The sequence below is a fragment of the Salmo salar genome, chromosome 03 (genome assembly GCF_965601325.2).
Source record: "Salmo salar chromosome 03, fSalSal1, whole genome shotgun sequence".
Classification (NCBI taxonomy): domain Eukaryota; kingdom Metazoa; phylum Chordata; class Actinopteri; order Salmoniformes; family Salmonidae; genus Salmo; species Salmo salar.
In genome coordinates this window covers 43,528,603-43,600,691 of record NC_138293.1, presented here as the reverse complement: position 1 = coordinate 43,600,691, position 72,089 = coordinate 43,528,603, and the positions used below count along the sequence as shown (strand labels likewise).

The 72,089-nt window shown below is 41.7% G+C and overlaps 1 protein-coding gene and 1 pseudogene across 1 annotated transcript; both read left to right on the top strand.

Moving 5' to 3' along the window:
• Positions 1–20,950: 20,950 nt before the first annotated feature.
• Positions 20,951–22,887, top strand: LOC106600527 (retinal homeobox protein Rx1). Its single transcript, XM_014191950.3, has one exon. It carries the CDS (start codon positions 20,992–20,994, stop codon positions 21,310–21,312), a length of 321 nt encoding a protein of 106 aa, XP_014047425.3. The 5' UTR covers positions 20,951–20,991; the 3' UTR covers positions 21,313–22,887.
• Positions 22,888–24,254: 1,367 nt separating this feature from the next.
• On the top strand, positions 24,255–60,413 carry LOC106600470 (epidermal growth factor receptor substrate 15-like 1; annotated as a pseudogene).
• The last annotated feature ends 11,676 nt before the right edge of the window (positions 60,414–72,089 follow it).

Sequence of the window (72,089 nt, the reverse complement as noted above, 5' to 3'; positions counted from 1 at the left end):
AAAAAGACAGGAGGTGGGGGAAAACCGCTGGTAGGCTTGACAAACAAAACGAACTGGCAACAGACAAACAGAGAACACAGGTATAAATACACTGGGGATAATGGGTAAGATGGGCGACACCTGGAAGGGGGTGGACACAAGCACAAAGACAAGTGAAACAGATCAGGGTGTGACACAAATAAATTCTTCACAGAGTTCAAGTAACAGACATATCTCAACACCAACTGTTCAGAGGAGACTGCGTGAATCGGTGGAAATCTGTGCTTTAGTCCTTATTATTGATTTTTGGGTCCAACCGCTGTGTTTTTGTGAGATACAGAGTAAGGTGAACGGATGATCTCTGCATGTATAGTTCCTATTGTGAAGCATGGAGGAGGAGGTGTGATGGTATGGGGGTGCTTTGCTGGTGACTGTCACGTCCTGACCAGCAGAGGGAGTAATTGTATTAGTTTTGGTCAGGACGTGCTAGAGGGTTTGTGTTTTGTATGTATTTCTACGTTCTGTCTAGTTTAGTTTTTCTTTGTTTAGGATTGGGTGTTGGACTCTCAATTGGAGGCAGGTGTTTCTAGTTGCCTCTGATTGAGAGTCCTATATAGAGGTGTGTGTTTGGTTTGGTATTTTGTGGGTAGTTGTCTTTAGCACTGCTGTTATGTGTATAGCCTGCTAAACTGTTTCCTGTCGTCGTTTCGTTGTTTATTGTTTTTCCGTGTTCACAGTCTTTATTTAAATGAATATTATGATGAGCACGCAACCCGCTGCACCTTGATCCTATCTACCCGAAGACAGACGTTACAGAACTACCCACCACAAAAGGACCAAGCAGCGGAGTAAGGAGCAATGGGAATTCGATATGGACTGGCAGGAGAAATGGACCTGGGAGGAGATTCTGGACGGGGCAGGACCTTGGCATCAAGCTGGGGAATACCGTCGCCCAAGGGAAGAGATAGAGGAGGCCAAGGCAGAGAGGCGTCGATATGAGGCCATGTACGCGCTGAGGGAGAAGCACGAGAGGCACCCCCAACAATTTTTTTTTTGGGGGGGGCACACGGGTAGTTTGGCTAGGCCAAGGAAGAGCCATAAGCCAGCTACCCGTGCTTACAGGGAGGAACGTATGGAGTGGAGGGCGTCGAGTTATGAAGAAGTGCGCACGATCTCAAGTATACGTACGCACAGTCCAGTGTGAGTTTTTCCAGCCCCTCGCAGATGCCGTGCTAGAGTGGGCATCCAGCCTGGTAGGAAGATGCCTGCGCAGCGCGTCTGGTCGCCGGTACGCCTCCTAGGACCAGGCTACCCTACGCCCGCTCTACGCACGGTAACCATCAAGCCCCTGCACAGCCCAGTTCGCCCTGTACTAGCACCCCGCTCGTACAGGGCTGCTAGTTCCACCCAGCCAGGACAGGTTGTGCAGGAGGTGCGAGCAAGACCAACTATGAGCCTCCATGGCCCAGTCTGTCCAGTTTCCGCCTCTCGTGCTGACCTGGAAGTGCGTACCTCCAGTCTGGCACGACCAGTACCAGCACCACGCATCAAGCTTCCAATAAGTCAGCCTAGTCCTACTCAGCCTGTTCCCGCTCCTCGCACTAGTCCTGAGGTGCGTGTCCCCAGGCTGGTACCTCCACTACCAGCCCCACGCATCAGGCTTCCAGTGCTTCAGACCAGGCCAGAGAGTCCGGCAACAGTGCCTTGTCCAGAGTGTCCGGCAACAGTGCCTCGTCCAGAGTGTCCGGCAACAGTGCCTCGTCCAGAGTGTCCGGCAACAGTGCCTCGTCCAGAGTGTCCGGCAACAGTGCCTCGTCCAGAGTGTCCGGCAACAGTGCCTCGTCCAGAGTATCCGGCAACAGTGCCTCGTCCAGAGTATCCGGCAACAGTGCCTCGTCCAGAGTATCCGGCAACCGTGCCTCGTCCAGAGTATCCGGAACCAGGTGAGACGGCCCACTGTCCGGAACCAGGTGAGACGGCCCACTGTCCGGAACCGGGTGAGTCTGCCTGCGACCCGGAACTGGTTGAGTCTGCCTGCGACCCGGAACCGGTTGAGTCTGCCTGCGACCCGGAACCGGTTGAGTCTGCCTGCGACCCGGAACCGGTTGAGTCTGCCTGCGACCCGGAACCGAGGGAGTCTGTCAGCGATCCGGAACCAAGTGAGTCTGTCAGCGATCCGGAACCAAGTGAGTCTGTATGGGATCCGGAACTGAATAAGTGTTTAATTAACAGTGAACTAAATGAGTCTGCCTACAGCGTGAAACGGAATGAGTCTGCCTACGACCTGGAACTGAAGGAGTCTGCCTACGGTCCGGAGCCGAGCAAGTCTGTCTACAGTCTGGAGGACAGTAGGCCGGAGCCAAAGCCACCTCCAGTATAGGTGGGTTGGGAAGGGGGGTGTTGCACAGGTGCCATCGTTGACGGCAGCCACCCTCCCTTCCCTCCCTTTAGTTTAGGGGGATATTTTTGTTGTTTGGGGGGTTTTGTGTTTTCTTTTGAGGTGCATTCAGGGTCTGCACCTTTGGGGGGGGGGGGGGGGGGGGGGGGTACTGTCACGTCCTGACCAGCAGAGGGAGTAATTGTATTAGTTTTGGTCAGGATGTGGCAGAGGGTCTAGTTTAGTTTTTCTTTGTTTAGGATTGGGTGTTGGACTCTCAATTGGAGGCAGGTGTTTCTAGTTGCCTCTGATTGAGAGTCCTATATAGAGGTATGTGTTTGGTTTGGTATTTTGTGGGTAGATGTCTTTAGCACTGCTGTTATGTGTATAGCCTGCTAAACTGTTTCCTGTCGTCGTTTCGTTGTTTATTGTTTTTCCGTGTTCACAGTCTTTATTTAAATAAATATAATGATGAGCACGCAACCCGCTGCGCCTTGGTCCTCTCTACCCGAAGACAGACGTTACAGTGACACTGTCAGTGATTTATTTAGAATTCAAGGCACACTTAGCCAGCATGGCAACCATTCTGCAGCGATACGCCATCCCATCTGGTTTGCGCTTAGTGGGACTATCATTTGTTTATCAACAGGACAATGACCCAAGACACACCTCTACAATCCCCCGACCTCAACCCAATTGAGATGGTTTGGGATGAATTGGACTGCAGAGTGAATGAAAAGTAACCAACAAGTGCTCAGCATATGTGGGGACTACTTCAAGACTGTTGGAAAAGCATTCCTCATTAAGCTGGTTGAGAGAATGCCAAGATTGTGTAAAGCTGTCATCAAGGCAAAGGATGGCTGCTTTGAAGGATCTAAAATCCAAAATATATTTTGATTTGTTTAACACTTTTTTGGTTACTACATGATTCCATTTATGTTATTTCATAGTTTTGATGTCTTCACTATTACTCTACAATATAGAAAATAGTAAAAATAAAGAAAAACCCTTGAATGAGTAGGTGTGTCCATAGTTTTGACTGGTACTGTATGTATTGGGCTTTATGGATTGTTTATTTGTCCTGGGTTTTTAGCTGAGATTATTGTTCCTAGACTAGCACCATTCATTCTTGCTGTCGATAATTATAATGTTACAACATTTAATAGTAACTGTATCCACTGGCAAATTGGGAGAGAGTGAGGTGATTGCCATCTAAGAGCCAACATTTTTTTTTTGGGGGGGGGGGCAGTGCTGCCTGTCAGCAGTAATCCTCTCTGATTGGTTGAGATATTCAACAAGCAAGTTAAGTAACATAATAGATGCAAAGCATTAAATATTTACATTAATGCACTTCAAAATATATTTTTTTACTTTGCCCCAGAAGCATTTAACTGCAGGCTATTCCCATATCATAAGGAGGAATGTGCCTACCTGATTTAGGGGACAGTGAACAGTGAACATTTGGTAGTTGGGGCCAATTTAAACGTAAAATGTTTCCTTGGTGTTAGATACAGTCTGTGAACAAACTTAAAATGTATAAATTGATGGTTCGGAATATGGGATACCATATTTTCTCATATTCTGTTCCAGAGACTGACTTTATGACCAAAATGATCCTATTAACACTTTTGACACTAGAATAAATGCTTCTGATTTATATCAATGACACATAGGCCACTTCAAAGGGAAAGTTGGTGTTTAGGGGCTGTCGCTCACATGATATTGTCTTTCATCCTTCAAACCCTCCCTTTTCTTCATCATCATTGTCATCATCTCTCCATTGCTCCCTGTCTCATCCCCCTCTGTAAGCTGACACATCTCCTTTAAGCGGTAGCCGCTTTCTTCCTAATAGGATCTCACAAGTTTAAACTGTCATCTGATAAAACTGTGCAGCTTGATAGCTACGCTGCACCTCAACCAATTTGTACACAATTAAGGTAATGAGGAAACAAGCAAAGCGGACAACCTTAATTTATTAACGTGATAAAATGATTATTACCTGACTTGACAAAGACCCATGTTAAAAGGTTACTTCATTAAACACTTTACGGAAGCATTAAATCTGCCTGGTGGGTTTTCATTGTGTTGTCAAGCATCACGCAACTGAGCCCTGCACTTGGATGGGTCCTACAGTTCTTTTCAGAAAGTATTCATACCCCTTGATTTATTCCACATTTTGTTGTGTTACAGCCTGAATTCAAAATGTATTAAATCGATTCCTTTTCTCACCCATCTACACACAATACCCCATAATTGTCATGTTTGTGTGTAGGAACGGACCAAGGCGCAGCGTGAATATCGTTCCACATATTTTATTATAATGTGAAACTATGCAAGACATACAATAAACCATAAACAAAACAACAAACCGTGACGAAGAGGTGCTACATGCACTAACTCAAAATAATCTCCCACAAAACAAAAGTGTGAAAAACAACTACTTAAATATGATCCCCAATTAGAGACAACAATGACCAGCTGCCTCTAATTGGGGATCATCCAAAAAACCCAACATTGAAAAACAGAAACTAGACCCAAACAACATAGAACATTTTAACTAGAATATACCCCCCAGTCACACCCTGACCTACTCTACCATAGAAAATAAGAGCAGACAATGGTCAGGACGTGACAATAATGACAAAGTGAAATCATGTTTTAAGTCATTTTTGCACGTTTATTCAAAATGAAATACAGTTGAATTCCGAAGTTTACATACACGAGTCATTAAAACTCGTTTTTCAACCACTACACAAATTTCTTATTAACAAACTATTGTTTTGGCAAGTCGGTTAGGACATATACTTTGTGCATGACACAAGTCATTTTTCCAAAAATTGTTTACAGACAGATTATTTCACTTAAAACTCAATGTATAACAATTCCAGTGGGTTAGAAGTTTACATACACTAAGTTGACTGTGCCTTTAAACAGCTTGGAAAATTCCAGAAAATGATGTCATGGCTTTAGAAGCTTCTGATAGGCTACTTGACATCATTTGGGTCAAATGGAGGTGTACCTGTGGATGTATTTCAAGGTCGACCTTCAAACTCAGTGTCTCTTCACTTGACATCATGGGAAAATCAAAAGAAATTAGCAAAGACATCAGAAAAAAAATTGTAGACCTCCACAAGTCTGGTTCATCCTTGGGAGCGATTTCCAAATGCCTGAAGATACCACGTTCATCTGTACAAACAATAGTACGCAAATATAAACCCCATGGGACCACTCAGCCGTCATACCGCTCAGGAAAGAGATGCATTCTGTCTCCTAGAGATGAACGTAAATTGGTGCGAAAATTGCAAATCAATCCCAGAACAACAGCAAAGGACCTTGTGAAGATGCTGGAGGAAACAGGTACAAAAGTATCTATATCCACAGTAAAACGAGTCCTATATCGACATAACCTGAAAGGCCGCTCAGCAAGGAAGAAGCCACTGCTTCAAAACCGCCACAAAAAAGCCAGGCTACGGTTTGGAACTGCACATGGAGACAAAAATCATACTTTTTGGAGAAATATCCTCTGGTCTGATGAAACAAAAATATAACTGTTTGGCCATAATGACCATCGTTATGTTTGGAGGAAAAAGGGGGAGGCTTGCAAGCCGAAGAACACCATCCCAACTGGCAGCATCATGTTGTAGGGGTGCTTTGCTGCAGGAGGGACTGGTGCACTTCACAAAATAGATGGCATCATGAGGAAAGAAAATGATGTGGATATATTGAAGCAACATCTCAAGACATCAGTCAGGAAGTTAAAGCTTGCTCACAAATGTGTCTTCCAAATGGACAAAGACACCAAGCATACTTCCAAAGTTGTGGCAAAATGGCTTATGGACAACAAATTCAAGGTATTGGAAGGGCCATCACAAAGACCTGACCTCAAAAAAAGCGTGTGCGAGCAAGGAGGACTACAAACCTGACTCAATTACACCAGCTCTGTCTGGAGGAATGGGACAAATTTCACCCAACTTATTGTGGGAAGCTTGTGGAAGGCTACCCGAATCGTTTGACCCAAGTTAAACAATTTAAAGGCAATGCTACCAAATACGAATTGAGTGTATGTAAACTTCTGACCCACTGGGAATGTGATGAAATAAATTAAAGCTGAAATGAATCATTCTCTCTACTACTATTCTGACATTTCACATTCTTAAAATAAAGTGGTGATCCTAACTGACCTAAAACAGGGATTTTTTATACTTGGATTAAATGCCAGGAATTGTGAAAAACGGAGTTAAATGTATTTGGCTAAGGTGTATGTAAACGTCCTACTTCAACTGTATCTCATAAATAAGTTAATATTTTGTAGAAGTGACTTTGGCGGCAATTACAGCTGTCTTTTTGGGTATGTCTCCAAGAGCTTTGTACAATATTTGGACATTCTTTAAAAAATATATATATTCTAAGCTTTGTCTAGTTGATTGTTGATCATTGCTAGACAGGCATTTTCAGGTCTTGCCATAGATGTTCAATCAGATTTAAGTCAAAACTGTAACTAGGCCACTCAGGAACATTCAATGTCATCTTGGTAAGCAACTCCAGTGTAGATTTGGGCTTGTGTGTTAGGTTATTGTCCTGATGAATGGTGGATTCATCTCCCGGTGTCTGTTGGAAAGCAGACTGAACCAGATTTTCAAATCAAATCAAAGTTTATTTGTCACGTGCGCCGACTACAACAGTGAAAAGCTAACTTACAGGCTCTTACCAATAGTGCAAAAAATGTATTTGGTGAACAATAGGTAAGTAAAGAAATAAAACAACAGTAAAAAGACAGGCAATATACAGTAGCGAGGCTATGGTGGGGGGGCACACAATGCAAATAGTCCAGGTAGCCATTTGATTACCTGTTCAGGAGTCTTATGGCTTGGGGGTAAAAACTGTTGAGAAGCCTTTTGTCATAGACTTGGTACTCCGGTACCGCTTGCCATGCGGTAGTAGAGAGAACAGTCTATGAATGGGGTGGCTGGAGTCTTTGATCATTTTTAGGGCCATCTGACACTGCCTGGTATAGAGGTCCTGGGTGGCAGGAAGCTTGGCCCCGGTGATGTACTGAGCCGTACGCACTACCCTCTGTAGTGCCTTGCGGTCGGAGGCCGAGCAGTTGCCATACCAGGCAGTGATGCAACCAGTCAGGATGCTCTCGATGGTGCAGCTCTAGAACCTTTTGAGGATCTGAGGACCCATGCCAAATCATTTCAGTCTCCTGAGGGGGAATAGGTTTTGTCGTGCCCGCTTCATGACTGTCAAGGTGTGCTTGGATCATGTTAGTTTGTTGGTGATGTGGACGCCAAGGAACTTGAAGCTCTCAACCTGCTCCACTGCAGCCCCATCAGTGAGAATGGGTGTGTGCTCGGTCCTCCTTTTCCTGTAGTCCACAATCATCTCCTTTGTCTTGATCATGTTGAGGGAGAGGTTGTTGTCCTTGCACCACACGGTCAGGTCTCTGACCTCCTACCTATAGGCTGTCTCATCGTTGTCGGTGATCAGTCCTACCACTGTTGTGTCAACAGCAAACTTAGTGATGGTGTTGGAGTCGTGCATGGCCTAGCAGTCATGAGTGAACAGGGAGTACAGGAGGGGACTGAGCACACACCCCTGAGGGGCCCCCGTGTTGAGGATCATCATGGCGGATTTGTTGTTACCTACTCTTACCACCTGGGGGCGGCCCGTCAGGAAGTCCAGGATCCAGTTGCGGAGGTGTTTAGTCCCAGGGTCCTTAGCTTAGTAATGAACTTTGAGGGCACTATGGTGTTGAATGCTGAGCTGTAGTCATTGAATGGCATTCTCACATAGGTGTTCCTTTTGTCCAGGTGTGAAAGGGCAGTGTGGATGTGAGCCATGACCAACCTTTCAAAGCATTTCATGGCTACAGACGTGAGTGCTACGGGCCGCAGGGCCAGACGGATTACCAGGATGTGTACTTTGAGCATGCGCTGACCAACTGGCAAGTGTCTTCACTGACATTTTCAACCCGTCCCTGACTGAGTCTGCAATACCAACGTTTCAAGCAGACCACCATAGTCCCTGTGCCCAAGAACACTAAGGTAACCTGCCTAAATGACTACCGAACCGTAGCACTCACGTCTGTAGACATGAAGTGCTTTGAAAGGCTGGTCATGGCTCACATCAACACCATTATCACAGGAACCATAGGTTCTACAGCTGCACCATCGAGAGCATCCTGACGGGTTGCATCACTGCCTGGTATGGCAACTGCTCGGCCTCCGACCGCAAGGCACTACATAGGGTAGTGCGTACGGCCCAGTACATTACTGGGGCCAAGCTTCCTGCCACCCAGGACCTCTATATCAGGTGGTGTCAGAGGAAGACCTAAAAATTGTCAAAGTCTCCAGTCACCCTAGTCATAGACTGTTCTCTCTGCTACCGCACGGCAAGCTTTACCGGAGCGCCAAGTTGAGGTCCAAGAGGATTCTTACAGCTTCTACCCCCAAGCCATAAGACTGCTGAACAATCAATCAAATGGCCACCTGGACTAGGGATTGTAAGTAAGCATTTCATGGTAAGGTCTACGCCTGTTGTATTCCGCACATGTGACAAATAAAATTTGATTTGATTTGATTTAAGCTGGCTGCAGGGAAACCCATAGCAGGAGCTAGGAACAGCCCTAGAAGCTAGGATAGGTCCTGCCCATTCCATCTGTGTAAAGGGAAAAAAGTCAGGGAGGCCAAACCTGGGCCACTATAGTGAAATTACATTATTACGTTGTACCTGCTTGTTTTGGATGGGGAGAAGGGATTATTGTAGTAATATTTGAGATGAACATTAGTATATACATTATTATTTACAATACATACATTGTTATCTGTATAATTACATACTTAGTATTTAAGTTGTTGCTTACATACTTACATAGAGTTAACCAAATCATTTAGCCAATTAGCTTCAGCCTACTGGTGTGATAACTTTGGAAAAGTTGGTTTGACTTTGGATAGCCTATCGCTGGGGATAGTAAGGGACCGTCAATAAATTACACAATGTAAATGGGACAATATTTTATCTCATTAAATGCTTTCGATATTTGTCTACGAATTTCAAAAATTTAGTTGGTTGGTTTGAGGTTTTAAAGTCATTGAAATTTGGAGCTATTGACCTTTTAAAATAATGTCCCACGTAAGTTACTGATGGTTCCTAATTAACCAGCAAACAGGGGAAATCCTAAGGACATTAGGCAACATTCCTATTAGGTCCTTTAAGGGTTTTCGGCGCAACGTTACACCTCCGATCCTAAGGGATCCCAAGGGAACGTTCTCTGGGGACCTTTGTTTAGTTCCCTGTAAGTTCCCAGGACGTCATAGAGGACCATGTCAGGACCTTTTTACAACTTTCTCAGGACATTCATTTGACTAGTTCTTCGGATGTTGCATGATGGTCCCAAGGGAACGGTCTCTGGGGGACCTTTGTCTAGTTCCCTGTTTGTCCCAGGATGTCCCTGAAAATGTTTTTAGGACTTCTTTGCGATGTTGTCTTTTGGTCCCCTGGAGGTTTTGTGTACTTCCCGGTTTGTCCCGGGGTAGTCCTAGGACGTTGTGTAATGGTCCCCTGGTGGTTTTGTATAGTTCCCAGACGTTTTTGGAACGTTGGGTCATCGTCCCCTGAAGGTCCCCTGATTGTTCCAGGTGTCGCAAACCATTATAAGTAAAGCAATGAGACAGTATCTGGGTTTTAAAGTATGTGGTATGATTACATCTGACATGATCACTTAGTACAGACTTTTCAATATGGGATTTAAACTCAACGTCCTGGATTTGGGGTATGGTGATCTATCCACTGCGCCACAAAGTCTGTATAATTTCAGAAGTCCCCTACACATTCATTACCGATAATATATATTTACTCTTAACAAAATAGTATTTTAATTACAGCGGTCACATTACCTTTCAGAAATTAGCATTTTCAAAATGCAGACCATCAACTATAGTTTTCCTTCACTCAAAATTCATTAGGGCAACACAGTCGGCAGATAATAGCTTAATTTTCATCAGAAAAGTGCAACGTTATTTGGCTAGCAGTCACACATAAGCAAATTAGCTTACAATGAAAAAGCAAGGTATTTTTTTGCAAACATGATGCAGGCCATCATATTAATAATGTTTATTATAGAAAGAATGTAGCCAGCTACATTTCCTAATGTTTTGCTTAAAGATAATCTAGCATTTTACAGGAAAAATCTCCACTGACAAAAGTACTAGAGAAAAGTACCTACACATCCGTTAGCGCACTGTCTGCTGATAGAATGAACATTCAAGAATGTGGGAATTGTAATGTGTCTGTGTGTAGCTGGTGAGATAAGTCAGGCGCAGGACAGCAGGTATGAGTAATGAAAGCAATTTTACTCAATAATGTAACAATACACATCGTATAAATACAAGGCCAAAAATATGGACCGCACTACAATAAACAATTACTCACAAACAAACATGGGGGAACAGAGGGTTAAATAATGAACAAGTAATTGGGGAATTGAAACCAGGTGTGTAAGACAAAGACAAAACAAATGGAAAATGAAAAGTGGATCGGCGATGGTTAGAAGGCCGGTGACGTCGACTGCCGAATGCCGCCCGAACAAGAAGAGGGACCGACTTCGGCGGAAGTCGTGACAGTACCCCCCCTTGACGCGCGGCTCCAGCAGCGCGCCGACACCGACCTCGGGGACGACCCGAATGACGAGGCGCAGGGCGATCCGGAGCAACGATGGGTCCAAGACATCCTCCACCGGCACCCATCATCTCTCCTCCGGATCGTACCCCTCCCACTCCACGAGGTACTGAAGGCCCCTCGCCCGACGCTACGGTAATCTGGGGGAAGCTGTAACCTGTAGCGTACCTCGTTCAGTCTCCTCAAGACTTTAAATGGCACCACAAACCGCAGACCCAGCTTCTGGCAGGGCAGGCAGAGGGGCAGGTTTCGGGTTGAGAGCCAGGCCCGGTCCCCCGGTGCGAACACCGGGGCCTCACTGCGGTGGTGGTCGGCGCTTGCCTTCCGGCATCCCAGGTCTCCTCCGAGCGCTTAAACCATTTGTCCACCGCAGGAGCTTCAATCTGGCTCTGATGCCTAGGTGCCAGAACCGGCTGATACCCCAGTACGCACTGGAAGGGAGAGAGGTTAGTGGAGGAGTGGCGGAGTGAGTTTTGAGCCGGTCCTGGCAATATGACTGCAGAAACCTACCCACATCCTGGTTTACTCTCTCCACCTGCCCGTTACTCTCGGGGTGAAAATCTGAGATGAGGTGAACTGAGACCCTCAGACGCTCCATGAACGCTCTCCAGACCCTGGACCTGAACTGGGGACCCCGATCAGAGACTATGTCCTCAGGCACCCCGTAGTGCCGGAAGACGTGAGTGAACAGGGCCTCCGCAGTCTGTAGGGCCGTAGGGAGACCGGGCAAAGGGAGGAGACGGCAGTACTTAGAAAACCGAACCACAACGACCAGGATCGTGGTGTTGCCCTGTGAGGGAGGAAGATCCATCAGGAAGTCCACCGACAGGTGTGACCACGGCCGTTGTGGAATGGGTAGGGGTTGTAACTTCCCTCTGGGCAGGTGCCTGGGTACCTTGCACTGGGCACACACCGAGCAGGAGGAAACATAAACCCTCACGTCCTTGGCCAAGGTGGACCACCAGTACTTCTCACTAAGGCAACGCACCGCCCGACCGATGCCAGGATGACCAGAGGAGGGTGACGTGTGGGCCCAATAGATCAACCGGTCGCGGACAGCAGACGGAACGTACAGGCGCCCAGCTGGACACTGGGGGGGAGTGGGCTCTGTGCGTAATGCCCGCTCGATGTCCGCGTCCAGCTCCCACACCACCAGTGCCACCAGGCAAGAGGCCGGAAGTATGGGAGTGTGATCCATGGACACATGCACACCAGGGACACATGCTCGGCGCGTGTAGCGGAGTATATCAGAATGTCGTCGATATACACCACTACACCCTGCCCGTGCAGGTCCCGGAAAATCTTGTCAACAAAGGCCTGGAAGACTGATGGAGCATTCATCAACCCGTACGGCATGACGAGGTACTCATAGTGCCCTGAGGTGGTACTAAATGCCGTCTTCCACTCGTCCCCCTCCCGGATACACACCAGGTTGTAAGTGCTCCTGAGGTACAATTTTGTGAAGAAGCGCGCCCCGTGCATTGACTCGATCACACTGGCGATGAGAGGCAGCGGGTAGCTGTACCTCACAGTGATCTGATTGATACCTCGATAGTCAATACACGGGCGCAGACCCTTCACAAAAAAGAAACTCGAGGAAGCAGGTGAAGTGGAGGGCCAAATGTATCCCTTCCCCAGGGATTCGGAGACATATGTTTCCATAGCCGCCATCTCCTCCTGTGACAGAGGATACACGTGACTCCTGGGAAGTGATGCGTCTACCACGAGATTTATCGCACAATCCCCCCGTCGATGGGGCGGTAATTTAGTCGCCCTCTTCTTACAGAAGGCGAGAGCCAAATCGGCATATTCTGAGGGGATGCGCACGGTGGAGACCTGGCCTGGACTTTCCACCGTAGTCGCACCAATGGAAACCCCTACACACCTCCCTGAGCACTCTCGTGACCACCCCTTGAGAGCACTCTGTTGCCACGAAATAGTGGGGTCATGACAGGCCAACCAGGGTAGGCCCAGCACCATGGGAAACGCAGGAGAATCAATAAGGAAGAGACTGATTCTCTCCTTGTGACCCTCCTGCGTAACCATGTCTAGTGGAGCAGTGGCCTCCCTAATCAGCCCTGACCCTAATGGTCGACTAGGGCGTGCACAGGGAAGGGCATATCCACAGGAACAAGGGGGATCCCTAAACTATGGGCAAATGAACAGTCAATAAAATTCCCATCTGCGCCTGAATCTACGAGTGTCTTTTGCTGGGAATGCGGGGACAACTCAGGAAATGTAATAAACGCATACATGTGAGCAACAGGGGGCTCTGGGTAAGCCTGGTGCCGACTCACCTGGGGTGACACGATAGTGCCCTGCCTGCTGCCTCGACTCCCTGAGGAACCCCCCCAGCACCGACCAGTAGTGTGCCCTCTGCGGCCACAGATGGTGCAGGGAATGACCCCTCCTCTGGTCGCCCTAAGGGATGGAACTGATGGGCCCCGATCCGGACGTCCGTGGGTGGCCAGCAGGTTGTCCAGCCGGATGTACAGGTCCACCAGCTGGTCCAACGTGAGGGTGGTGTCTCGGCAGGCCAACTCCCGACGGTCGTCCTCGCGCAGACTGCACTGGTAGTGATCGATCAGGGCCCTGTCGTTCCATTCTGCGCTGGCGGCCAGGATCCAGAAGTCCAAAGCGAAATCCTGCACGCTCCTCGTCCCCTGCCTCAGGTGGAACAGACAAAGATTTTTCATCCGAGTGGAAAAGTGCCACTGATACACAAAATTTGTATGAAGCCGAGCTGAAATTAATAATAAGAAGCATTTTAGATCTGCGGTTAAAAAAACGCTGCAAGATATTTCTTATATGTTTGATCTCGTGAAAAAATGATTTATCAGTTAATCTGACTATTCTGATTTCATTTATTTATTTCAGCAATTTGAGTTTGGGTTTTTTGTACAGTTTAGCTTTCAGAAATAAAAAAAAATCGAAATATATTTTATATTTGAGATTCTTAAAAGTAGCCACCCTTGATGACAGCTTTGCACACTCTTGGCATTCTCTCAACTAGCTTCATGAGGTGGTCACCTGGAATGCATTTCAATTAAAAGGTGTGCCTTGTTCAAAGTTAATAGGTGGAATTTCTTTCCTTCTTAATGCGTTTTAGCCAATCAGTTGTGTTGTGAGAAGGTAAGGTTGGTATACTGAGGATAACCCTATTTGGTAAAAGATCAAGTCCATATTATCTCAAAAACAGCTCAGATAAACAAAGAGACATGAAGGTCAGTCAATGAAGAACATTTCAAGAACTTTGAAAGTTTCTTCAAGTGCAGTCGCAAAAACCAAAAAGCGCTGTGATGAAACTGGCTCTCATGAGGACCGCCACAGGGAAGGAAGAACCAGAGTTACCTATGCTGCAGAGGATAAGTTCATTAGAGTTAAATGCACCTCAGATTGCAGCCCAAATAAATGACTCACAGAGTTCAAGTAACAGACACATCTCAACATCAACTGTTCAGAGGAGACTGCATGAATCAGGCCTTCATGGTCAAATTGCTGCAAAGAAACCACTACTAAAGGACACCAATATGAAGAACAGACTTGCTTGGGCCAAGAAAGACAAGCAATGGACATTAGACCGATTTTTGGTTCCAACCGCCAAGTCTTTGTGAGACGCAGAGTAGGTGAACTGATTATATCCTCATGTGTGGTTCCCACCGTGAAGTATAGAGGAGGTGTGATGGTATGGGGGTGCATTGCTGTTGACACTATCAGGGATTTATTTAGAATTGAATGCACACTTAACCAGCATGGCTACCACAGCATTCTGTAGCGATACTCCATCCCATCTGGTTTGCGCTTAGTGGGACTATCATTTGTATTTCAACAGGACAATGATCCAAACACACATCCAGGCTGTGTAAGGGCTATTTGACCAAGAAGGAGAGTGATGGAGTGCTGCATCAGATGACCTGGCCTCCACAATCACCCAACCTCAACCCAATTGAGATAGTTTGGAATGAGTTGGACCGCAGAGTGAAGGAAAAGCAGCCAACAAGTGCTCAGCTTATGTGAGAACTCCGTCAAGACTGTTGAAAATGCATTCTAGGTGTCTACCTCATGAATTTGGTTAAGAGAATGCCAAGAGTGTGCAAAGCTGTCATCAAGGCAAAGGGTGGCTACTTTGAAGAATCTACAATATAAAATATATTTTGATTTGTTTGACACCTTTTGGTTACTACATGATTCCATATGTGTTATTTCATCATTTTGATGTCTTCACTATTATTCTACAATGTAGAAAACAAGCAAAATAAAGAAAAACCCTGGAATGAGTACGTGTGTCCAAACTTTCTACTGGTACTGTATATCATTTCCTCAATCAAAGTTTGTACCCACATGTAACCTATTGAATAGCCTTTCATAGAATATGCATAAAATGCATCCTCCAATTGCAACATCTGCCTATGACCACACACATATTGTCTCAAGAAAACACCAAGTTACGCATACCTAATTTCAAAATACGGCATCATCACTGTCAACCGTGAATTATAATTGTTCACGGTTTACTGGTGAAATGTTCAAACTGCACCTGCATGCCAATCATTTGAATGATCTTAATCAGTTTCATGGTAATATAGATTTAGATCTTCTTGAATTACTGTTTTGTGAGTGAATTAGAGCAGATTAAGTTAACTATTAGCCTTCATTTATTTATTTATTTTTCAATCAAAGTATATATCATGCCTATTGGCGCGCTCTGTTAAGTTTTGGTGCATGATATATTTTTTATTGTCAGGTGGTGGGTGTAGCTGGTGCATGGAAGTCAGGCGCAGGAGAGCAGAGATGAGTGGACAAAGCACTTTAATGAGGCAATTATTTGAACAGAACGCAACCGCGTCACAAAAACGAATGCCCAAAGAACAAGTGAGGCAGCACAAACTACAATAACCAAGTACAAAGTACCGGCTGCCACAAAGCACGGGTGTAAAACAAAACCCGGCGCAAACCAGCCGGAATCGTGCCAACCTGACAATAAACAATACCCCACACAGACATGGAGGGAACAGAGGGCTAAATACACATAGTAATTATGAGGAGATGTAAACCAGGTGTGCAGGAAAACGACAAAACAAATGGAAAATTAAAGGTGGAGCGGCGATGGCTAGAAGACCGGTGACGTCGACCGCCGAACGCTGCCCGAACAAGGAGAGGGACCGACTTCGGCGGAAGTCGTGACATTTATTTACTATTCAACCTTAGCTAACCATCCTAAAACAGACCTTGATGAATGTTATTTTAACATTCATTCCTCTTAAGGATCCGCCCCTTTTTTTCAATTTTCGCCTACAATGACATACCCAAATCTAACTGCCTGTAGCTCAGGCCCTTAAGCAAGGATATAATTTAAGCTTTCTGCCAAAATCAGATAAGTTTATGTCCTGGGAAATGTTCTCGTTACTTACAACCTCATGCTAATTGCAATAGCCTACGTTAGCTCAACCGTCCCGCGGACGGGACACCGAAACCGATGAAGTTGCAATTGGAGCGCCCGACGTGGTGCTGAAAGGACAGCGCCATGATCGGGCAATGAAGTTAAAAAAGTTTAACCAACTTGTGGTGCCGATGGCTGAAGCTGAAGGATAGCTCTGCCATTCGTCCAGTTCAGGAATAAACAACAATAATTTTCAGTATAGCTTAATAGTTCTATGACTACGGGGTATAGCTATATTTAGGCTATATTCTAATGTAAATACAAATGCATATACAGTATAGCTTAAAGGGATACTTTGGGATTTTGGCAATTTTGGGATTTTATGACCTACTTCCCCAGAGTCAGATGAACTTGTGGATATCAATTTTATGTCTCTGTGTCCTGTATGAAGAAAGTTAGCGGTAGTTTCGCGAGCCAGTGCTAACTAGCGCAATGACTGGAAGTCTATGGGTATCTACTAGCGTGCAATCCTGAAGTATCCCCTTAATATCATTGCACTGTTTGCAAGGAGAGCTTTTGATGTGAGTGGGCATTTCATTGTATTGTGTAGATTCCACTATGCTGTATCATAAATGAACTTTGATTTGATTAGCTTGAACACATGGTTACAATATACTCTATTACAGAAAAAAAGAAAAGAGGTGAATTATCTATTCATATAATTTATTTACGTAGGTTAAACATGCTATCAAATCAATTGACCAAGTATTGAAGATAAATTATTATTAAGTAGAATTGCAGGAAATTCGTTTTAAAACAGCCAAAATCAAGCTTTTGGTGTGGTGCATTCATGCATCTCAAACTATAACCTAAATGCATTATTATCTCCATCTTGGCCACATTCAAATGTCCAATCCTCCTATGGACCACAGCAGTGCACACACATAGCCTACAGTTCTTCATCATTCTCGCCACCGCCAGGCACCACCATCGCTAGGCTGCCATACATATTTATTTTGTTTGTCATTCTATTATTTTTCATGGATTTTTTTGGGGTAATTAAATATAATTTATTTAGAATTGATCAGAATTTGTTGACCAGTTCTGTGTATTCTCAAATTGAAAAATGTAAGGGAGCACCGCTACACAGGTGCCATTGCTATAGGTTTGTGAAAATAGAGCCCATAGTCATTGTTCATTTATCTGACATCTGTGCTCTCGTTTCACAATCCACAAGTGCTCAGACAGGGGCTTTAACAGAATGTGTTTCATGTCTTTCCTGTGCAGGACCAGTTTGTGTCCAAACAAAGCCTACATCTTCATATCTCTGTGTCTGTTCTCTCACTTATTGAATGTAATGAAGCGATCATTAGGAGCCATTACCTTTTAAACAATAGATTTCTGAAAGAAAGTTTTGTCAAGCCTTCATTACCCAAGGTGGTAATGTGGTCTGTGGTCTGAATGCAGGCCACATTTGCAGCAGTTACTTGACCAGAAAACAACTGGCAATAGTTATTCTTAAAGGGGAAGGATTCCAATTAAGAAGCCTATTAAATCCTTTGGTTTTAATTCCATTCTCCTCCAGCAGCATGCCCTCAGTATCTGACCCTTTGCTCACTTACAAGGCTATATATAGGCTATACATGCACACACACTACACTGACACTACACTCTCATACAAAACCCACACACATTCACATATGTACACACAAACCAACACACACACCAACACTCACACGCGCAAACACACACACACACAATCAATCAATCAATCAATCAATCACATTTATTTATAAAGCCCTTCTTACATCAGCTGATGTCACAAAGTGCTGTACAGAAACCCAGCCACACACACACACACACACACACACACACACACACACACACACACACACACACACACACACACACACACACACACACACACACACACACACACACTATGCAGCTGATACTCTGTTCTATATTTTACTCTTATTATTATCTATCCTGATCAGACCTGGGATAACTATAAGTATGCTTTGTGGAAAGTAACTTTCTTTGGGGGAACAAATAGTTACTTTGCACACATTTTTAAAAACTATTTAAATACTGATCTCAGAAAGTAACTACCTTTTTAAAATATTTGAACACAGACCTGAGAAAGCAAATACTTAAAACATATATTTGAATACAGATCTCAGGAACAGACTACTTTTATGAAACTATTTGATTGGCTGCCTTCAACTAATGGTAGGGCTGTATCTGGACATGGATGTTGAAGATAGAAATAGAATGATATATAATCTCATATACTATTCCAATCTATCTAAGTCATATTTGATCAACACAATACATTTATATCTGAACATTTTGTAAATGTCTATTCTCCTGAATGTCGATTGCCCCCGGTGTACATCATAAAGTCTAATCAATTAACCAATGATATTTTGGACAGATAAGTATAAATAAAGTTGTAATGCTCAGCTACTGTATGACTCTTTCAACATGCCACTGAAAACGTTGAATGCCGCAATACATTTTATGATACCTGAAAATGCTGCAGAGGGTAAGGTTTCTTGTTTACCTTTCAACTAACTATTGTAGTTTTTTGTTCTTCATCAAATATTTGGCAGCCATCAAATAAATGTTTTTTTTTTTTCAAATAGCTTTCATATATTCGAATATCTTCAAATACTATTTGGTTTTCTGATATGTATTCAAAATAACTTTTTATTTTATTTGACTAGGCAAAATTCAGAATACCTTCAAATATGATTAGTTTTTCTGAGGCATGTATTTGAATATCAAAGAAAATAGTTGCCTTTTAGTTGAACCTATATTTGACTACCTTGAGTATTTGATAAGTTGCTATTTTCAAATAAAATACAAAATACAAATATTTTCTGCCCAGGTCTGATCCTGATGCCTAGTCACTTTACCCTGACATTATTTACATATCTACCTCAAATACCTCATGCCCCTGCACAATGATCTGGTACTCCCGGTATACAGTGTATTCAGAAAGTATTCAGACCCCTTGACTTTTTCCACATTACAGCGTTATTCTAAAATTGATTAAATTGTTTTCCCCCCTCATCAATCTACACACAGTACCCCACAATGACAATGTTTTTGGGGAGTTTCTCCCATTCTCTGCAGATCCTCTCACGCTCTGTCAGGTTGGATAGGGAGCGTTGCTGCACAGCTATTTTCAGGTCTCTCCAGAGATGTTCAATCGAGTTCAAGTCCGGACTTTGGTTGGGTCACTCAAGGACATTCAAAGACTTGTCTCTAAGCCACTCCTGCTTTGTTATGGCTGTGTGCTTAGGGTCATTGTCCTGTTGGAAGGTGAATCTTTATCCCAGTCTGAGGTCCTGAGCGCTCTGGAGCAGGTTTCCATCAAGGATATCTCTGTACTTTGCTCTGTTCATGTTTCCCTCGATCCGGACTAGTCTCCCAGACCCTGCCACTGAAAAACATCCCCACAGCATGATGATGCCACCACCATGCTTCACCGTAAGGATGGTGCCAGCTTTCCTCCAGACGTGACACCAAAGAGTTCAAACTTGGTTTCATCAGACCAGAGAATCTTGTTTCTAATGGTCTGAGAGTATTTAGGTGCTTGTTGGCAAACTCCAAGCTGGCTGTCATGTGCCTTTTACTGAGGAGTGGCAGGCCACTCTACCATGAAGGCTGATTGGTGAAGTGTTGCAGAGATGGTTGTCCTTCTGGAAGGTTATCCCATCTGCACAGAGGAACTCTGGAGCTCTGTCAGAGTGACCATCGGGTTCTTGGTCACCTCCCTGACCAAGTCCCTTCTCCCTCGATTGCTCAGTTTGGCTGGGGGGCCAACTCTAGGAAGAGCGTTGGTGGTTTCAAACTTCTTCCATGTAAGAATGATGGAGGCCACTATGTTCTTGGGGACTTTCAATGCTGCAGAAATGTTTTGGTACACTTCCCCAGATCTGTTCCTCGACACAATCCTGTCTCAGAGCTCTACGGACAATTCCTTCGACCTCATGGCTTGGTTTTTGCTCTGACATGCACTGTCAACTGTGGGAGCTTATATAAACAGGTGTGTGCCTTTTCAAATCATGTTCAATCAATGACATTTACCACAGGTGGACTCCAATCAAGTTGCAGAAAGATCTCAAGGATGATCAATGGAAACAAGATGTACCTGAGCTCAATTTCACTACCACTGCCACTACTACTACTACTACTACTACTACTACTACTACTACTACTACTACTACTACTACTACTACACACTCATCATACAGCCAGGTCCCCATAGCAAAAGAGGTTTCTAACCTCAAGGTTTTTTTCCTGGTTAAATACAAAGGTTGAATCGATAAATACACTGCCCACTCCAATAAAGATCATTTTGTACAGTTCTGTTGACTAATTCTAGGCTACTGACTCTTCTACTGTTCCTCCTACTACTACGACAAATACTATTATTACTACTATTATAATACACTGTAGTGTACACTACTGTGTGCCTGCTGTAGAGTAATAATACTGTATCCTCTCTGTCCGTGTCCAGGTTTGGTTCCAGAATCGTCGGGCTAAGTGGCAACGTCAGGAAAAGATGGACTCTAGCTCCATGAAGCTCCATGACTCCCCCATGCTGCCCTTCAACCGGCCGCCCATGCACTCCAACGCGGGGCCCATGTCTAACCCCTGGCTGACCTCTCCCATGACTAGTGCCGCCCCCATGAACACTATCCCTGGCTACATGGGCCCAGGGCAGAGCCCTTACCTCCAGTCTGCTTACCCTAGCCACTCCCACAGCCAAAGCTTCCTCAACAGCCCTCCAGTACATGGCAAGGTGCACCAGGGGATGGTGCAGGGCATGCAGTTAATGGCCCCGTCTCCATGTCAGTGTCTTCCCACCTTCAACGATAAGTAACCAATGAAGGCTAAGGAGCACATTCGGTCCATGGATAAAACCTGGCAGCACATGTGATCAGAAGAAGGAGAAAATACGTTCTGTGTGATGACCAACTTAAACAAATGTGATAACAAAAACAAAGAGATTCTGTGTAAAGGATGTTCAACTAAATGAATGTAGCTATGTTCCCAAGCTTTTTTTTCTTTCTTGGTTTAAAATCCTGACAGAGAGAATACTTTGTGTGTCACCTTGTCAGCTTGTTGAGTGACTCGTAAAGACAGAACTGAGCTACAAGCATTGATGATTGATTTATACTCTGGATGCAATTAAGCTTGTACTGTAAGGGTATTGCAATGGACGGCTGAATTTGACCAGTGTATCTCTAGTTAATACTCTATCCGTTTAAAGCGACAGGACAGACAGCGACAGGACAGACACTGCTTACTTCCATATTAGGGCCAGGAGTCTTTCCTGACAATGTGGCCTGACTAAGAAATCCTCCTGGCCCTGATGAGGCAACAGGTCTTGGTGACTGAGGAAATCCTCTGTCTTTCGTAATCTGTTATGCCTGGAAATTTGTGCAGACAAGCATACCTATTTACACCTAATTAACTGTTTTTAAAGTGATTGACATTAAAAACAGTCAACCCCCACACACACTCATTTACAGAGATGCTGCTAGGTTTGTTACCTTATGTTCAAACATACAGTGCCTTCAGAAAGTATGCATACCCCTTGACTTATTCCACATTTTGTTGTGTTACAGCCTGAATTCAAAATGGATTAAATTGAGAAGAAAGAAAAATGTATTGAAAATGAAATACTGAAATATCAAATTTACATATTTTCTGGTAAGTCGTAGAGCTTTGCACACCTGGATAGTGCAACTTTTGCCCATTAATCTTTTCAACATTCTTCAAGCTCTGTCAAAATGGTTGTTGATCATTGCTAGACAACAATTTTCAGGTCTTGCCGTAGATTTAAGTCAAAACTGTAACTTGGGCCACTCAGGAACATTCACTGTCTTCTTGTTAAGCAACTCCAGTGTATATTTGGCCTTGTGTTTTAGGTTATTGTCCTGCTGAAAGATGAATTCCTCTCCCAGTGTCTGATGGAAAGTTGACTGAACCAGGTTTTCCTCTAGGATTTTGCCTGTGTCCCTTTAGTTTTTTTTATCCTGAAAAACACTCCAAGCCTTAACAATTACAAGCATACCCATAACATGATGCAGCCACCATTATGCTTGAAAATATATAGAGTGGTACACAGTGTGTTGGATTTGCCCAAACATAACTTTGTATTCAGGACAAAAAGTGTATTGCTTGGCCACATGTTTTGCAGTATTACTTTAGTGCCTTGTTGCAAATAGGATGCATGTTTTGGAATATTTTTATTCTGTACAGGCGTCCTTTTTTTTACTCTGACAATTAGGTTAGTATTGTGGAGTAACTACAATGTTGTTGATCCATTCTCACTTTTCTCCTATCACAACCATTAAACTCTGTAACTGTTTTAAAGTCACCATTTGACTCATGGTGAAATCCCTGAGTGGTTTCCTTCCTCTCCGGGGCAATTGAGGATGCCTGTATCTTTGTAGTGACTAGTAGTACTGATACACCTTCCAAAGTGTAAATAATAATTTCACCATGCTCAAATGGATATTAATGTCTCCTTTTCTTTATTTTTACCAATCTACCAATACAGTTGACTATAGGTCCAGTGGTTCCTCAATTAAAAGTTTAGAGCTTATGCCGTGACCATTTGTGTCTGGTGGCAGATTTTAGTAAATTGCGTCATTTTGTCATTGCACCACGCTATCACAAGGGGGAGTTAGAACGCCAATCTATCGGTAGTCTGAACTGTGCACAGACTGACTATATTTTCGTAAATGAATGGAGGTGAGAATGTCGAAGAGTCTCTCTTCTTTGGCATTAGAGTCCTGCATCAGTCAAAAAATAATAATTGCTGGCGGGTGGTCCCGGAGTTGAGAGAGAACTTCACCCTTATAAGCCATGTCTTGAAATATGCAGACAGACGGATTAAAAGTTAAATTTCATTGTATTACTTCTGACAGCCAAATTTCTAACTCCACCCATAATGTTTGGACTTCATAACATTCCCAGAAGACATGGATTATTATAACCTAATGAAAAATGAACATGGTAATCTAATTTAATTTACTAGTACAGTAAGTGAGCAAAATGCCTCCGCAATAAGTGATCCAACTTGAGTATTTATTCCTATTAATTTAATGTATGTGTCCTATAATAATGACAATGTCTTAGCAAACAGATTTTTTTTCAGAAGCTTTATGACAACGAAAGGTCGATTCTGTTGTATTCTCCATCGTTATGCATGCAACTTCTATTTTTATTCTCTTTGTCACTGAGAAAAGAACACGTTTTCCTCCCGTGTGCAGTCATGACCCTCACCGCTGATGTCAACAATGGCCGCCTTCGTAAATTCACTCTGGCTATCTACTCTGATTTCAGAGCACTCTCGTTTGAGTGCGTCAGAGCGCAGAACAACTGATGAATTTACGAACGCTCAACACCCGTTGAATATGGTCAGTGTCAGTAAACATTGGCAAAAAAACTTTATTAAATTGTTGCCAGCAGCATAGTTACAGCCACCAACGCTCTGGATAACATGAAAACAGCCTAACCAGCTCTGCTAGTGCAAGTAAAATGGTCAGATGAGGTGTTCTTTCATTTGGTGTTCTGCTAGCTAACTTATTCCAGTTAGCTTGTGTGCTTGACTGCCGTTGTGAGGTCAGAACACTCGGATCAACCCTACTCCTCGGCCAGAACTTCCAGTGTGCGCTCCGAATTTACGAATGGACTCCAGACTAATTTTCTAGCACTCCAGACTGAATTTACGAATGCACCCAATGTTGAGCTGTCAGTGTTGAGGCGCGTGCTCACTTCAAGAGTATGCGCGCTCCCGAGACTGCAGGAAAAATGGCGGCGCTCATGACTCTCACCCAGGTAATGCTAAATACTTGACAAATGTAATACTTTCCGAAGGTTTTTGTAATGGGAAAATGGTGTACATTAGTTAGTTTAATAAATATTGAAAGGCATTTTATCATATGGTAGCCATCAGCCGAGAGGTCAAATATTGCTGCGGATCCCCTTGCTAGTTAACATTAGCTGTTAGCATTTTTGCCTGTATCTTACACAGGATTCCAACCATGTAGCTACTAACGTTAGCAAAGATTGTCTATTAAATTGACAAGATACTCGACTAACCATTCTAACAATGAAAATACATGTCCTCAAAGATGGAAGCGAGATCAAGTTGGATGGAAGGAGCTATAGGAGGACTGCCTCAATGTAATAGCTGGAATGGAATTAATGGAACGGAGTCAAACATGTTTGATACTGTTCAATTTATTCCATTCCAGCCATTACAATGAGCCTTCCCCCACCAGCCATTACAATGAGCTCATCCTCCTATATAACCTCCCATCAGCCTCCTCTGTACGGGAAACATATGGTATACTCCGTCCAGCAAAATGCTTACTTGCAGGTTCTCTATGGCTAGAATGGTCAGGTGGTAGCCAATGACACCTGACCATTCTAACCAATGAGAGGGCAGATATGTGTGTGAACAACAGTCCATAGAGATAGATAGAGGACTCATCTTTGTATCTTTGCCATTATAGTGTCTGTGACAGCTTTAATGGCACTGCCCAAGCTATCTCCATTTTGAAGTAGTCCATTTTCTTCTTCTTTATTGGCTGATTGCTCCCAACTCATCCCCATCCAGTGGACTACTTGAAAATGGTGGAAGCCCCCAATGGCAATGTCCAGGGCCTAAAATTGACACCCGCCACCAGCCAAATGCAGATAGATATTGTAATTGGCAGGTAAGATGTCCATTTCACCAGCCTCGTTGGCAGTTGGTCAGGGCTTCACATTTCACTCGCATTTGTGAATAAAAATTGTCAAGTATGAACCCATTTATAATAAAATAAATGCTGCAGTAGCTGTTTTCAAAGTATTTCTGCTGTTTTGTTTCATAACTGGTAAATGAATCACACAAAGTCAAAGAACTACAAATCCTATATAGCCTATTCCACCACGCGCTGCAAAACTGCTGGCAGGGGTATGTGCACACATGAAGAGCTGAGTGAAAGATTACTTTTTAGAAGTGCTGTGCACAGGTGTAAAAGTTGGTCTAATTTACTTGAAATGAAAGTCTACTGAAGTGAGACTTTATCCTTGTGTTTCTTGGCTATCTACATTGTTTTGTTCACACGCTAGGTTGTTTTTCTATGTTTGAGTTTCAACTGCTAGGGAAGAAAAGACAACGCTTCTACTAGTCACACTCCATCTCTCAGGCACAAACATGACTAGAGTTTCATTACCACAGTAACCTCCCAGTGACCTAGCGGAACGCCTCACCAATATCCAATGGTAGAGCGTGGCGCAAAATACAAATACCTCAAAAATGCTATAACTTCAATTTCTCAAACATATGACTATTTTACACCATTTTAAAGACAAGACTCTCGTTAATCTAACCACATTGTCCGATTTCAAAAAGGCTTTACAGCGAAAGCAAAACATTAGATTATGTCAGGAGAGTACCCTGCCAAAAATAATCCCACAGCCATTTTCAAAGCAAGCATATATGTCACAAAAACCAAAACCACAGCTAAATGCAGCACTAACTTTTGATGATCTTCATCAGATGACACTCCTAGGATATTTTATTATACAATACATGCATGTTTTATTCAATCAAGTTCATATTTACATCAAAAACCAGCTTTTTACATTAGCATGTGATGTTCAGAACTAGCAAACTTCCGGTGAATTTACTAAATTACTCACGATAAACGTTGACAAAAAAAACATAACAATTATTTTAAGAATTATAGATACAGAACTCCGTTATGCAATCGCGGTGTCAGATTTTAAAATAGCTTTTCGGTGAAAGCACATTTTGCGAAATTCTGAGTACATAGCCCGGCCATCACGGCTAGCTAATTTGACACCCACCAAGTTTGGCCCTCACCAAACTCAGATTTACTATAAGAAACATTGGATTACCTTTGCTGTTCTTCGTCAGAATGCACTCCCAGGACTTCTACTTCAACAAATGTTGTTTTGGTTCCAAATAATCCATAGTTATATTCAAATACCGCCGTTTTGTTCGTGCGTTCAAGTCACTGTCTGAAGGGTGAAGCGCAAGCGCATTTCGTGACAAAATATTTCAAAATATTCCATTACCGTACTTCGAAGCATGTCAAACGCTGTTTAAAATCAATGTTTATGCTATTTTTCACGTAAAATAACAATAATATTCCAACCGGGCGATGTTATATTCATTCAAAGACTGAAATAAAAAAATGGAGTCGTCTCGTGCATGCGCATCTCCAGTGTCATTGTTCCCTGCCTGACCACTCACAAAAACTCCTGCTGTTTTTCGCCCAGAGACTGCAGAGACGTCATTCCACTTTCTGGCGCCTTCTGAGAGCCAATGGAAGCCTTAAAAATGTCACGTTACAGCAGAGATGCTGTATTTTCGATAGAGATGCCACAGAAGGAGAACAAATTGTCAGACAGGGCACTTCCTGTATGGAATCTTCTCAGGTTTTGGCCTGCCATATGAGTGCTGTTATAATCACAGACACCATTCAAACAGTTTTAGAAACTGTAGAGTGTTTTCTATCCAAATCTACTAATTATATGCATATTCTAGTTTCTGGGCAGGAGTAGTAACCAGATTAAATCGGGTACGTTTTTTATCCGGCCGTGAAAATACTGCCCCCTATCCGAAACAGGTTAAAGGGGCAGGTGAACATTTCTGTCTCATCTGTGATATTTTGGTTAAAAGACTCCGGTCACAAAAATGGAATGAAACAAAGTACCACATTGTCATACTAGTAATACATGTATTGTTTTAGATGTTACAAAGCATGCTCATCTGTTTTTTGTGAGTTTTGTTGGTGTAATTTTAGCAACAACAAAATATTTTGTCTGCTTAAAAATCTGAGAGGCTGGTAGGTTTTAAAATCTACCTCCCACAGTGGCTGCTGGACCAAAAAGGTAATTTTATGCCCTAGCAATGTCCATGGTAAAACAGGTTATATCTATTATGAGTCCTCTATCTATGTCTATGTCAACAGGCAACAGCCAAAATGCACCTATATCATCGCATTTGTAATAACCAAACCATTACGAAACTTATATTTGATCAAATAAGCCTCACGTAGCAAATGAGCAATTCCCTTTTTTGTTGACCAAATGCAATGCTCTCGTTGACCTCCATACAAAAATTCCTCACCTCGTGGGCAGCTTTTGGGAGGAGTAAAACCTCTCGGTTCGCCTCTTCCTCTCTACTACTAGCATGTTAGTTGTGTTATTTGGTTGCTAGCTAGCTCTATGTTTTTCTAATATCCTGAATCACATTGACCATGCTCACTATCGTAGTTGTGTCAGTAACACTGTGAAACAGTAAGCTAGCTACTAATCAGGTTCCCTGTGGTTCCCTGTTCCCTGTGGCTCAGTTGGTGGAGCATGGTGTTTGCAACGCTAGGGTTGTGGGTTCGATTCCCACGGGGGTCAATACAAAAAATAAAATGTATGAAATGTATGCATTCACTACTGTAAGTCGCTCTGGATAAGAGCGTCTGCTAAATGACAAAAATGTAATCAATTTGAAGTTAGCTTGCTGGCAACTGGCAAGTTACCAAAGTTTAGCTGCTAGTGACGCTCAGCTTTCATTTCCTTTTTGATTTTCCTCATCCTCACTGGTTACACAGTTTCTGTTCCTTTTGGCTATTGACTTGCTCTACTTCATCTAGATTACCAAATTATGTGGGCTGCTTTAGTTAGATTGTCATGGAAGACATGAAATAAGTGACAATGATTTAGACACTGTTTAATTTGCTGTAACTTTAGCTGTGACAACGTAGGCTACATCTTTAAAGTATTCACACCCCTTGACTTTGTTGTGTTACAGTCTGAATTTAAAATTGATTCAATTGAGATGTTTTGTTACTGGCCTACACACAATAACCCATAATATGAACGTGGAATTGAGTTTTTCATTATTTCATTTTTTCATATTTTCTTTTTACAAATTAATTCTTCAACCCCTTTTATGTCAAGCCTAAATAGGTTCAGGATTAAAAATGTTCTTAACAAGTCACATAATACGCTGCATGGACTCACTCTGTTTGCATTTATAGTGTTTAACATTAATTTTGAATGAGTACCTCATCTCTGTACCCCACACATACAATTATCTGTAAGGTCCCTCAGTCGAGCAGTGAATTTCAAACACAGCTTCAACCACAAAGACCAGAGAGGTTTTCCAATGCTTTGCAAAGAAGGGTACCTTTTGGTAGATGTGTAAGAAAAACTTACATTGAATAACCATTTGGGCATGGTGAAGTTAATAATTACACTTTGGATACAAAGAAACAGGCGTCCTTCCTAACTCCTTTGCCGGCGAGGAAGGAAACCGCTCAGGGATTTCAGTTAAAGAGTTCAATGGCTGTGATAAGAGAGAACTGAGGATGGATCAACAACATTGTAGTTACCCCACAATACTACCCTAATTGACAGTGAACAGAAGGAATAAAATAAACATATTCCAAAACATGCATCCAGTTTGCAACAAGGCATGAAATGTGGCAAAGCAATTAACTTTTTGTCACAAATACAAAGTGGTATGTTTGGGGCAAATCCAATACAACACATTATTGAGTTCCACTCTCCATATTGTAAAGCATTGTTGTGACTGCATCGTGTTATGGGTATACTTGTCAAATCAAATTTTATTTGTCACATACACATGGTTAGCAGATGTTAATGCGAGTGTAGCGAAATGCTTGTGCTTCTAGTTCCGACCATGCAGTAATATCTAACAAGTAATCTAACAAGCAATCTAACAATTTCACAACAACTACCTTTTACACACTTGTGTGTAATCAGATTGGTCGGACCAGCGTTGGAAAGACCTGAGCACGGGCGTTTCCAGTTTTGGTTTCTATCTATAGGCTGGGAGCAACAAAATGGAGTCGTGGTCAGATTTGCCGAAAGGAGGGCGAGGGAGGGCTTTGTATGCGTTGCGGAAGTTAGAGTAACAATGTAATCATTAAGGACTAGGGAGTTTTTCAGGATAAAAAATAAACAGAATGGAGCTAAGCACCGACAAAATCCTAGAGGAAAACCTAGAGGAAAACCTGGTTCAGTTTGCTTTCCATTAGACACTGGGAGATTAATTAACTTTTCAGCAGGAAAATAACCTAAAACACAATGCCAAATCTACACTGGAGTTGTGTAGATTTACTTAAATCTACTTGCAAATCTATGGAAAGACATGAACATGGTTGTCTAGCAATGATCAGCAACCCATTTGACAGAGCTTGAAGACTTCTGAATGGAATAATGGGCAAATGTTGCAGAATCCAAGTGTGCAAAGCTCTACAGCTGTAATCACTGCCGAAGGTGCTTCTACAAAGTACTTATGGAAACTAGATATTTCTGTATTTCATTCTCAATAAATTTGCAAAAATGTCTAAAAACATGTTTTCTCTTTGTCATTATGGGGTATTGTGTGTAGATGAGTGAGAAATTATATTTAATCAATTTTGAATTCAGGCTATAACACAACAAAATCTGGAATAAATCAAGGGGTATGAATACTTTCTTAAGGCACTGTAAGTAGGCCTTAATGTGTAAGTAAAGGTTCCATTTCTTCACTACATCTCCCCTGACGTTTCTTGATTTCCTTGTAGTTATCGAGTGGAAACCCAGCGTACGAGGTCTACTACAGACAGGTAAATATCCACTGCTGAGTGTGATAATTTGTGCCATTCATGTTTTGTTTAAGGTTTAGTCCATTTACTTGCTATGTCTCTACAGAAGCTAGCCACTCTTCTTGTTCATTCTGCATTGCATTATATTACATCTCCAATGTAGTGAAATGCAGAACGTATGAGCATAGTAGCTATATACAGAAGAAAACCCAATTCGTTACATGACCTCCATGTCAATCCTCCATTGCAGGTGGATCTGGGAAACACAGGGAAAGTAGGAGCTGCAGATGCTGCTCAATTCCTAAAGAAATCAGGCCTCTCAGACAGTACCTTGGGAAAGGTGAGTAGCAGGGACCAACGTTGTGTTGTCACAATACCAGAATTTTGATTTCGATACCAGGTTTAGTATCACTATACTCGGTACCAAAATGATGCCACTATATTCAATTTCTTTCAAAAATAAAACACCATATTAAATAACAAAAGAATATCTGAAATGTCTTTATGCAAAACAATATCTGAGACTCTTTTTGTTACTTTACAGCCTTATTCTAGAATGGATTAAATAATTTTTCCCCCTCCTCAATCTATACACAATACCCATAATGACCAACAAAAACTGTTTTTTAGAAATGTTGGCAAAGGTATTCAAATAAAAGTTTAATTATCACATTAAAGTATTCAGACCCTTTCCTCAGTACTTAGTTGAAGCACATTTTGTAGCAATTACAGCCTTGAGTCTTCTTATTGTAGAGTGGCCAGACGGAAGCCACTCCTCAGTAAAGGCACAGGACAGCCTGCTTGGAGTTTGCCAAAAGGCAGCTAAAGGACTCTGACCATGAGAAACAAGATTTTCTTGTCTGATGAAACCAAGATTGAACTTTTTGGCCTGAATTGCAAGCGTCACGTCTGGAGGAAACCTGGAACCATCCCTACAGTGAAGCATGGTTGTGGCAGCATCATGCTGTGGGGATGTTTTTCAGCGGCAGGGACTGGGAGACTAATCAGGATCGAGGGAAACATGAACGGAGCATAGTACAGAGAGATCCTTGATGAAAATCTGCTCCAAAGCACTCATGACCTCTGACTGGGGGCAAAGGTTCACCTTCCAAAAGGACAACGACCCTCTGCACACAGCCAAGACAGCGCAGGAGTGGCTTCAGGACAAGTCTCTGAATGTCCTTGAGTGGCCTGGACTTGAACCCAATGGAACATCTCTGGAGAGACCTGAAAATAGCTGTGCAGCGACGCTCCCCATGCATCTTGACAGAGCTTGAGAGGATCTGCAGAGAAGAATGGGAGAAACTCCCCAAATACAGGTGTTCCAAGCTTGTATCGTCATACCCAAGAAGACTCGAGGCTGTAATCGCTGCCAAAGGTGCTTCTACAAAGTACTGAGTACTGAGTACTGGGTCTGAATACTTATGTAAATATGATATTTCAGTTTTTTTACATTTTATAAATTTGCGCGAATGTCTAAACCTGTTTTTGCTTTGTCGTTATGGGGTATTGTATGTAGATTGATCCATTTTAGAATAAGGCTGTAACATAACAAAATGTGGAAATTGTCAAGTGGTCTGAATACTTTTCGGTAAGTTCCAAAATTACATAAAAACACTTTGAAGCTCATTTCTGAAGCTTCTATAGGCCTATTGCAAGAGTCTACACACCATAGAAATGCAACGGCTTTTACACAGCATACTACGATTCCCAGAGTGCATTTCAACTCCCACACAAACGCGAAGTAGTCTAAATACGTATATTGCTGTGTGTGCATTTGTGCATTGTGAGTGCATTTCACATGCTTACATGAATGAAATGCTGAATGTTCATGTCATTGTTACTCAAAAATATTTCAAATTTACTTGCTAGTAGAATGTTACAATCCGAAAGTCATGTGTAAACGTTTTTTATGTTGTTTTGCAACTTAACCTCCCTTGCACTGCATTGTAAAACTTTTGCGTAGTTGTTTTGGTGGGCTGGCCTTCACCATCTGCACGGTAAGCAAAGTATTCCCATAGTTCGTTTCTGGAGTCAGTTTTGTCAACAAGCAGCGGGCATGGAGGTATGTTTTCGTTAGAAGCCATGCTGTCAACATATTCGCGTGCTTCTCAGAAGTGAATCGGTGTCAGATTCAAGCGAAAGTTGCCAGGCTAGTTCCCCCTTGAGAATATTCCGACAAATTACTAGACCGACTTGATCCTCTCAATCTGTATATGACGTGAGAAACATTTGACTAAAGTACTGAAAGTAACAAATTCTAGTGCTGAACCGTTTTTCATGTTCTGGTATTGAAAAGGAACCAGGCTCTTCTGGCTGTGCCCGGTGGAGATTATAAGAGAACATGGCCAATAAGGCCAGATCGTTCTTTAAGATGTTCATAGATGATGAGCAGGGTCAAATAATGCTCATTGTGTTTATATAGGGTACAACAGGTCAGCAGCTCAGGAGTAAATGTCAGTTGGCTTTTCATAGCCGAGAATTCAGAGGTCGAGACAGTAAGTGCGGTGGAGATGGAGGTAATGTATTAATATACCCACGATTATCATAATACATTAACAAAATGGATCAGTGATTTGTATTTTCCTTCAACTTTCTGAAGAGTTAAAGCAGGAATGCCCCTGTGTGTGTTTGTCTACTACCTTGTGTAACAGTTTAGCGATGACGCTAATAATGATAACCGTCTTCTGGAAGATGGAAAGGCTTTCCCTAAAACCTTCTATATTATCTACAAAGTAGCTAGTGCATGCCTGGTGTCATGATCATTTGCATCAATCCAGTGGTGATTTGTTTAGAAAACTCTGCAATCACGTGTTCTACAGAAGCACCGCTTACCAAAGTCTCATGCTACACCCCAAAATGAAAATTCTTCCATTTTTTTTCCCAGACCTCTGATGTGATTGAAGCGTTGTTGTTTTTCTACTGAATAAGTGTGATTTTGAGAGCAAAAACATAAAAAAGGGTGATATCTGAAAAAATAAAATGGAGTAAACTGAATTTGGGAAGAAAACTAAACATAAGTAGGCAAAAAAATCTAACTTATTTTATTGGGCTCTACATATGCTCTTAGATATCTTGCTGTGCAACCTGACATTTTATTTATTTGGCAGCACCAGTGCGACCAGGAAAAAATCACCCAGGCAATAATTATTATAATGATAGGCTTCACTGTGCAGTTGTGCCCTATAAAAAAACGTTGCGCAGATTTGTTCAATCCAAAGCCTACACGTAAAGAATATTAAAACATACCTCAGTGATTTAGAATTTCTTGCAACTTTCTGAAAATGAAATGGCATGGGAATGCCTGTGTCAACCACTTTGTGTAGTCAGTTGGCGACACCGAAACAGTCATTTCTAAAGGCTTTCCCAAAAAACTTTAAAAATTAAATAATAACTGCAAAGTAGTCTTAGCTGGCAAAATATGATAACTTGATGATTTGTATCAATCGGGTGGTCTTTTGTTTTGCAAACTCTGCCATTGCTCATTCAGTACAGAAACACCGCTAGCCAAACACCAGCCTCTTGAGGTGCACAATTGAAATTCATTTTTAATTTTGTATTTATTTATCTAGTCAAGTCAGTTAAGAACAAATTCTTATTTACAATGACGGCCAAACTCGGACGACGCTGGGACAATTGTGCGCTGCCCTATGGGACTCCCAATCACGTCCGGTTGTGATACGGCCTGTAATCGTACCAGGGTCTGTAGTGACGCCTCTAGCACTGAGATGCACTTAGAGCGCTGCGCCACTCGGGAGCACATGAATGGGCCCTCCAAAATATTTTTTTTTATATTTTCTTACCCAGACCTCTACAGTAGACTCATTATTTATTTTACATTTTTGTCACCTTTATTTAACCAGGTAGGCCAGTTGATGCTTATAGTTAGAGAGGGAGATATAAGCCTCCAGCTTCAGAGATTTTTGCAATTCATTCCAGTCATTGGCAGCAGAGAACTGGAAGGAAAGGCGGCCAAAGGAAGTGTTGGCTTTGGGGATGACCAGTGCAATATACCTGCTGGAGCGCGTGCTATGGGTGGGTGTTGCTATGGCGACCAGGGAGCTGAGATAAGGTGGGGCTTTACCTAGCAAAGACTTATAGATGACCTGGAGCCAGTGGGTTTGGCGACAGATATGTAGTGAGGGCCAGCCAACGAGAGCATACAGGTCACAGTGGTGGATAGTATATGGGGCTTTGGTCATAAAATGGATGGCACTGTGATAGACTACATCCAATTTGCTGAGTAAAGTGTTCGGGGCTATTTTGTAAATGACATCGCCGAAGTCAAGGATCGGTAGGATAGTCAGTTTTATGAGGGTAAGTTTGGCGGCATCAGTGAAGGAGGCTTTGTTGCGAAATAGGAAGCCGATTCTAGATTTAATTTTGGATTGGAGATGCTTATAATGTGAGTCTGGAAGTAGAGTTTACAGTCTAACCAGACACCTAGGTATTTGTAGTTGTCCACATATTCTAAGTCAGAACCGTCCAGAGTAGTGATGCTAGTCGGGCGGGCGGGTGCGGGCAGTGATCGGTTGAAGAGCATGCACTTAGTTTTACTAGCATTTAAAAGCAGTTGGAGGCCACGGAAGGTGTGTTGTTTGGCTTTGAAGCTCGTTTGTTAGCACAATGTCCAAAGAAGGGCCAGATGTATACAGAATGGTGTCGTCTGCGTAGAGGTTGTGCTGCCATCCTGTTAGAAGGTAACAGATCATTTTATTACAATGGTTAAGAAGGATTTTCATTATGTACCATGGTGTTATTCACCCCCTAGTGGAGCTTTCTGGTGCTTAAAGACTGTACGCAAACAGGAAGTAGAGAATTCGTTCTGCACGCATAGAAGCAGCTAAAAACTACGCTACGGTGCAGGTCTTTCAGTGTAGCTATTTCTTGTCACGCTTCAGCCTCGGAAAATATTTGTTTGTAAGTTCGATTCAAGCATTTAGCTAGTGATGATAATCTTGTTATTGATAGAGTTGCTTACATATCAATGTTGGTTGGTTGTATTTACTCACACAAATTGCAATGCTTTTCATGTATGCCGTCAGCTGTATTACTTTGCTCGTGCGTCATGTAAACGAATTGTAAAACATACAATACTGAAGTTTTGTTACTGTTTCTAGTGTAATATGCTTTGTTATTCTACAGAGATGGTTGTACATTATTAGAGTAATGAAAGGAGTTAGCCAATTACCATATGAGTAACAATTAGCTACATGGTTTGGCGTCATGCCAGATGCATGGTACCCTCAGCATGTGTTTTGTATTTTCATGCAACTTCAACTTGAAATGTATAATGTACAGCTACAGTATGTCGATTTGAATTGAATACTAAAGTATATTCTTTTCTGTATTTTTCTTTTCTGTATTTTATGTTTCACAACATAAACGTTTTCAATATTCATTCAAGAAAAGTCACGCCTTGGGAGTTTTATTGAAGACTTAGTTGTTAGCTATCTGTCTAGTTTTGCATGGGAACGCAATTCAAGGGCAGAATAGCCTCTCTGGGCTAGGTGGGACGAATTCGTCCCACCTACGTAACAGCCAGTTGAATCCTGTGGCGCGATTTTCAAAACGTTTGAAATGCTATTACTTCAATTTCTCAAACATATGACTATTTTACAGCTATTTAAAGACAAGACTCTCGTTAATCTATCCACACTGTCCGATTTCAAAAAGGCTTTACAATGAAAGCAAAGCATTAGATTATGTCAGCAGACTACCCAGCCAGAAATAATCAGACATCCATTTTTCAAGCTAGCATATAATGTCACAAAAACCCAGAAGACAGCTAAATGCAGCACTAACCTTTGATGATCTTCATCAGATGACAACCCTAGGACATTATGTTATACAATACATGCACGTTTTGTTCAATCAAGTTCATATTTATATCAAAAAACAGCTTTTTACATTAGCATGTGACGTTCAGAACTAGCATAACTTCCGGGGAATTCGCTAACAATTTACTAAATTACTCACGATAAACGTTCACAAAAAGCATAACAATTATTTTAAGAATTATAGATACAGAACTCCTCTATGCACTCGATATGTCCGATTTTAAAATAGCTTTTCGGATGAAGCACATTTTGCAATATTCTAAGTACATAGCCCGGCATCACAGGGCTAGCTATTTAGACACCCAGCAAGTTTAGCATTCACCATAATCAGATTTACTATAAGAAAAATGGTCTTACCTTTCCTGTTCTTCGTCAGAATGCACTCCCAGGACTTCTACTTCAATAACAAATGTTGGTTTGGTCCCAAATAATCCATCGTTATATCCGAATAGCGTCGTTTTGTCCGTGCGATCCAGAAACTATCCAAAATGGTAAATAACGGTGCATGGCGCATTTCGTGACAAAAAATGTCTAAATATTCCTTTACCGTACTTCGAAGCATGTCAACCGCTGTTTAAAATGAATTTTTATGCAATTTTTCTCGTAGAAAAGCGATAATATTCCGACCGGGAATCTCCTTTTCGGCAAACAGAGGAAAAAAATCACAAAGACGGGGGCGGCCAGGTCACGCGCCTAAGCCCACAGTCCCTTGATCGGCCACTTGAGAAAGGCGATAATGTGTTTCAGCCTGGGGCTGGGATGACGACATTCTGTTTTTTCCCGGGCTCTGAGCGCCCATGGACGACGTAGGAAGTGTCACGTTAGAGCAGAGATCCTTTGTAAAAGATAGAGATGGCAAAGAAGTTCCAGAAATGGTCAGACAGGCCACTTCCTGTAAAGGAATCTCTCAGGTTTTGACCTGCCATTTGAGTTCTGTTATACTCACAGACACCATTCAAACAGTTTTAGAAACTTTAGGGTGTTTTCTATCCATATATAATAAGTATATGCATATTCTAGTTACTGGGTAGGATTAGTAACCAGATTAAATCGGGTACGTTTTTTATCCAGCCGTGAAAATACTGCCCCCTAGCCCCAACAGGATAGAGGTGGATCAGAGAATCACCAGCAGCAAGAGCGACATCATTGATATATACAGAGAAAGAGTCGGCCCACGAGAATTGAACCCATAGATACTGCCAGAGGTCCGGACAACAGGCCTTCCGATTTGACACACTGAACTCTGTTATGTGGTTCAGGAATCGTTGTGGACTTGGAAAATCCGATTTAGTTGGTTTTCAATACAAATAAAAAAGTGTGATTATGAGAGGGAAAATCCGAAAACCTGAAGAAAGTAAACTAACAAACAATGTTTTCTCTTAGTTTTTAGTGTTTTTTGGCGAATAAATGTATCGGCTGATAAGAATTCTGAGTGGCTGGTAGATCCAGAAAGTTTTTAGTTTAGTTTTTAGGCCCTGTTAAACCATTTCACGGGTCGTTCCGAAACCACTATGGGCATTTGTTTGCATCTTGTTCAGTCCTGTTAGCTCTTTAGCTACCCGCATATCTATACATTTGGGGGCACAGAAAGAAGGGAAACAGGGATAGCTTCTTTCGAAGGTCAATGATCATAGCAATGAATGATCTCTTGCGTGTCATCACTCTTGAGGCTCTTAAGGTGACAGAGTTGCATTTTCTATGTAATGCATCTCAATAGGTTGTGATTTACACAATGTAGCTTTTTAGAATAAACACATTTCTTTATTGGAGTTGAATATTCGTTTCTAGAGCACAACATGTGCTTCAAAAGTAGCTGGAATAAATATAGGCCCAATATGCTATTTAAGTGATAATGCCAGAGAAGCCAGTGTTTGGAGGATATATTGGCATGTGTGTTAGGCCCGAGACGAAGTCCTCCAAACACCGGCTCCTCTGGCATTATCACTTTTATACAGCGGGTTACCAACATATTCATATAACGATTTACATGTTTTCATTGAAAATGTGATTTTGAGTAATTTATTTATACGAAACTTAACATGTTTAAATATTTGTATGAACATAACAATATTCAACAACTGAGACATAAACTGAACAAGTTCTACAGACATGTGACTAACAGAAATTGATTAATGTGTCCCTGAACAAAGGGGGGGGGGGGCAAAATCAAAAGTAACAGTCAGTATCTGGTGTGGCCACCAGCTGCATTAAGTACTGCAGTGCATCTCCTCATGGACTGCACCAGATTTGCCAGTTCCTGCTGTGAGATGTTACCCCACTCTTCCACCAAGGCACCTGCAAGTTCCCAGACATTTCTGGGGGGAATGGCCCTAGCCGTCACCCTCTGATCCAACAGGTCTCAGACGTGCTCAATGGGAATGAGATCTGGCCTCTTCGCTGGCCATGGCAGTACACTGACATTGCTGTCTTGCAGGAAATCATGCACAGAACGAGCAGTATGGCTGGTGGCATTGCCATGCTGGAGGGTTATATCAGGATGAGCCTGCAGGTAGGAGACCACATGAGGGAGGAGGATGTCTTCCCTGTAACGCACAGCATTGAGATTGCCTGCAATGACAACAAGCTCAGTTCGATGATGCAGTGACACACCGCCCCAGACCATGACGGACCCTCCACCTCCAAATCGATCCCGCTCCAGAGTACAGGCCTCATTGTAAGGATCATTCCCTTCGACGATAAACGCGAATCCGACCATCACCCCTGGTGAGACAAAACCCTGACTCGTCAGTGAAGAGCACTTTTTGCCAGTCCTGTCAGGTCCAGCGACTGTGGGTTTGTGCCCATAAGCGATGTTGTTGCCTGGTGAGGACCTGCCTTACAACAGGCCTACAAGCCCTCAGTCCAGCCTCTCTCAGCCTATTGTGGACAGTCTGAGCACTGATGCAGGGATTGTGCGTTCCTGGTGTAACTCGGGCAGTTGTCGTTGCCATCCTGTACCTGTCCCGCAGGTGTGATGTTCGGATGTACCGATCCTGTGCAGGTGTTGTTACATGTAGTCTGTCACTGCGAGGATGATCAGCTGTCCGTCCTGTCTCCCTGTAGCGCTGTCTTAGGCGCCTCACAGTACGGACATTGCAATTTATTGCCCTGGCCACATCTGCAGTCCTCATGCCTCCTTGCAGCATGCCTTCACGCAGATGAGAAGGGACCCTGGGCATCTTTTGTTTGATGTTTTTCAGAGTCAGTAGAAAGGCCTCTCTAGTGTGCTAAGTTTTCATAACTGGGACCTTAATTGCCTACCGTCTGTAAGCTGTTAGTGTCTTAACTGTTCCACAGGTGCATGGTCATTAATTGCTTATGGTTCATTGAACAAGCATGGGAAACAGTGTTTAAACCCTTTACAATGAAGATCAGTGAAGTTATTTGGGTTTTTATGAATTATCTTTGAAAGACAGGGTCCTGAAAAAGGGCTGTTTCTTTTTTTGCTGAGTTTATTTCATCCTTCTGTAAGATATAGTCCCGACACAAATCTAAGGTTGCTACCCAAGCCTCCTGGTCGTTCGTTTTATTGGTTCAGTTTAGTGGTCGACCGATTATGATTTTTCAACGCCGATACCGATACTGATTATTGGAGGACCAAAAAAAGCCGATACCGATTAATTGGCTGATTTAATTTTTTTTTTAAAGTATTTATTTGTAATAATGACAATTACAACAATACTGAATGAACAATTTTATTTTTACTTAATATAATACATCAATCAAGTCAATTTGGTTTAAATAATGCAAAAACAAAGTGTTGGAGAAGAAAGTAAAAGTGCAATATGTGCCATGTAAAAAAGCTAACGTTTAAGTTCCTTGCTCAGAACATGGTGGTTCCTTTTAATTAACACGAGTCTTCAATATTCCCAGGTAAGAAGTTTTAGGTTGACGTTATTATAGGAATTATATGACTATTTCTCTCTCTACCATTTGTATTTCCTATACCTTTGACTATTGGATGTTCTTATAGGCACTTCAGTATTGCCAGTGTAACAGTATAGCTTCCGTCCCTCTCCTCGCCCCTACCTGGGCTCGAACCAGGAACACATCGACAATAGCCACCCTCGAAGCATCGTTACCCATCGCTCCACAAAAGCCGCGGCCCTTGCAGAGCAAGGGGAACAATTACTCCAAGTCTCAGAGCGAGTCATGTTTGAAATGCTATTGGCGCGCACCCCGCTAACTAGCTAGCCATTTCACATCGTTTACACCAGCCTAATCTCGGGAGATGATAGGCTTAAAGTCATAAACAGCTCAATGCTTGAAGCACAGCGAAGAGCTGCTGGCAAACGCACGAAAGTGCTGTTTGAATGAATGCTTACGAGCCCGCTGCTGCCTACCATCGCTCAGTCAGACTGCTTATCAAATATAAAATCATAGACTTAATTATAACATAACACACAGAAATACGAGCCTTTGGTCATTAATATGGTTGAATCCAGAAACTATCATTTCGAAAACAAAACGTTTATTCTTTCAGTGGAATACGGAACCGTTCCGTATGGCATCCCTAAGTCTAAATATTGCTGTTACATTGTACAACCTTCAATGTTATGTTATAATTATGTACAATTCTGGCAAATTAATTACGGTCTTTGTTAGGAATAAATGGACTTCACACAGTTCGCAACGAGCCAGGCAGCCCAAACTGCTGCATATACCCTGACTGCTTGCACGGAACGCAAGAGAAGTGACACAATTTCCCTAGTTATAAGAAATTCATGTTAGCAGGCAATATTAACTAAATATGCAGGTTTAAAAATATATGCTTGTCTATTTATTTTAAAGAAAGGCATTGATGTTTATGGTTAGGTACACATTGGTGCAACGAGGGCTTTTTTCGCGAATGCGCTTGTTAAATCATCACCCGTTTGGCGAAGTAACGTTAGGCTGTGATTCGATGAGAAATTAACAGGCACCGCATCGATTAAATGCAACGCAGGACATGCTAGATAAACTAGTAATATCATCAACCATGTGTAGTTAACTAGTGATTATGTTAAGATTGATTGATTGTTTTTATAAGTTTAATGCTAGCTAGCAACTTACCTTGGCTTCTTGCTGCCCTCGCGTAACAGGTAGTCAGCCTGCCACGCAGGCTCCTCGTGGAGTGCAATGTAAGGCAGGTGGTTAGAGCGTTGGACTAGCAACCAGAAGGTTGCAAAAACGAATCTCCGAGCTGACAAGGTAAAAATCTGTTGTTCTGCCCCTGAACAAGGCAGTTAACCCACCGTTCCTAGGCCGTCATTGAAAATAAGAATGTGTTCTTAACATACTTGCCTAGTTAAATAAAGGTGTAAAAAAAAAAAACTAAAATAAACGGCCACAATCGGTGTCCAAAAATACCGATTACCGATTGTTATGAAAACTTGAAATCGGCCCTAATTAATCGGCCATTCCGATTAATCGGTCGACCTCTAGTTCAGTTGCTAGCCAATCGTTCAGTGTTTTTGTTCTGTATCTATGGATGCGACCCTGTCGTTCGTTCTAAATGTTCCACTGGCTGGCAAAGTTCTTATCCCTTGCTTGCTAGCTGGCTGGAATGCGGTTTTAACCAATCAGCATTCGGGATTAGACCCACCCATTGTATACTGAAGTGGTAATCCCTGGGAAGCCAAGGAGGATATGGAGGAATATTGGCACGGGTGTTGTTAGGCCCCAGACGAAGTCAAGGACCGGCAAATGGTGAATGGCGCCAATGCTGTACACTGTGTCCTTCAAACACCGTCTTTGAGGGCATTGTCACTTATATACAGGTTACCAACATAATCAAATAATGATTGATATATTTTCATAAACGTTATTTTGATGAATTTATTCATAGTCTTTCATCATTCCATAAGATATAGTCCTGACACAAATCTTGGGTTGCAACCCAAGCCGGCTGGTCGTTCGTTCTATTGGTTCAGTTGCTCAAGATGCGACTCAGTCCTTCAGTCTTTTTGATCTGTGTCTATGGATGCAACCCAGTCGTTCGTTCTAAATGTTCCATTCCCATACTGGTTGGTAATGTTCTTATCATGCAGCCAGAATAACAGCAAAGTACTCGCTTTTGCATTTGTTTAAGCTGTTTTCTAGTGACATTTATTTGGATAAATGAGCTAATGAGCTAATGTGAGGTGCGATTTCGCCTGGCATAGAAAATGTGATGCAAACTAGCTGCACTTTGTTTCGTTGTGCCTTTTTTCAATTGACATTTCTTTGTATATACAGTTGAAGTCGGAAGTTTACATACACTTAGGTTGGAGTAATTAAAACTCATTTTTCAACCACTCCACAAATTTCTTGTTAACTATAGTTCTGGCAAGTCAGTTAGGACATCTACTTTGTGCATGACAAGTAATTTTTCCAACAATTGTTTAGACAGATTATTTCACTTATAATTCCCTGTATCACAATTCCAGTGGGTCAGAAGTTTACATGCACTAAATTGACTGTGCCTTTAAACAGTTTGGAAAATTCCATAACATGATGTCATGGTTTAGAAGCTTCTGATAGGCTAATTGACATCACTTGAGTCAATTGGAGGTGTACCTGTGGATGTATGTTCATCCTTGGGAGCAATTTCCAAAATGGTACGCAAGTATAAACTCCATGGGACCACGCAGCCATCATACCGCTCAGGAAGGAGACGCGTTCTGTCTCCTAGAGTACAAGTACAAAAGTATCTATATCCACAGTAAAACAAGTCCTATATCGACATAACCTGAAAGGCCGCTCAGCAAGGAAGAAGCCACTGCTCCAAAACCGCCATAAAAAAGCCAGACTACAACTGCACATGGGGACAAAGATCATACTTTTTGGAGAAATGTTCTCTGGTCTGATGAAACAAAAATAGAACTGTTTGTCCATAAAAAAACATTGTTATGTTTGGAGGAAAAAGGGGGATGCTTGCAAGCCGAGGAACACCATCCCAACCGTGAAGCATGGGGGTGGCAGCATCATGTTGTGGGGGTGCTTTGCTGCAGGAGGGACTTGTGCACTTCCCAAACATGATGCCATCATGAGTAAAGAAATTTATGTGGATATATTGAAGCAACATCTCAAGACATCAGTCAGGAAGTTAAAGCTTGGTCGCAAATGGGTCTTCCAAATGGACAATGACCCTAAGCATACTTCCAAAGTTGTGGCAAAATGACAATAAAGTCAAGGTATTGGAGTGGCCAGCCCTGACCTCAGTCCTATAGAACATTTGTGGGCAGAACTGAAAAAGCATGTGCGAGCAAGGATGCCTAGAAACCTGACTCAGTTACACCAGCTCTGTCAGGATGAATGGGCCAAAATTCACCCAACTTATTGTGGGAAGCTTGTGACAGGCTACCCAAAACGTTTGACCCAAGTTAAACAATTTAAAGGAAATGCTACCAAATACTAATTGAGTGTATGTAAACTTCTGACCCACTGGGAATGTGATGAAAGAAATAAAAGCTGAAATAAATAATTCTTTCTACTATTATTCTGACATTTCGCATTCTTAAAATAAAGTGGTGATCCTAACTGACCTTGAGACAGGGAATTTTGACTAGGATTAAATGTCAGGAATTGTGAAAAACTGAGTTTATTGTATTTGTCTAAGGTGTATGTAAACTTCCAACTTCCACTGTATCCATAATTTTCTTTTCAAAAATTACATTTCGACTGGCTGAGATACGCTAACTGCCTCTCTGTCTCCCGACACGTTAATTACTATGGGACAGCTGGAGATCGAATTTGAATATTGAAACAATGTTGTAAATGTCGGAGAGACAAACAGCAAGGTTTATTCAAATCTACGCTGTTGAAAACTAAATATTAGTCTAAAAGAAATGTGAAAATGTCTAGATGCTTTTTATAGTGGAGATTTATAAATTGCTTGGCTGGGCTGATGAGACAATAGATTGTGCAGTCAGATGGAACAGACTAAATAGGCATTTTAGCCTCATAGATTTAGGGTTATTGTCCTGCTGAAAGGTGAATTTGTCTCCCAGTGTCTGTTGGAAAGCAGACTGAACCAGATTTTCCTCTCCGATTTTGCCTGTGCTTAGCTCTATTCTGTTTATTTTTATCCACCAGCTTCAAACAGCTGTAAAAATTATATTTTTGGTTATTGTAAATATATTTCATAGTGATTTAGATGGTACAATGATTCCCTACACTATTCAGTGCTTGTTTTCTCACATGAACTGAAATTAAGCGAACAGTGTAGAATTTTAGCAACCAGGAAATTAGCGATTTAACACAGCCACAAAGTCAGAACAGCTTTCCCATCTTGACAACAAATTTCCTATTTTCATGTCACATGCAGAAGTACAGTGAAATGCCTTTCTTGCAAGCACTAACCCCAAAAATGCAGTAATCAATTACAATGTAATACAAAAAAATAACTAGGTAGAACAAAGACACATGAGATATATAAAAATAAGAAAACACAAATATTTACAACAGATGCCAAAAATTCTAAAAAGATAATTCTACTTTGACATTATGGGGTATTGTGTGTAAGCCAGTGACATAAAATCTCAATTCAATCAATTTTAAAATTAGTCTGAAAACAACAAAATGTGGAAAAAGTAAAGGGGTGAATACTTTCTGAATGCAAAGTATTGTGCTCCTAGATTTTATGTTGTGTTCCTAACTTTTTATTTTTAATAATATTTATTTATTTATTATTCAAGACATACAATATACTTGCATTGAAGCTGCTCAACAACTACATCATACCAGTCATCCAACAGATTCTCATTCAGAGCGACACACAGAAGCATTCAGGGTCAATGCCCTGCTCAAGGGCATGTTGACCGATCTACCACCAGGCCAAAAAACGTGAACCCGAACCCTCCAAGATCCCCCCACAGTTCCCCAATAGCTGTCCCGCAACCATTCGAGACCCCTTCCACAGTCCTCCATAGGAAAAAAAAAATAATACAATTAATTCCATTCCCCACCCCCTAAAAACACCCCCAATGCACCAACAACCAAGAGAATGAACTAAAGAGAAAAAGGAAAAGACAGAAGAAAACAGCAAACAACAATGCAACATTTTAAAAAATGTATACATTTAAAACAAAGGACACCAAGGACAACTAAAATCATAACAGCAATGTATATGTTTCAAGCATTTCAAGCATTTCGCTACACTCGCATTAACATCTGCTAACCATGTGTATGTGACAAATACAATTTGATTTGTTTGTGTGCGCATGTCTGGCACTATTACATGTATGTGTGTGTTTTTGTATGTGTTTATTTGAATGAGAGAGTGTGTGTATATGCACAAACACCTGCACTGCATCAGCCTCAGGAAACCAGCATTAGTTGTAAAAACACTGCCACTTAGTGTCATTCAAAAGTACTTTTTATTATGTTTTATTTAGACTTTGATTTAAAAAAAAATGTTTTAAAACTTTTATCTTTGACCATCATTCTATCTCCCACACAGCAACTCCATTCCCACTTGTCTCCAATTCCACATACAAACCCTCAGCCTCCCTCAGCCCATCCCATCTATCTCTGCTAGCCACCCACTTCGGGTTTCTACGCAATACACATCTTTCAACTATGCTGTGATGTTTAACGTACATTTTCAATCTATCTAATTGAATAGAATCCACAGATTGCGAGTTGAAGATAAATACTTTTACTAAGAGTATTAGTATATTAGTAATTGACTGACCTGGTCTCTCCAGATCTCCTAACAGTACTATTTCTAGGGTCAATTTTAGATCAATGCTATGCATTTTCAGCCGTTCCTGAACCTGAGACCAGTAACAGGCTACCTGAGGGCAATACCAAAATAAATGGTCTATTGATTCTGTATCCTCACAACAAAATCTGCAGAGCATCGATGATTTTATGCCCCAAATATTCAACATGTTGTTGGTGGCAAGAATTCTACATAATAAGTCTTGAATCTTGCGTTGTTTTATATATCAACTCATACACCCTGTACCATGGAATTGGTACATCAAAAATCTCTTCCCAACTATTTTGCAATCTGTATGGCACAGTTGTCAACATCCTGGTCCTCAAATGAAACTGGTATACTTTCCTATTTATGAATTTTTTTTATTCCTACGCCAATTTTGATCCTTTATATTAGGCAGACAGACCAGTTCCATACCTCCTCCCGCTGCCACCTGCCTCCTCCATTTTTGGGGTAATGCTGTAATCAATTGATTGTACTCTTGGATTGAGCAGACCCTTCCGTACAATTCTGATAACTTCCATTCCAATTTACAATATAATTTAAGAACAAAATACCCCTTTCAAACATCTTTCCCATAAATACAGGTATTTTATCAACTAGCACATTTGAGTTCAGCCATAGTATTTGTTCTATCTTTTCAGGGGGATGAAATTGAAATTGTAGCCAGCTCTGCAATGCTTGTTTGAAAAAGAGAGATACTTTGAAAAAGTATCATTTTCAATTAATCAAAAATGAGACATGGCAATCTGCACAAAGTCAAAAAGGCAATTTTTAAACAATGGACGAGTTTTTCTTAGTAATCTATTTGAGGACCATTTAGGGTTCAAATACAACTTTTGAATGAGTGAAGCTTTAAGAGAGAGGTTTAGTGCTTTTATATTTAATAATCTCAACCCACCCAATTTATATTCATTATATAGATAGGCACGCTTTATTGTGTCTGGTTTAGCGTCCCAGATAAAGCGAAATATTTTATGATATGATTTGAAAATGAATCATCAGGAGTAGGCAGCGCCATAAGTGAGTGAGTAAACTGAGATATGACTAAGGAGTAAATTGGGGCAATTTTTCCATAAATAGACAGGTATTTACCTCTCCATGGTTGCAGGATCTTGTCTTTTTTACAAGTTTCCTATTGAAATTCATTGTGGAGAGCTTATTTATATTTTTTGTGATATGAATCCTGAGTATGTTTACTTCACCAGCCCATTTTATAAGTAAACTGCAGGGTAATGTAAAAGTTGTATTTTTTAAGGATCCAATACGTAATATTGTACACTTATCATAGTTAGGTTTTAGTCCAGAGAGTACAGAAAAGTTATCTAGATCTTCAATGAGACATTGCAGGGATCTAGCTTGCAGACTTAATATAAAAATTGAGTCATCGGCATACATGAACACCTTTGTTTTTAAGCCTTGGATTTCTAATCCTCTAATGTTGTTATTTGATCTGATTTTAATAGATAGCATTTCGATGGCCATAACGAATAGATATGGTGACAGCGGACACCCTTGTTTAACTCCTCTTGACAATTCAAAACTCTCTGAGAAGTAGCCGTTATTTACTATTTTACACCTGGGGTTGCTATCCATTATTTTTACCCATTTTATTAGACAATTACCAAAATTGAAAAAATCCAGGCATTTATAAATAAAATCCAGTCTTACTTTATCAAATGCCTTTTCAAAATCCGCTATAAATACCATTCCTGGCTTCTTATATGTTCCTAACTTTTTTAAGTTGGGCGCACCAGTGTTCATTTAGAGCCCTGAGTACAGTTACAGCATATTCTTTTCCTATTTTCAGATCTGGGATTTGGCTGATCCAGAAAGGAAGGGCTTCTTGGACAAGCGGGTAAAGTGCCCAATGATTACTTCTTACTACCAATTAACTGATGATTTCCCACAAGAAACACTGACCAGTTCCTGTGTTCCTCTCTTCCAGGGTTTCTTTGTAGCATTGAGGTTGGTGGCCTCTGCTCAGGGTGGCAACGACATCAGTCTCAACAACCTCATCCAGACTCTAGCAGCTCCCAAGTTTGTGAGTGTTACTTTATTTACTTTCCACAAACATTAATGTCCTTGTAGAGAACATCTCTTTGCAGTATCATATATGTTAAAACAGCTGTAGAAACTTGATCTTATCAATTTTTTCAGCAATGACCAGAGGCGTATACTGCAAAGCAGAATCAATGATTTAGCCAGCTAACGTGCCTAAATATTCTGAAAAACGTTTAAAAAATGTGAAGGATAAACTTGAAATAGGCATGGTCTAAGTCAGTGTTCATTTCGTCAACAATAACTATGATAAAAATATTAATCAACAATGTATTTTTCCTGACGATAACTAGATGAGATGCCCCCCCAAAAATGATAACTATTACAAATAGTTTTCCATTTTAGTTGATGAAAACGTAACGAGATGAGATGTTCACTTGAGACTAATGGACATTCAATTTGACATGAAGCTACTTTTAATCTGTTTTGTCCAATCATAAGCATACAGGCCTTTGCAGAATATTTAATGCATTCCTCTCATTGGCAGAATGAACGTCTTTCATGTGTGCGGACTAGTTGAGTTTATAGCCCTGCCCACCTTTCCAACACACACAGCTCCTGCACGGTCACTTCAGTCGTCTCTCTTTTGAACTGATATGCAGGCAATGCACTTCTAAATTGTAACAAACCTCTATTCTGGTCAGAAACATTAATGTTTATATTGGCTATTTTTGTTTTGATCACAACTGAAGCTAACCATTATATTTTGCCATTTACGCTGATTTTCATCTGTGTTGCTGCTCTCGCAGTCCGCAAATGCGAGTTGCAGTTACTTTTTTCCCGATTGGAAATACTAATGCTATTTACTGAATATTAGGACAACAGCAATAATTCTGGCATTAAGGACACTTGCTTTTTCCATGGCACAGACTGACCAGGTGAATCAGTGTAGATGAGGAGACAGGTTGAAGGAGGAGTGTTAAGCCTTGAGACAATTGAGACATGGGTTTTGTATGTGTGCCAGGGTGAATGGGTAAGACAAAAGATTTAATCGCCTTTGAACGGGGTATGGTAGTAAGTGCCAGGCGCTCCGGTTTGTGTCAAGAAGTGCAACACTGCTGGGTTTTTCACACTCAACAGTTTCCCGTGTGTGTCAAGAATGGTCCACTACCGAAAGAACATCCAGCCAAACTGACACAACTGTGGGAAGGAAGCATTGGAGTCAACATGGGCCAGCAAATCAACTAAATATTAGGAAGTACTCCTTAATGTTTTGTACACTCAGTGTGACAAAAAATTCTGGACAATTTTTGTCTAGTTTTGACGACTGATAATAACTAAAATTAAGAAGGATGAAATGACTAAAATGTGACTAAGACTTCAAACTATTTTAGTCAAAAGACTAAAACTAAATCTAAAATATCTGCGAAAATTAACACTGGAATGACTCCACAACAAAAAAACACATATCTAAGTTTAGCTTTCTTAATGAACCCCAAAATCAATAGTTATTGTTTGCTATTTATCATTGATACCCCTCTGTTTAGCTAATTGTCATTGGGGTCATCTCAGTCATCATATCAGTTAATTTATTGTGATCTTTATTGTTACAAGCTAACTTGTGTTGTATTTTTTGTTGCAGAGAGACACCAATACTTCATCACGTAACACATCACTGAGTACTTCCCTGAGTTCATCATTCAACGCATCGCTAAATACATTTTCATCTGATTCCCACTGGACTGTTAGGGTGATCATTCATATATTTTATACATAGAAAACATAATTTACATGACATACTTTCATTTTATACAAAATCATTTCCTTTTGAAGGGCAACATACAGTATATAATAAATCAAACAATCATTCAATGTTTGTATACTTTTCATTTTGGAAAAAACTGTGAGATTATATTCAGAGTAATGACCACCACAGAACATAGTTTTTTTTCTATACAGGTAAAAATAAACTCTACACCATGTAACATATTTCTCTGTTTGTTTCTCCCTGCCTTGCCTATCCACCCATCCAGTCTGATGAGAAAGGGAAGTTTGATGGCATCTGAAGGTCTGAGACCAGTCTTCTGTCTGGAGACAAGGTCAAACCCGTCCTGATCAACTAAACTACCCCTGGACGTGTTAGGAAGGGTAAGCACATGATTAGGTCCTGTCCCGAAACAGCCTCTACCCCCTAGGCACTTGTGTAGATCTGAAATGGTTGGATAGGTATAAGCAATGTGGTAGTACCTAGGGCTGGGAATGGCCAGGGACCTGACGATACGATACTAACCTGTACTTATGTACCTCGACTAATCTGTATGCCCGCATACTGACTCGGTACCGGTACCCCCTGTATAGTGTCGGTATTGTTATTTTATTGCTACTTTTTACTTTATTTTTTACTTTAGTTTATTAAGTAAATATTTTTCTTAACTCTATTTCTTGAACTGCATTGTTGGTTAAGGGCTTGTAAGTAAGCATTTAACTACTACTTCATTTCCTTACCTGTTGTATGTGACAAATGCAATTTGATTTATTGAGATTCGATGTTCCCAACATATTGCTCACTATATGTCTGCTGCAGAGGGATGAGAGAGCCATGAGAAAACGAGTTTTGATCAGTCATGGAAATAAAAGTGATAAAAACAAATGGACTCCCTAAAGAAGATGGTGAACAAGTTATGAAGGAAAAACATTGGAGTTTTGGACAGGTACAGCAAACTAGTGCAAAAATAATATATTGTCAAAACAATATGATAGATCGTCAAAAATAATGTCCTGATACGTAACCCCATCACTATTGGTATCTCTGATTTTCCCCTCTGTGTGATCCAGTATACTAAGAAGGTAGCTCTAACAGAAATTGTCACATTTTGGTCATATTTCGTTATATTTTATATGTAGATTTGGGACCTCAGTGATGTGGACAAAGATAGACACTTAGACAAAGAAGAGTTTTCAGTGGTAAGTTCAGTTGGGAACTTTTGTCTTTGTTTTTGATTGTCTTGAATCTTGAGCTCATCGAGTTAAAATACAAGTTCCTGAATAAGGACAATAGGCCGGGTTGCACCTTGCGTAAATGTGGTTTTTCGTCATCCAGTCAAGATGATCCAATCACTAGGACTCATGCCATTGCAAGGTATGAATGGGGCTAATAAAGTACTGAACTTGTTTATCCACCCCCCCTCCCCCCAGGCCATGCACCTGGTGTACAGGGCCATGGAGAATGAGCCTGTCCCCTCCACCCTTCCCTCCTCCCAAGAGGAAGAAGTCTACAGGGGCTCTGCCTGGCACAGTCTCCATCCTCCCTCCCATGTCTGCTGTCTCAGGTCTCTCTGGTCTGTCTCGGACATTCAGCTCTCCTCCTTTGTCTTGTGCAGTGGCGGTTCTGCCTGCCCTGTATGGTCTGTCTGGGTCTGGTTTGACCAGCTCCCCTCCTCTCAATGATACCCTACGCTCCACCCGTCCCATGGCAGCATCACCTCCATCAACAGCACTGGTAGTCTCTCCCCTAAACACTCATTCAAAGCCCCCTCACAGGTATGGTACAGACTCTTCAATTCACACACTGCCTTGGTAGTGGCAAGGACCGCTGCTGTCAGTGTCACTCACAACAACATTGTATTTCTCAAATGATACACTAATCCCTATATAGTACACTACTTTTGATGAGAACCCTATGTAGGTGTGAGACTTGATGCCTTTAATGTTTTTGTGGACTGTCCTTGACTCGCTCTATGTATTTAGAGAATGGCTGAGTAGCACATTCAGAATGCATTATGGTATGTCCACAGACTGTCAGGGGGGCAATACATCTCAGAAAGTGTAAGAGAGTGGTGTGTGTGATGGGGCAGTGCTTAAGCGAAGGGTATTGTTCTGTTTCCCTCACTGTCCCGAAGACATTCTGATGAGGGCATAGCTGCGATTTACCAACCTGCACTTCTTCTACCTACTTTACCTAGGGATAGTTATAGCAGTAGACTTGTTTGACCACATTCTTTGTTTTCTCTTAAATCCCTGAGTGGTCCCCTTCTTAACCATCTGAATGTAGTGGTAAGGAGTTTATCTGATGATTTAAGAGGAACATGTTCCATTGAAAGGGAAATGATGCCACACACACCATTAAGTTTATACGCAAGAGAACAACCATAGGACTTAATGTGCGTCAATGAGTACTTGACTCACGTTAATGCATGATTTATGTGAAAGTGCAAGGTATGCACATCGAACACAGATCTCAATGTAGGATTCAGCCCAAAGACTGTAGCTCCTTATTGCCATCAGCTTGGTTGTCTTACTCTTATTCTCTTTCCTGTCCTGATCTCTGTGTGCTAGCCACCACCAGTATTGAACTGGGGTAATAGTCTTGGGTCTCCTGTGTGCAACCAGCAGTAGGGAACTGGGTGGTCCCTGTGGCAGACAGAGGATGTTACGATGACATCTTTCTGAAGACAGACACCGACATGGATGGTCTGGTCACCGGAGGGGAAGTAATCGAGATCTTCATGCAATCCAGCCTTCCGCAGACCATGCTGGCACAAATATGGTGAGAGATGAAGAGAAAGAGATTGTCACCCGACCGCACCTTCAGTTACTGTGTAGGGCTGTAGTTACTACTTTTCAGTAGTAGTACACTCTTAGAACAAAAAGGTGTTAAGTAGAACCATATAGGGTGCATTGGCTTGTCTCCACAGGGGAACCCTTTTTGGTGCAAGATTGAACCCTATATGAAGGGTTTTTCATATAACCCTCGTAATGGTTCTACCTAGAATCCTCTATGAAGGGTTGTTCCTAGAACCCACTATAAATGGTTCTACCGAGAACCTTACCAAGAGAGAAAGAGCGAGACATTGTCACCCGTCTGTACTTTTAGCTACAGTATAGTACTGTAGTTACTACTTTTCAGTAGTAGTAGTACACTATAGGGCAGTGGTTCCCAAACTGTGGGTCGCGGCAGGGGTCCAGATGGACAATTGGGCCTCAATTGATTTAGTTATAATTTTTGAGCATAAGAACACAGCATTAGCCATGTCAAAATGCATAGAATTGCAGGAAATTAGCTATAAAACTGCAACATTTTCTTTCAGCTCCATTGGCAGGATGTGTGGAATTGCAGGAGATTAGCTTTGAAAGTGCAGCATTTTTGCTCCGCTGCCAAGATAATGTTTTTACTTATTCTTTGGTCTGTGTATTGTTTTTCACAGCTCAACTTTTATGGTGGATCACAACTCAAAAGACCTCTGAAGTTCTTCCATTTAAAAATGATGGAGGCCACTGTGTTCTTGGGGACCTTCAATGCTGCAGAAATGTTAGTACCCTTCCCCAGATCTCTGCCTTGACACAATCCTGTTTCGGAGCTCTACGGACAATTCCTTCGACCTCATGGCTTGGTTTTTGCTCTGACATGCACTGTCAACTAGGGGACCTTATATAGACAGGTGTGTAGACATGCTTTGGAAAGGCAATCAATTGAATTTACCACAGGTGAACTCCAATCCAGTTGTAGAAACATCTCAAGGAAGATCAATGGAAACAGGATGCACCTGAGCTCAATTTCGAGTCTCATAGCAAATGGTCTGAATACTTATGTAAAAAAAGTATTATTTTTTTTCCTCTTTTTTTCCTTTTGCAAAAATGTAAAAAAATAAAAACTGTTCACTTTGTCATTATGGGGTATTGTGTGTAGATTGCTGAGATTTTTTTAAATGTATTTAATCCATTTTTAGAATAAGATTGTAACGTAACAAAATGTGGAAAAAGTCAATGGGTCTGAATAGGCACTGTATGTATTATATATATCTTTCCGAAGGCACTATATAGTTTTATATATATTTGTTTTGCCTCTTGGGGCCCCCTACGGGCTTCAGCCCCTGTAAGCCACTGTGTTTAACCTGCCCTGTACACAGTACCTGTTAACTTGATTACAATGTCATGTAATGTAATTGATATTTGTTCCCAGGATCCTGGCTGACACCAAGCCAATAGGGAAGCTGTCTAGAGGGCAGTATCGTAATTAACCTTGTTCCTAGGGGCCTGGCTGATACCAAGCAGACAGGAAAGCTGTCTAGAGAACAGTTCTCTCTGGCCATGTGGCTGATCGAGCAGAAGGTCACCCTCACTCCAGAAATGATATCCCCGTCCAAAAGGACCACCACCACTACCCAGGCCTGGTCGTTCTGCCGTCCTAGGCGAGACAAAAAACTCAGCGCAAAACTAGAATAGTTTGAGAATAATTTTTTTTTGTCTCGCCTTGGACGGCAGAACGACCAGGCCTGGGTAGTGGTGGTGGTCCTTTTGGACGGGGGGGGGGGGGGGGGGGGGGGGGTGATCATGTCAGGAGTAAGAGTCTGAGGAGGGGAGAGTGGTGAGGATATGTGGGCCTACAGGGTCGCCCCACAATGCAATTTTATGAATGCCCATCCATGCCGTACCTTTGTAAAAACCAAAGCTTAAGACATAATTTGGCTATTTAAGGTCTGCATATCAGCTACCCAAGTTTATCAGGAGTTATTTTGAGCTTATTTGCAATGAGAATCAATGTGTTTATACAGCGGGAAATGCAGAAGTATTTTTTTTGCTATGATCAGCTCGTCAAACATTTACAAATAGGCCTACAATTGAAATCACTGATTTATGACAATTTAGCCCACAGAGTGAAACTCCCGGACAGCAGTCTAATTTCATTCCATATTGTCCATTTTATTTTGACCTGTCATGTTTTAAGGATATGGTGTTTGTTAACATGTCATATTCAAATTGTAGCGCATTTTTATTTGATAGGGGCATTTAGGCTATTTGATTGGAGACACAAGTCTGTCATAAATAAAAAAAGTTAACTAAGAACAAATTCTTATTTACAATGACTGCCTAGGAACAGTGGGTTAACTGCCTTGTTCAGGGGCAGAACGACAGCTTTTTACCTGGTCAGCTCTGGGATTCGATCCAGCAACCTTTCGGTTACTGGCCCAATGCTCTAACCACTAGACCTCCTTGACACACTCTTTTCCCTTTCCTTACCTCTTTTCCTCCCTCATTTTCTACCCCCTCTCATTATCCCATTATCTATTATCTACACTTCCTCCCATATCCCTTCCCTTCTTACCCCTTTACCCCTCTTCCTTGTCTTCCTCTTCTCTCTCTCCCTTCTTATCCCCTCTACCCTCCATTCCCCCTCTCTCACTCCCTCTCCCCACCCTCTTCCCAGTCCCCTCAGGACAGCAGCAGTTCTACAGAGTCAGCTGACCTGACAGGCACCAAAGAGCTGGATGACATCAGTCAGGAAATCGCCCAGCTACAGAGGTGAGCTCCGCCCCCAACCCCTCTAACCCTAACCCCCTCTCCCTGGAGGAACTCTTTGTCATTCCTTCGAAAATAAATGGGAATCTTATTGAAAGGGTGAGTGATTACATTTCTCCAGCCCCATCCCAAAAATGTGCCAGGGTGACCACTTTGTGGAATTGTAGATTTGATGGAGTACTGGGCTTAGTGGCTCTGAGTATGCTCACTCTGCAATTTGCTTCTTAGCCCAGTGTAAAGAGAGGTCTCAACAGGTTTAGATATCTTCTAGTTGCCTCGAGTGTTTGGGACACAGACACTCTCCCTGGTTTTTCCAGCTCAGCTGATCTCCTATGTGACGCCCTGGTGGTTTTCCTTGATGTGTGGTTTTTAAACACTGTTCTCTTCGCACTGCCTCCTCAGCACTCTATCCTTAATACACTGGAATACACAGGTAACCTAATGACACGTAAGCATTATGTGCTGTTCAGCTGTTGCAACTTGTAGCATTAGCTTGGGCAGTGTTTCTCAATCTATACCTCGCAAACCCCCAGAGTGCACATTTGTGTTCCAACCAAGCACTATTGTGCTTGATTCAACTAATCTCCAAGTATTTGGCTGGGATAGCAATGTATCATTTGATTTCATCTTCTCACCAAGCTCGTGTGTGTGTGTGTGAATGGTGTTGTAGGGAGAAGTACACTCTGGAGCAGGACATCAGGGACAAGGAGGAAGGCATCAGACAGAAGAACAATGAGGTTCAGGTGAGACTCCAAGGAATTGACTGTCTTTAGAGATGTCCCATTTAATCCATGGGTCCAAAATCAAACCCTTGCTCCTACACCCTATGCATCCCTAGGGCCGCATTGGCATGATACTTCCTTGATACTAGCTCAAAGGCCCAGTGCAGTCAGAACATGATTTTCTTATGTTTTATATATATTTCCACACTGAGGTTGGAATATTATTGTGAAAATGATGATAATGCCATTTTAGTGTAAGAGCTGTTATAAAAGGCCACTTAACATTCAGCTTGTTTTGGTGGGATGGAATTTTGGCCTGCTTGGCAAGATCACTGGGCGGTATAAGTTAATAGACCAACAACAGAGTTCCAAACCTCTCTGCCAATAAACACTCGTTTTCAGGTTACAGTTCCCTCCCAATTTAGGCCTCTCACTCAGACCAGTCCCAGACATTCTTAGCAAAATTCTTACTTGAAAAATTGCTCTTTGGAAAGAAGCTATTTTAGTTTATTATTGACCATTCTAATTTAAAACCATCACAAAAAGGTGTGCATTCTGGTGTGTGTCCATTCATCAGGAGATACAGTTTAACCTGGACCGGGAGAGCAGTCATCTGAATACTAACTATCAATTACTTTTTTTACACATTTTGTTGTGTTACAGCCTGAAAAATGTTTTTGTCACTGGTCTACACATAATACACCATAATGTAAAAGTGGAATTATGTTTTCTACATTTTTACAAATTAATAAAAAATGGAAAACTGAAATGTCTTGAATTAATAAGTATTCAACCCCTTTGTCATGGCAAGCTTAAATATGTTCAGAAGGAAATCTTTGCTTAACAAGTCACATAATAAGTTTCATGGACTCAATTTGTGTGCAATAATAGTATTTAACATGATTTTTTTGAATGACTACTTCATCTCTGTACCTCATACATATATAATTATATGTAAGGTCCTATTATATGCAATATCCTAAAACATGCATCTTGTTTGCAACAAGGCACTAAAGTTATACTCCAAAAAATGAATACAAAGTGTTGTGTTTGTGGCCAATTCAATACAACACATTACTGAGTACCACTCTCCATACTTTCAAGCATAGTGTTGGTTGCATGATGTTATGGGTATGCTTGTAATCGTTAAGGACTGGGGAATTTTTCAGGATTAAAAAAAGAAATGGAACAGACTTAAGCACAGGTAAAATCCTAAAGGAAAACCTGGATCAGTCAGCTTTCCACCAGACACTGGGAGAGGAATTCACCTTTCAGTGGAACAATAACCAAAAACACTAGGCCAAAATGGTTGTCTAGTAAAGATCAACAACCAGCTTGAAGAATGTTGAAAATAATAAAGGGCAAATGTTGCACAATCTAGGTGTGGAGACTTACCCAGAAAGATTCACAGCTGTAATGTCTGCCGAAGCTGCTTCTAAAAAGTATTGACTTGTGAATACTTATGTAAATTGAATATTTCTGTTTTTCATTTTCAATAAATGTGCAAAGATTCCTAAAAATATGTTTTCACTTTGTCATTATGGGGTATTGTGTGCAGATGGGTTAGAAAAAAACGTTTATTTTAATTCATTTTGAATTCACACTGTAACTCCACAAATGTGGAATAAGTCATGGGGTATGAATACTTACTGAAGGCACTATGTCTATCTATGGGCTTGCTGTGGTCTGAGGTTTTATCTATTAGGACAGGGGTCCCCAATTACATTCATCTGCGGACCGATTTATTTTTCTTGAGGGGATGGTTGGCGGGCTGGAACATAATTATAAATCATTTGTGCACTGCAAATTGACCACAAGAAGCCCAAACAGATATAGTATTTGACAAACAGTTTGTCATTTCAAACCTTGATTTCATTGGAATACTCTGGAACAGATTTCCTGAATTAAAATCACTTTGAGAGGATTTCCTGGTGATTTTACAGTCTTATGTTCAACAACATTGCTCAGAAAACTTGGGGGGCCAAATAAAATCACCCACGGGCCGCCTATTGGGGAACCCTGTATTATGAGATCCACGGTGATCAGCAGAGGAACAAGCTGGATGGCATGCTCAACGACGTCAGGCAGAAGTGTCAGGACGAGTCCACGCTGGTCAGTTAGCAACACACTTATATTATTATGGTCTGAACAGGAAAAACTATTGTCCTCACTTATAGAGGCTTATAACATCTAATTGATTTACTGGATGACTCCTGTTGCTGTCAGTTAGCAACAGGTTTGATCTCATCATTAGGGCCAGGAGTTTTTCCTGAACTCCTGACAGGGCCAGGAAAAACGAATGTCCCCAGTTTTAGGCTGTCACTAGCGCTTATCATATCTGATTTTCATGGGATTCCTGAAGCTTGGATAGCGGTCTCTTTTTGTGCTGTCTTATGAGTAGTTATGACATTTTCTATGTCTGTCTTTCTCACCCTGTCTCTCATCTCTCGTTTTCTCTTGACTCTTTCATTCTTCCTTACCCATCTTATATCTAGTCTCCTCCTCTTTTCCCTCCTTACAGATCTCATCCTTACAGACCCAGATCCACAGCCAGGAGTCTGACATTCATACTCAGGAGGACGAGCTAAGCCGTACCAAGTCTGACCTGAACAGACTACAACAGGACGAGACCCAGCTAGAACAGAGCCTGCTGGCTGGACGCATGCAGCTGGACAGCATCATCAAGTCCCTCAAGGTCACGCAGGACGAGATAAACCAGGTACGGGGAAAGCGTAAGAGAAGAGAGAGAGCGCATCAGTCATTTTCAGGATATAGTCTAGAAATTATTTTTTAATAATTTAATTTAGTGTTTAGATTAGGGTACAATATGACGCATGTAGCTAGACAGCATTATCAAGTCCCTCAAGGCCACGCAGGATGAGATCAACAATGTACGGGGAAAGAGATACTATAGCTCTTGTTCAGGAAATAGTCAAATGTTGATTTAAATTAAGGTAGTGTTAAGTTTGGAGTAGAATATAACTTTAATGTCCATCCAGAAAAAGGAAATGTTCCTTCCAATGCTATACCAACAAAAATATAAACACAACATCCAACAATTTCAACGAGTTACAGTTCATCAAAGAAATGGGTCGATTGAAATAAATTAATTAGGCCCTAATCTATGGATTTCACATGACTGGGAATACTGATATGCATATGTTGGTCACAGATACCTTAAAAAAAGTAAGGGTGTGGATCAGAAAACCAGCCACTATCTGATGTGACCACAATTTTCCTCATGCAGCATTGCACATCTCCTTCGCATTGCGTTGATCAGGCTGTTTGTTGCCTGTGGAATATTGTCCCACTCCTCTTCAATGGCTGAGCGAAGTTGATGGATATTGGCTGGAACTGGAACACGCTGTCGTACACGTCGATCACACACATACTCAATGGTTGACATGTCTGGTGAGTATACAGGCCATGGAAGAACTGGGACATTTTCAGCTTCCAGGAATTGTGTACAGATACTTGCGACATGGGGCCGGGCATTATCATGCTGAAACATGATGTGATGGTGGCGGATGAACGGCACGATAATGGGCCTCAGGATCACGTCACGGTTTCTCTGTGCTTTTAAATTGCCATCGATAAAATGCAATTATGTTCATTGTCCATAGCTTATGCCTGTCCATATCATAACCCTACCGCAACCATGGGGCACTCTGTTCACAGCATTGACATCAGCAAACCGCTCGCCCACACGCCATACACGTGGTCTGCGGTTGTGTGGCCGGTTGGATGTACTGCTAAATTCTCAAAAATGACATTGGAGGCACCTTATGGTAGATAATTTAATGATAATTTATCTGCCAACAGCTCTGGTGGACATTACTGCAGTCAGCATTCCATTTGCCTACTCCTTCAAAACTTCCAAACTGTAGCGTTGTGTGACAAAACTGCACATTTTAGAGTGGCCTTTTACTGTCCCCAGCACAAGGTGCACCTGTGTAATGATCATGCTGTTTAATCAGCTTCTTGATAGGTCACACTTGTCAGGTGGATATCTTGGCAAAGGAGAAATGCTAACTAACGGATGTAAACACCTTTGTGCACAACATTTGAGAGAAATAAGCTTTTTGTATGTATGGACAATTTCAGGGATCTTTTATTTCAGCTCATGAAACATGGAACCAACACTTCAAATGTTGCATTTATATTTTTGCTCAGTATAAATGAAATATTCCCCATATTGCTTATACCTATCCAATACTTTCAGATCTAGACAAGTGACTAGAAGGTAAGGGTTAGAGGTGTTTTCTAGACGGGACCCTTTTACAAGAAGGTCCAGTGCTGTTATACTGTCGTCCTGACAGTCTTTTGTCCGTGCAGGCTCGTTGTAAGCTGTCTCAGATCCAGGACAGTCAGCAGGAGGTGACTAAGACTATAGAGCAATACAACAACTCTCTGAAGGGACACACAGCCAGACACACGCTGGCAGCATGACCAACATGGCTGACATGAGTGAAGGAGGGTTCTCAAAGAATGAAAACGGAGGCTTTGGAGCCATGGTGAGTAGTGTTGTCCCAATTCCAGGGTCTTGTTCATTAGGCACCAAACGGAAGAAAACTGACAAGCAGGGAGGGAATACCTGAAGTCCAATAAGAAACGCTCTTTGTCCTTTTCTTTTGCAATACGTATTGCTATGATTTGCCCTAATAAGTAAATACCACCCAAGACAGGAAGGAGCTTGGCTTACTTAAATATATATTATATACAGGCTATTCATGTGGAATTCTCACAATGCGTTTAGTTTGACATCACATTCTGTTTCTCACACCTGACAGAAATGATACCTTTTTAATCAATGCTCATATCAGAGTTGGAGATGGAGAAGAAATTTTTTGGTGCACTACCTACACGTGCGTAAAATAAAAAAAATCTATCGAAGATAGCCACGTTTAGTAGCAACAAATCAACACCAGAGCCCCTTCCAGCAGTAGACCCCTTCCAGACATAGGAGCCCTTCAAATCAGACCCCTTCAAAGGTGATACTGCTGCAATAGTGCATTATCTTGATATGTTCTGAATGTTTGTGCTTATATTATTTTAACAATTCTGAAACTATTTTAATTATATGGCTAGGACTGTACACTCACAGGGCAGTTTATTAGGTACCCACCTTTTTCTCCAGAACAGACTGAATTATTTGGGCATGGAAATGTTGCTCAATTGGTTTCAAGGAACCTAACGTTTTCCACGAAAATATTCCCCACACCATTACACCACCACCACCAGCCTGCACCATTGGCACCAGGCAGGATGGGACAATGGACTCATACTGCTTAGACCAAATCCTGACTCTGCCATCAGCTAGGCGCAACATGAATCGGGATTCATCGGACCAGGCGATTTATTTGTCCAGTGTTGGTGATCGAGTGCCCACTGGAGCCGCTTCTTCTTGTTTTTAGCTGATAAGAGCGGATCCCGGTGTGGTCGTCTGCTGCAGTAGCCCATCCGTGACAAGGACCGATGAGTTGTCCGTTCCGTGATGCCATTCTGCACACCACTGTTGTACTTCGCCGTTATTTTCCTGTTTGTAGCCCGCTTGTTCAATTTTTTACATTCTCCTTCAACCTCTCGTTAACAAGCTGTTTTCACACACAGGACTGCCACTGACTGAATGTTTTTTGTTTGTCGCACCATTTTCGGGAAACCCTAGATACTATTGTGAGTGAAAAGCCCAGAAGGCCGGCTGTTTCTGAGATACTGGAACCGGCGCGTTTGGCAATGATGATCATACCACGCTCAGAGTGACTTAGGTCACTTGTTTTGCCCATTCTAATGTTCAATTGAACAGTAACTGAATATCTCTGCCTGTCTCCCTGCTTTATATACTGCTCAAAAATAAAGGGAACACTTAAACAACACATCCTAGATCTGAATGAAAGAAATAATCTTATTAAATACTTTTTTCTTTACGTAGATGAATGTGCTGACAACAATATCACACAAAAATAATCAATGAAAATCCAATTTATCAACCCATGGAGGTCTGGATTTGGAGTCACACTCAAAATTAAAGTGGAAAACCACACTACAGGCTGATCCAACGTTGATGTAATGTCCTTAAAACAAGTCAAAATGAGGCTCAGTAGTGTGTGTGGCCTCCATGTGCCTGTATGACCACCCTACAACGCCTGGGCATGCTCCTGATGAGGTGGCGGATGGTCTCCTGAGGGATCTCCTCCCAGACCTGGACTAAAGCGTCCGCCAACTCCTGGACAGTCTGTGGTGCAACGTGGCGTTGGTGGATGGAGCGAGACATGATGTCCCAGATGTGCTCAGTTGGATTCAGGTCTGGGGAACGGGCGGGCCAGTCCATCGCATCAATGCCTTCCTCTTGCAGGAACTGCTGACACACTCCAGCCACATGAGGTCTAGCATTGTCTTGCATTAGGAGGAACCCAGGGCCAACCGCACCAGCATATGGTCTCACAAGGAGTCTGAGGATCTCATCTCAGTACCTAATGGCAGTCAGGCTACCTCTGGCGAGCACATGGAGGGCTGTGCGGCCCCCCAAAGAAATGCCACCCCACACCATGACTGACCCACCGCAAAACCGGTCATGCTGGAGGATGTTGCAGGCAGCAGAACGTTCTCAACGGCGTCTCCAGACTCTGTCACGTCTGTCACGTGCTCAGTGTGAACCTGCTTTCATCTGTGAAGAGCACAGGGCGCCAGAGGCGAATTTGCTAATCTTGGTGTTCGCTGGCAAATGCAAAACGTCCTGCACGGTGTTGGGCTGTAAGCACAACCCCCACCTGTGGACGTCGGGCCCTCATACCACCCTCATGGAGTCTGTTTCTGACCGTTTGAGCAGACACATGCACATCTGTGGCCTGCTGGAGGTCATTTTGCAGGGCTCTGGCAGTGCTTCTCCTGCTCCTCCTTGCACAAAGGCGGAGGTAGCGGTCCCGCTGCTGGGTTGTTGCCCTCCTACGGCCTCCTCCATGTCTCCTGATGTACTGGCCTGTCTCCTGGTAGCGCCTCCATGCTCTGGACACTACGCTGACAGACACAGCAAACCTTCTTGCCACAGCTCACATTGATGTGCCATCCTGGATGAGCTGCACTACCTAAGCAACTTGTGTGGGTTGTAGACTCCGTCTCATGCTACCACTAGAGTGAAAGCACCGCCAGCATTCAAAAGTGACCAAAACATCAGTCAGGAAGCATAGGAACTGAGAAGTGGTCTGTGGTCCCCACCTGCAGAACCACTCCTTTATTGGGGGTGTCTTGCTAATTGCCTATAATTTCCACCTGTTGTCTATTCCATTTGCACAACAGCATGTGAAATGTATTGTCAATCAGTGTTGCTTCCTAAGTGGACAGTTTGATTTCACAGAAGTGTGATTGACTTGGAGTTACATTGTGTTGTTTAAGTGTTCCCTTTATTTTTTGAGCAGTGTATATCAAGCCACAGCTACGAGACTCACTGCCTTTAGGAGCGAACCATTTTCGTGAACGGGGTTGTCTACCTAATAAACTGGACATAGAGTTTGTTCCAGAGGCTCAACATTCTATACCTGTATGTCACACTTGTCAAGATCTGCCTAGTGATCATTCAGATCCAGCTAAGCACTTCTCCATTCTCCCCTCTGATCCATTTGATGTAGATGTGATGCCTTCAAAGAGAGTGATGCATTTAAGGATGCTGCGTCTGAAGACTTCTTCAAGAAGATGACCAAGACAGATCTGTTTTCATCAGCAGACCCCTTCAGTAAAAAACCTACTCCTCCCATCAAGGTAAATACTAACAGAATTATTCAATATATTATATGCAATGGTAATTTATATAATTTATGTTTTTTATTGTAATTATTGAATATGTTGGTACTGAAATGTGATCCTCCTTTTATCAGTTTAATTTATCGATTTTGATGATATTAAAGGTCCAATGCAGCTCTTTTTTATCTCAATATCAAATCATTTCTGGGTAACCATTAACCTCTTACATCTAGACGTTCCGCTAGCGGAACACCTGCTCCAATATCCAATGATAGGCGTGGCGCGAATTACAAATTCCTCAAAAATACAAAAACTTCAATTTTTCAAACATATGACTATTTCACAGCATTTTAAAGACAAGACTCTCCTTTATCTAACCACACTGTCCGATTTCAAAAAGGCTTTACAGCGAAAGCAAAACATTAGATTATGTCAGCAGAGTACCAAGCCAGAAATAATCAGACACCCATTTTTCAAGCTAGCATATAATGTCACAAAAACCCAGAAGACAGCTAAATGCAGCACTAACCTTTGATGATCTTCATCAGATGACACACCTAGGACATTATGTTATACAATACATGCATGTTTTGTTCAATCAAGTTCATATTTATATCAAAAAACAGCTTTTTACATTAGCATGTGACGTTCAGAACTAGCATACCCCCCGCAAACTTCTGGGGAATTTGCTAACAATTTACTAAATTACTCACGATAAACGTTCACAAAAAGCATAACAATTATTTTAAGAATTATAGATATAGAACTCCTCTATGCACTCGATATGTCCGATTTTAAAATAGCTTTTTGGTGAAAGCACATTTTGCAATATTCTAAGTACATAGCCCAGCCATCACGGGCTAGCTATTTAGACACCCGGCAAGTTTAGCACTCACCAAAATAAGATTTACTATTATAAAAGTTTTATTACCTTTTGTTGTCTTCGTCAGAATGCACTCCCAGGACTGCTACTTCAATAACAAATGTTGGTTTGGTCCAAAATAATCCATCGTTATATCCGAATAGCGGCGTTTTGTTCGTGCGTCCCAGACACTATCCGAAATGGTAAATCAGGGTCGTGCGCATGGCGCAATTCGTGACAAAAAAATTCTAAATATTCCATTACCGTACTTCGAAGCATGTCAACCGCTGTTTAAAATTAATTTTTATGCAATTTATCTCGTAAAAAAGCGCTAATATTCCGACCGGGAATCTCCTTTTCGGCAAACAGAGGAATAATCACAAAGACGGGGGCAGCCAGGGCACGCGCCTAAGCCCACAGTCCCTTGATCGGCCACTTGAGAAAGGCGATAATGTGTTTCAGCCTGGGGCTGGGATGACGATATTCAGGTTTTTCCCGGGCTCTGAGCGCCCATGGAAGACGTAGGAAGTGTCACATTAGAGCAGAGATCCTTTGTAAAAGATAGATATGGCAAAGAAGTTCAAGAAATGGTCAGACAGGCCACTTCCTGTAAAGGAATCTCTCAGGTTTTGACCTGCCATTTGAGTTCTGTTATACTCACAGACACCATTCAAACAGTTTTAGAAACTTTGGAGTGTTTTCTATCCAAAGCCAATAATTATATGCATATTCTAGTTACTGGGCAGGAGTAGTAACCAGATTAAATCGGGTACGTTTTTTATCCAGACGTGAAAATACTGCCCCCTAGCCATAACAGGTTAAGTACCTTACTGTGATTGCTTTCAATTAAAATGGTCAAAAATAAACAAAAATAACTTCTTAGTGAAGAGCATTTTCCCAGGCAATAATTTTGCTAGGACTGTCTGGGAGTGGTCTGAGTGGGGAGGGGAAAACTAGCTATTATTGGCAGAGATGTTTGTAACTCTCTTTCGTATTGGTCTATTAACCAATTTACCACCTGTTGATGTCACCAGCCTGGCCAAAGCTCCATCCCACCAAAACAGGCAGAAATTTCAAGCAGTCTTTTCATACAGCTCTTACACTAAAAGGACATTATCACAGGACTGCCGACTGCCACTGAATGGTTGTTTTTTGTTTGTTGCACCATTCTTAGTAAACCCTAGACATAGTCGTGCGTGAAAAGCCCAGAAGGGCGGACATTTCTGAGATACAAGATCCACCGCGCCTACCACCGACGATCACACCCAGGGCTGTTACGGTGACCATATTACCTCCACACCAGCGGTCACGATTCAAATTCCACGTGACCGTTTAGTCATGGTAACTAGGCTTCTCCAAAACTGTGCTCTGATGACACAGATGGTAATTAGTAGTCTACTGAACTTGCTAACTGACAGTCGCTAATGGCCTGGTACTCAGCACTCTATTGTCCCTCTAATTACTCTGACATCAATGTAAACACTTCATTGTTGCACAACATTTCTATGGGGGGGTAGTAAGGCCATACCAAGGATCATTTTGCTATTTGATTTAGAATTTAAACCCCTTCAAGTATAAAAAAATAAATAATCAAATCAAATTCAAATCAAAAAATGTTTTTGTCACATACACATGGTTATCAGATGTTAACCTGTTAGGGCTAGGGGGCAGCATTTGCACGTCTGGATAAAAAAAATGTACCCGATTTAATCTGGTTACTAATCCTACCCAGTAACTAGAATATGCATATACTTATTATATATGGATAGAAAACACTCTAAAGTTTCTAAAACTGTTTGAATGGTGTCTGTGAGTATAACAGAACTCATTTGGCAGGCAAAACCCTGAGACATTTTCTGACAGGAAGTGGATACCTGATGTGTTGTATTACCTTTAAACCTATCCCATTGAAAAACACAGGGGCTGAGGAATATTTTGGCACTTCCTATTGCTTCCACTAGATGTCACCAGCCTTTACAAAGTGTTTTGAGTCTTCTGGAGGGAGATCTGACCGAACAAGAGCCATGGAACGATGATGTCCCATTAGACACCTGGCGCGCGAGTTCATGTTGGGTACCCTCGTTCCAATACGTTATAAAAGAGTATGCATTCGTCCACCTTGAATATTATTCATGTTCTGGTTAAAAAAGGCCCTAATGATTTATGCTATACAACGTTTGACATGTTTGAACGAACGTAAATATATTTTTTCCCCTCGTTCATGACGAGAAGTCCGGCTGGCTTAGATCATGTGCTAACAAGACGGAGATTTTTGGACATAAATGATGAGTTTTTTTTAACAAAACTACATTCGTTATGGACCTGTGATACCTGGAAGTGACATCTGATGAAGAGAATCAAAGGTAATGGATTATTTACATAGTATTTTCGATTTTAGATCTCCCCAACATGACGTCTAGTCTGTATCGCAACGCGTATTTTTCTGGGCGCAGTGCTCAGATTATTGCAAAGTGTGATTTCCCAGTAAGGTTATTTTTAAATCTGGCAAGTTGAATGCGTTCAAGAGATGTAAATCTATAATTCTTTAAATGACAATATAATATTTTACCACGGGTGGCACGCTAGCGTCCCACCTAGCCCATAGAGGTTAATGTGAGTGTAGCAAAATGCTTGTGCTTCTGGTTCCGACAGTGCAGTAATATCTAACAAGTAATCTAAGAGTTCCCCAACAACTACCTAATATACTGTCATGACGTTGGCCTCTTTGAGTACAGGGAGGACAGTTGACCCCCTCCCCCCTTGCACCATCCCCAACCTACCTTCCCCCACCCAGTCCCTGTGGGAAGGAGTGGTAACATTCCAGGGGAATCTCTTGCCACATGGCCCATAGAGAGACACAGGAAATTCTTCCAACTCACAGAATTGGGGAGCCAAGCGACATTTGTGTCTGGAGAAGGTATGGAAGATTGGTGAAGAATCCAGCTACGAACTGGTCCGCTTGGTACAATTTTGTGATACTCAGAAGAGACAATATAGCCATATTACCATAAAACGGTTTATATAATAGCCTCAGCGATGAGACTTGCATCCACATGGTTGTATAGAATGTATTAATAAGGATAAAGCTATTTGTAATACATTGAGATGCTATGTACTGATGTTAACCTGTTGGGTCTAGGGGGCAGCATTTGCACGTCTGGATAAAAAAAATGTACCCGATTTAATCTGGTTACTAATCCTACCCAGTAACTAGAATATGCATATACTTATTATATATGGATAGAAAACACTCTAAAGTTTCCAAAACTGTTTGAATGGTGTCTGTGAGTATAACAGAACTCATTTGGCAGGCAAAACCCTGAGACATTTTCTGACAGGAAGTGGATACCTGATGTGTTGTATTGAGTTTAAACCTATCCCATTGAAAAACACAGGGGTTTAGGAATATTTTGGCACTTCCTATTGCTTCCACTAGATGTCACCAGCCTTTACAAAGTGTTTTGAGTCTTCTGGAGGGAGATCTGACCGAACAAGAGCCATGGAACGGTGATGTCCCATTAGACACCTGGCGCGCTACTTCATGTTGGGTACCCTCGTTCCAATACGTTATAAAAGGCTATGCATTCGTCCACCTTGAATATTATTCATGTTCTGGTTAAAAAAGGCCCTAATGATTTATGCTATACAACGTTTGACATGTTTGAACGAACGGAAATATATTTTTTCCCCTCGTTCATGACGAGAAGTCCGGCTGGCTTACATCATGTGCTAACGAGACGGAGATTTTTGGACATAAATGATGAGCTTTTTTGAACAAAACTACATTCGTTATGGACCTGTGATACCTGGAAGTGACATCTGATGAAGAGAATCAAAGGTAATGGATTATTTACATAGTATTTTCGATTTTAGATCTCCCCAACATGACGTCTAGTCTGTATCGCAACGCGTATTTTTCTGGGCACAGTGCTCAGATTATTGCAAAGTGTGATTTCCCAGTAAGGTTATTTTTAAATCTGGCAAGTTGATTGCGTTCAAAAGATGTAAATCTATAATTCTTTAAATGACAATATAATATTTTACCAATGTTTTCTAATTTTAATTATTTAATTTGTGACGCTGACTTGACTGCCGGTTATTGGAGGGAAACGATTTCCTCAACATCAATGCCATAGTAAAACGCTGTTTTTGTATATAAATATGAACTTGATAGAACTAAAAATGCATGCATTGTCTAACATAATGTCCTAGGAGTGTCATCTGATGGAGATTGTAAAAGGTTAGTGTATCATTTTAGCTGGTTTTATAGTTTTGGTGACCCTGTCTTTGACTTGACAAAACATTACACACAACTCTTGTAAATGTACTGTCCTAACATACTCTAAATTTATGCTTTCGCCGTAAAACCTTTTTGAAATCGTAAAACGTGGTTAGATTAAGGAGATGTTTATCTTTCAAATGGTGTAACATAGTTGTATTTTTGAAAAATTTGAATTTTGACATTTATTTGGATTCAAATTTGCCGCTCTTGAAATGCACCTGCTGTTGATGGAGTGCACCACGGGTGGCACGCTAGCGTCCCACCTAGCCCCAAGAGGTTAACCTCTATGGGCTAGGTGGGACGCTAGCGTGCCACCCGTGGTGCACTCCATCAACAGCAGGTGCATTTCAAGAGCGGCAAATTTGAATCCAAATAAATGTCAAAATTCAAATTTTTCAAAAATACAACTATTTTACACCATTTGAAAGATAAACATCTCCTTAACCTGTTAGGGCTAGGGGGCAGCATTGACACGGCTGGATAAAAAACATACCCGATTTAATCTGGTTACCACTCCTACTCAGTAACTAGAATATGCATATACTTATTACATATGGATAGAAAACACCCTACATTTTCTAAAACTGTTTGAATGGTGTCTGTGAGTATAACAGAACTCAAATGGCAGGTCAAAACCTGAGAGATTCCTTTACAGGAAGTGGCCTGTCTGACCATTTCTGGAACTTCTTTGCCATCTCTATCATTTACTAAGGATCTCTGCTCTAACGTGACACTTCCCACGTCTTCCATAGGCTCTCAGAGCCCGGGAAAAAACAGAATGTCGTCATTCCAGCCCCAGGCTGAAACACATTATCGCCTTTCTCAAGTGGCCGATCAAGAGACACTAGCTTATGCGCGTGACCCCGACCGCCCCCGCCTTTGGGATTTTTTCCTCTGTTTGCCGAAAAGGAGATTCCCTGTCGGAATATTATCGCTTTTCTACGAGAAAAATGACGTAAAAATTGATTTTAAACAGCGGTTGACATGCTTCGACGTACGGCAATGGAATACTTTGAATTTTATTGTCAGGAATTGCGCCAAGCGCGTGACACTTCTTTACTATTTCGGATAGTGTCTGGAACGCACGAACAAAACGCCGCTATTCGGATATAACGATGGATTATTTTGGACCAAACCAACATTTGTTATTGAAGTAGCTGTCGTGGGTGTGCATTCTGACGAAGACAACAAAAGGTAATGACATTTTTATAATAGTAAATATGATTATGGTGAGTGCTAAACTTGCCGGGTGTCTAAATAGCGAGCCCGTGATGCCTGGGCTATGTACTTAGAATATTGCAAAATGTGCTTTCACCAAAAAGCTATTTTAAAATCGGACATATCGAGTGCATAGAGGAGGTCTGTATCTATAATTCTTAAAATAATTGTTATGCTTTTTGTGAACGTTTATCGTGAGTAATTTAGTAAAATGTTAGCGAATTCCCCGGAAGTTTGCTTTGGGTATGCTAGTTCTGAACGTCACATGCTAATGTAAAAAGCTGGTTTTTGATATAAATATGAACTTGATTGAACAAAACATGCATGTATTGTATAACATAATGTCCTAGGGTTGTCATCTGATGAAGATCATCAAAGGTGAGTGCTGCATTTAGCTGTCTTCTGGGTTTTGGTGACATTATATGCTGGCTTGAAAAATGGGTGTCTGATTATTTCTGGCTTGGTACTCTGCTGACATAATCTAATGTTTTGCTTTCGTTGTAAAGCCTTTTTGAAATCGGACAGTGTGGTTAGATTAACGAGAGTCTTGTCTTTAAATGGCTGTAAAATAGTCATATGTTTGAGAAGTTGAAGTAATAGGATTTTTAAGGTTTTGAAAATCGCGCCACTGGCTGCCAGTGGCTGCCGTGGCTGACGTAGGTGGGACGCAAGCGTCCCACCTAGCCCATAGAGGTTAATGGTTTTCTTTTTGTAGTCTGTGATTTCCTGTTGACCCTGCCACATATGTCTCGTGTCTGAGCCATTGAATTGCGACTCCACTTTGTCCCTGTACCGGTATTTTGCTCGTTTGATTGCCTTGCAGAGGGAATAACTACACAATTTTATTATTCAGCCATATTCCCAGACTTCTTTCCATGGTTAAATGCGGTAATTCATGCTTTAAGTTTTGCGCAAATGCCGCCATCCATCCATGTTTTCTGGTTAGGGTAGGTTTTAACCTCTTGGGGCTAGGTGGGACGCTAGCGTGCCACCTGTGGTGCACTCCATCAACAGCAGGTGCATTTCAAGAGCGGCAAATTTGAATCCAAATAAATGTCAAAATTCAAATTTTTCAAAAATACAACTATGTTACACCATTTGAAAGATAAACATCTCCTTAATCTAACCACGTTTTACGATTTCAAAAAGGTTTTACGGCGAAAGCATAAATTTAGAGTATGTTAGGACAGTACATTTACAAGAGTTGTGTGTAATGTTTTGTCAAGTCAAAGACAGGGTCACCAAAACCATAAAACCAGCTAAAATGATACACTAACCTTTTACAATCTCCATCAGATGACACTCCTAGGACATTATGTTAGACAATGCATGCATTTTTAGTTCTATCAAGTTCATATTTATATACAAAAACAGCGTTTTACTATGGCATTGATGTTGAGGAAATCGTTTCCCTCCAATAACCGGCAGTCAAGTCAGCGTCAGAAATTAAATAATTAAAATTAGAAAACATTGTTAAAATATTATATTGTCATTTAAAGAATTATAGATTTACATCTTTTGAACGCAATCAACTTGCCAGATTTAAAAATAACCTTACTGGGAAATCACACTTTGCAATAATCTGAGCACTGTGCCCAGAAAAATACGCGTTGCGATACAGACTAGACGTCATGTTGGGGAGATCTAAAATCGAAAATACTATGTAAATAATCCATTACCTTTGATTCTCTTCATCAGATGTCACTTCCAGGTATCACAGGTCCATAACGAATGTAGTTTTGTTCAAAAAAGCTCATCATTTATGTCCAAAAATCTCCGTCTCGTTAGCACATGATGTAAGCCAGCCGGACTTCTCGTCATGAACGAGGGGAAAAAATATATTTCCGTTCGTTCAAACATGTCAAACGTTGTATAGCATAAATCATTAGGGCCTTTTTTAACCAGAACATGAATAATATTCAAGGTGGACGAATGCATAGCCTTTTATAACGTATTGGAACGAGGGTACCCAACATGAAGTAGCGCGCCAGGTGTCTAATGGGACATCACCGTTCCATGGCTCTTGTTCGGTCAGATCTCCCTCCAGAAGACTCAAAACACTTTGTAAAGGCTGGTGACATCTAGTGGAAGCAATAGGAAGTGCCAAAATATTCCTAAACCCCTGTGTCTTTCAATGGGATAGCTTTAAAGTCAATACAACACATCAGGTATCCACTTCCTGTCAGAAAATGTCTCAGGGTTTTGCCTGCCAAATGAGTTCTGTTATACTCACAGACACCATTCAAACAGTTTTGGAAACTTTAGAGTGTTTTCTATCCATATATAATAAGTATATGCATATTCTAGTTACTGGGTAGGATTAGTAACCAGATTAAATCGGGTACATTTTTTTTATCCAGACGTGCAAATGCTGCC

Excerpts from the sequence above, each read along its gene's own strand:
- LOC106600527 (XM_014191950.3), top strand. The coding sequence starts at position 20,992 with ATGGACTCTAGCTCCATGAAGCTCCATGACTCCCCCATGCTGCCCTTC.